The sequence below is a fragment of the Phocoena phocoena genome, chromosome 2 (genome assembly GCF_963924675.1).
Source record: "Phocoena phocoena chromosome 2, mPhoPho1.1, whole genome shotgun sequence".
Taxonomy (NCBI): domain Eukaryota; kingdom Metazoa; phylum Chordata; class Mammalia; order Artiodactyla; family Phocoenidae; genus Phocoena; species Phocoena phocoena.
In genome coordinates, this window is record NC_089220.1 from 9,519,737 (window position 1) to 9,591,013 (window position 71,277).

A 71,277-nucleotide genomic window follows, 5' to 3' on the forward strand; every position below is an offset into this window, starting at 1 on the left:
CCTCCTACAACCACTTCTAAGTTGCTCAGCACTCATAGAAGCAAAGCTCTCAAGCCACGGGCGGGTGAGCGGGTGGGCACGAGGGCGCCGAGGTCCACGCGGGGAGGCCCAGGAGGAGAAGCCCCACCGCTTAGCTTCTGCAGATCAGTGCTGCGCGCCTCCGGAGTTCTACGCGCGGGCAGGACCAAGCCTCCGCGCAATCTCTCCTCTGACCCGAAACCAGCAATTAAGTACCCTTTCCCCTTTGCCCCAGAACCACGGAGGAGGCAGCCCACATACTTAGCCGTAGTGCGGCGACTTCAGATACTCTTGCTGGGGCCCCAGGTTAATGAGCCAGTAAGAAATAGCGAAAAATGGGCGTGAGTTAAAGTCGGCCATCCTTCGGGAAACCCGAGGTGCCCCGGTACCCCGGCGCTAGGCAGTCTCGCCTGGGCCCGGCACTGCCCTTTCCCCTGGAGTGGCCGGAGTTGCCTGCGCGAAAGGCCGAGGAAGCACAGCTCTGCAAGACCGGGACTTGCGCCGGGCTCGAAGGACCTCGGGGGCTGCTTTCGTTCCGCGCTCAGCGTGTCCTACCTTCTCGCAGGGCGCTCGGCCGCATGCGCTCAGTCGTGGACCGGACGCGCCTCCAGCAGCTCCGGCTGACGGGCCGTGACGCGCCGAGGATCCGGCAAATCACCGTGGCCGCCTGCCGAGAGCAGAGCCGAACTTCGGCCAGGCCACCGGGGCCCAGGGATCCCAGCTTAGGCCTGCCAGGGGAAGGACAGCTTAGGGGGCCTGTCCCGGTCAGGGAACCAGCAAGTCGAAAGGGAAAAATGCGATTCAATTGTTGGGAAAGGGGACAGAGAATCCCTAAAGTCCCATTTTTTGTATTTTGCACTGAAAACAAAAACGGTTAAGGGAGAAGACACCCTACTTCCGAAAAAACAAATTAAAAAACAAACAAACACGAAACCTACTGACACCCACGCAGGAATCAGTTGGAAGCATCGCTTCTGATTGCTACTCTGGGTGGAGAATTTTAAAGTAGTGGATGAATTTGGTCTCTGCTGTGTAAGGGCCTAGGGACTGCTATGCTAGTTTTCAGACCCAAAGTGACTGCAAAAAAAAAAAAAATCTATCTATATGTGTATATACATATATATATGTGTGTATATATATACATATATATATACACACACAATTAAGAACCACGATGCACTTCTTTCGTCGTTTTGTCATTACAAATTTTGGCGTTTGCAAAAACAAAAGGGTTTTTTTTAGGGGGTTAACCAATTCCATTCGGGAGAGGATGTCAAGATAAAAAACAGAGGTGAAATTAGGCGGTCAGTGCATGGGGGCCGAAGGAAGAGCGGAATTTCAATCTCGCTTGACTGAGGCCGCAGCCCCTCACATTTTCTAAAACAAAACACATCCCGAAAGCAAAAGAAAAATGTAGCCCCAAAGTAAAACTGGCCACAATGAATTTGAGTTTCATGGAGAGGGAATCGCACCCAGTATAGGACCCAATCTGAGGAAAAAAGGTGGGGGGCGGAGAGGTCGGCAGAGGGAGTTGTTAACGGCGGCCTCACGGTGGAATTAATGAGATTAACCGGGGCAATTAGGACGCCCGCCCAGCTCCGCCGGCCCGCGGCGGGGCTGCTGAATGGAAAAGATTAGGTTAATTTCATTAATTCGCAATCCACAATCTATTTTCAGGCCCCCGTAGCCCCCTCCCCTTGGCACCTCTTCCCCTCCCCCTCTGTTCAAGCCCCCCCACCCAAAGGAACAGAAAGGGCCAAATCTGGTTCTGTTTGTCATCTGCATATTACCAGGAACTAAATCCAGGATGACGTCGACTCAGTATAAAACCAACAAGAGGTTCAGCTGGTCTAAACTCCGTCCTACCCGCGAGTTGAGTTCGGCAATCGCTGCAGCGAGGGGAGGGCGGGAGGAGGGAGAGCGGACGCAGGGGGCGGGGAGGGGCGCGGGGCTGCGCGCTCGCCGGCGCTCTCTTTCGGTTTGGTCCGCCGCGGGAGGAGCGTGGACCCCCCCACTTTGAGGCTTTTTCCTCGGCGCGTCCCCGCCGCCCCCCGGTCCCGGCGCGGGGCTTGGGGATGCCCGCCAGCATGTTCAGCATCGACAACATCCTGGCCGCCCGGCCGCGCTGCAAGGACTCGGTGCTGCCGGTGGCGCCCAGCGCCGCGGCTCCCGTCGTCTTCCCGGCCCTGCACGGGGACTCGCTTTACGGCGCCGGCGGCGGCGCCTCCTCGGACTATGGCGCCTTCTACCCGCGCCCCGTGGCCCCCGGCGGCGCAGGCCTCCCGGCTGCGGTCGGAGGCTCCCGCCTGGGCTACAACAACTACTTCTACGGGCAGCTGCACGTGCAGGCGGCACCCGTGGGCCCGGCCTGCTGCGGGGCCGTGCCGCCGCTGGGTGCCCAGCAGTGCTCCTGCGTCCCGACGCCCCCAGGTAGGGTCGCACTCGCGCCGGCCTCGGCCTCGGCGGCCGGCCGCGGTCCTCAACCCCCGGGACGTGGGTGGGCAGTGGCGCTCGCCTTTTTCACTTTGCACAAACTTTTCTCCTCTTGAAAACCTGCCCCCACCCGACCCCCGTCTTTTCGTGGATCGGGCGCAGGCGTTTGCACACTTGCTGCAAACTTTAGGCGAGAGTTAGCGGAGACTGTAACAGTGCTTGCGTGGAGGAGACTTTTAGAATTTAGCCTTTTAGGATTCCCTAACCGGCTTTGGGCGTGTGCGGGTGGACGCGGTCGCACGGTCCCCCGGTTCCTCACACCCTGTTTTCCGCGCACCCCCAATTCCCAGCACCCCCTTGCTGACGATTTTAAATCCGGAGTGGGTGTCGGGCGGGCGTGTGCGCGCGCGGTGGCAACGGAGGCGGCTGACCGTACGCCTTACTCTGTCGCAGGCTACGAGGGCCCCGGCTCGGTGCTGGTGTCCCCTGTGCCGCACCAGATGCTGCCCTACATGAACGTGGGCACCCTGTCGCGCACCGAGCTGCAGCTCCTCAACCAGCTGCATTGCCGGCGGAAGCGGCGGCACCGCACCATCTTCACCGACGAGCAGCTCGAAGCTCTGGAGAACCTCTTCCAGGAGACCAAGTACCCAGACGTGGGTACCCGCGAGCAGCTGGCCCGGAAGGTGCACCTCCGCGAGGAGAAAGTGGAGGTAGGCGCGGGACCCCGCCGGGGCGCGCCCCACGGCCCTTCCCAGCGAAACAAGGCTCCAGCCGGGTTTGCTCAGCTCTCCTTGGGTCTCCTTGCTCTTTAAAAACATCCCAGCAGCGGCCTGGAGGCTACTGGAGGGCGCTTTAGGCCCAGGAAGTTGGATGAAAATACGGAAGCGGGAGCGGGTCTCCTTTTGATGGCGTGCGCGCGGGGTCCCCGGGTTCCCTCTCCACGCCGGGGTCGTCCCGGGGGTGCCCGGGCATGGCGGGGGCGCGCCTTTGATCCTAACCGTTTTTTTTGTCCTCCGTTGCGCAACAGGTCTGGTTTAAAAACCGCCGCGCCAAATGGAGGCGGCAGAAGCGGTCCTCGTCGGAGGAGTCGGAAAACGCCGAGAAGTGGAACAAGACGTCGTCGAAGGCGTCTCCTGAGAAGAGGGAAGAGGAAGGTAAAAGCGATTTGGACTCGGACAGCTGACGGCCGCGGGCCGGCCGTGGCCCTTGCCTAACTCGAAGGACTTGCACACCCAGACGATGCTACTTTCTTGCACACGCGCTGCCTTGCGGGAGGGGGGTCGAGAAAGAGGAACGAGGAGCTGTAAATAGTGTACCGTCCGGAGGGTGGGCGCCTGGGGTCGGGCCGCGCTGGGGCTTGCTGCCCCGAAGTCCTTGGCCGCTGGCGACTCACTCCCCGCTGTAGTATTTATAGTTAAATTAACGGTGACAGTACAATAAAGTGACGGCGATGTAGACGGGCCACATTCTGTATTTCGTACCCCACCGCCAGCACCATCTGAGGCCCACAAAAAAAAAAAAAGAAATCTAGTTAGTCTATAGCTTCAAAAGGAAAACCGGGCAGCTCTGACCTGCCCAAAAAAGGAAAAAAAGAAAAAAGGGAGACAGAAGGTCTGGGTACGAATGGTCACAGGACCGGGTGTCCTGGTGTAAACTTCGTCTGTAGGTTTCCGGGCAGGGGTGGAGAGTGGCACTGCCGGCTGTCTGGGGGCGGTAGCGTTGTCCCTGCGAGCAGGCTGTTCCCCCTCGCCCGTGGGGAGAGCCAGGACCTTCTTCCTCCTTGCTGCCCATGGGATAGCGGATAAGCAGGATCTGCTTGGAGCTGACGGATCCTGGGAGCGTCTCCAGAGTCCGTTTAGGCTGCTCACCCGGCCCTGCTCCCGCGAAATCCCCAGACCTAAGGCGGCGGGTCCGCGTGGAATTAGGCAGGCATGCCCTCTCTCCAGAAGCTTTCCTGGATCTTTGCTGGTCTCTCTCGCCGCTCACCTCCTCCCCGGTGACAGTTTCTGCCCCACAGCCCTGCTGGGCAGCCCGGAGCTGTGCGCCCAAGAGCCCGGTGAGGAGCCTGCCGGTGTGGGGGGCCATCGTGCTTCTCCCTGGGAGTTTGGGGTGACCAGGTGCACATTCTGAGCCCTGCATTCTGTCCGCCTACCGGGCCTAGAGCACGCCAGCGGCTGTGGCAGAGTCATAGTGAGGTGGGAGTGCTGAGCCTTTGGCTTTCTCTGCCTACTGTCTCTGCTCTGCCCCTGATGGGGCCAGAGTAGGAGAAGCCCCGGAGCGGCTGGGGCGCTGGTCAGTAGCTTGGGAAGGCCTGTAGAAGCTTCCCGGTGCTGGAGAAGCACTGGGGGTGAAGATGAGAGCGTGCATTCTGTAGGGTTCTCTCCAGACCATGGGGAAGATGGAGTGGAGGCCAAGGGCCAGCAGGAATGGCTTTTAATGTGTTAAACTTTATTGGGTTTACACTAAATCCATTTTATAGACAAGGAAGCTCAGGTTCAGAGAGTGTCCCGATGTGTTTGCTGCCAAGGAGGTGAGCTCTTCCCTTCCCATGGGCAGCCTCCGGCAAGTAGCACATCACACACAAAGTAACCTTTTTTTTTTTTTTTTACAAGAAGCGGTAGTTTTTTGTTTTTTGTTTTTTTTTTTTTCAGCGTTTATCAGGTTTAAAAGGTAGAAGTGACTCTTGGAGCAGGTGAAAGCACTTAGGAAATAAGGGGTGGCTTCCAAACAGCACCTTTTCAATAAAGAGGATCCCTAAATGAAGGAGGTGGGTAGCAGTTTGGAGACCAGGTCTGCCTCAAGGGGCAAGATTGCCTTGGTTCCTCTCCAGACTCCGTCATTTGTGACGTTGGGCAAATGACTGAATCCCCTTCTGTGCCTCACCTTCCATGACTGTAAAATGGGCACAGTGATAGCATCTGCCTTTCAGGGGGGTTGTGGACATGAGGCACTGTCTATCTCATTAAAGGTACAATGACACCTAGTATGGGGGAATCTTTCATGGCTACTTATTTTTTCTTAATGTGATTATGACATTATGTCAGACATAGCACTTCAAGATTTATGTACGTTATCTCATTTTACCTCTCATGTACTCTGAGATGGGGAGTGCTTTCACCGTTTTACAGACGAGGAACCTAAGGTTCAGAAAGGTTAAATACTTTTTTTTTTTTGCTGTACGCGGGCCTCTCACTGCTGTGGCCTCTCCCGCTGCGGAGCACAGGCTCCGGACGCGCAGGCTCAGCGGCCATGGCTCACGGGCCCAGCCGCTCCGCGGCATGTGGGATCTTCCCGGACCGGGCACGAACCCGCCCAGGTTAAATACTTTTTAACAACATTCAGCTTGTAAGAAATAAAGGGGAGACAGCATCTTCGCCCAAGTAAATCTTATATTGTAATTGGACATGTTTCCACTAATGTCAGTTCTGGTGAGAAGTACTCAAAGAAGCTGTTCCATTAATTTCAAATGAATCTTGCAATGGCCATTATGGTACCTCCTCGTCAGATATCAGACTCCCGGGGGAGAGCCTTGCCTGCCTGGCACCCCTTCTGTATCACTGTTCCTAGGTGCCGCTCTGTGTCCCATTTGGAGAGGGGTGAGCCCTGGCTTCCACCCTTCCTCCAGTGCTCCCTTAGTCTAGAACATTCTGACATACAACAGAAGCAGGCAGCATCATTTCACCCTGAGAAATCTGACGTCTCCAGAACTCTATAACCTCCTGTGTGTCTTTCTCCACAGCTTGTCCCTAGACTCCTTATAAATGGGATCTTTCATTTAAAAAAAAAATTGTATTTGTCTAGCCTGGAGAAGTGTCCTCAACAAGTGACAGGGAGGGGGATTGAGGGAGGGGTAGGTTCTCAGATACACCTCCCTCACGGGCACCTGGCGAAAAGCCACAGCTAGTGGGGTGTGCAAGGAGGGGGGCGGGATGGGGGGCGGGACAGCTGCTCCCAGCTTGGCCTGGGCAGGGCCAGGGTGGCAAGAGAAAGCTCCCCCCTGTCCAGGTTTTCACGCAGGAGGACCCGACGAAGCACTTTAGTATGGGCCCAGCTCACAGGAAATAAACATAACAGACATCTGGAGCAAAGAGGGAAACGTCAGCACGGTCTCATTAGAGTCCAGCCACCTCCTCCTGCATTCCCCAGGCAGCCGTGGGGCTCAAACCTTCGTCTTAGCCTGGCTGTTGGGGTCAGGGAGGCCCACATGGTGTCTGGGAGCAGAAGGCTTTCAAGAGCTGTCTTTGGACCTCGTAGTTGTCTTGGGCGAGAATTTGGATCCCGGTGTTAGAAAAGTGATGGGTGGGACGTAAGCCAGGTGACGGGCGAAGTGGTTTCCAGTCTTCACAGCGTGTCCCCCTTCCCGCTTGAAGGTGTTCTCCCCATTTCACTGTTGAACAAACTGAGGCACAAAGTTATCACAAAGGTCCAGGATGAGAACTGCCATCTCCAAGGGACAGGGCTCTTTTCCATAAATCAGGCTGCCTCACAGAACCCAGGCTGTTCTTTTCTGGTGATGATTGAAGCCCCGTTTATAAGTTCCGCAGGAGTGAATGCAGTTGCCCCCGGGGGACACAGGAATTAATCTGCCACAAGGTGCCAGACAGGCTCTGGCAAAGAACAATGGTGACCATTAGAACCCCTGACATCAGTCTATCACTTTCAACTGTCAAGCCCTTCTGCACGCCTCTGGAGCCCTCAGGAGGTGGGAGTCACAGCCCATTTTGCAGATGGGAAATGGAGGTTCGGAGAGACTAAATGCCTTCCCTGGGACACTTCGTAAAGGGCAGAGCAGACCTGAGCAGAGCCCCCACCTGCCTCTTGGGATTGGTGGCAAGTTATGGGGTGACGACTTCCGGGTACCCCAGGTCACCTGAGCCAAGGAGGCCCTTGGCTGCAAGGAGCTGACCAGTAAGAGACCACGGAGGAGTGTATGGGGGAAGATGCGGGCCCCCTTGCTCCAGGGAGGGTGCGTTCATCTTCTTAGCTACGGGCTATGCAGGGGGGAGGGGGGAGGGGGAAGGGCTTAAAACAATTGCTTTACAAACCGCACCCTTGGAGAGTGTATCTCAGTGACAGTCCTTCAAGTTTGTCTTTTACTGACTTTGGAACGTTGAGCTAACATTCTAAGCCTTGTGTAAAGGGTGTCGTAAAGGATGTCGTTTCAGTGGGTGTGTGTGAGATCAGGTTGGCAGATTCCTGTTTTCATTTCTTGGCATGTGGGAGAAAATGGGGGCCGAGAGGTAGGGGTGACAGGGCATGCTTTTTCTGAATTGTACGAGGTTTTCAGTAAAATAGTTCAGGCACCAAGTCCCCCACCCAAAGATCCCTGTGTCTGTCACCTAGGGTCCCCCAAATGAACCCTCCTTTGTTCATTGCACATCCAATCAGTCACCTCTTTAAGTGAAACAGATGCTAACTTTCACCCATATGGAAGATGGAATTCCAGCCCAGGGAGGGCAGGGTGATGTGAGGTGGCAAGTGGACAGCTGGGTGGCTGGCCCTTAAGTCACACTGGTCCAAGCCTCCATCCGGATGGGGCTGTGTGCTTGTCAAGTGACCTGGGAGAGGTTCCTTCTTCACCTGCAAAATGGGCTTGGGTAGAGGATTAGAGATAATATAAGAACCCAGCAGAGTGTCTGACACGTTTATTATTGTGTGTTTTGAAAAACCACCCTCAAGTTGGCTGGCTAATGCCCTGCCTAAGTAGATTGGAATTAGAAATTCAGGAATGCACCTTGTTTTTAATTGTTGCTGGCTTAGGAGTTTATGCATGACCACAGGACACAAACTCTAACGAAATTAAATGTGATTGCCATGGATTTAAGACAAGGAAGTATCTGATAAGGTATAATGGATTGCATTCTGCTTAAGAGCTTTAGGACATGGCGATTGACAGTGAAGAAGGCGAACTGGGAGCGGATTTGGATTCGATTTCCAAGTTTCGTGAAATGACCTTGAAGTTTTTCAAAAGGAAAATGAAAACCAAACACAGCATCCAGTGCAAAGCTCTTGGAAGTTCCGGGAGACATGGATCGGGCTGGGTCTTTTGGTTGTGAGGGTTTCTCACTTGTCGGTGGGACATGGGGTATCCCCGAGGTCTGTCCCTGGAGCCATGTGACAACATGGAAGACCTCTTTGTCACAGCTGGGTTTTAAATCTGGGCAAGATAAAAAGCCATTGTCTTTGCAGTGCAAATGACCCACAGAACAAACAGGATGAATTATGGCGTGTTGCGGTATTTTTAAGTGGGTCTATAATTTTTGGATTCCAGCAGCCCTCATTTGTTCTCAAGTGTCCAGCCCTGGGACGCATCAGTGAAGAGAGATCTTAAGAATTCCTCTCCCAACCCCTCCTCCTCTCCTTAGGCATTCGTTCCACTTACACCTTCTGTTTTCCTAATTTTGAGGTCCTCTGGCGTCTGCTGACCAAATCAACTGGCTGGGTTCAGTCGGATGAACTTCATTTAGCTGGGCGTTTGCATGCCCTCCCTTACCCTGAGCTGATTTATAGAAGCTATAATTAGTGAGATAACTTTAGCCGAGATGGACAGAGTTGCAAAGTGTCTGTATCATTTCCTCCCTGATTTACCAGTTGTATGATGCCGAACCCAGGAGATGCTTCACCCCTGCTGCGTGATCAGTGAGACTGACCCTGTGAGGGAGCGCTGCAGGTTCAGGGGACAAATTCTCCTTGTGGAACTGGGGAAGGCTGAGCGCTCTTTCCTGGCCACTGCCACACCCCGCACCCCACACACTCAGAACTAACACAGGGTAGCTGGTTTAAAATTTGGGGGAGGGCACAGAAATATCTAAAAAATAAGAAATCTTTGGAGAAAAGACCTGTGTTTTCCAGCAGCCTACAGTGAGAGATACAGAGTGTCATAAGTGCGGTGTCCACAGGTCGTCCACAGCACAGTGGCAGCGGTCCCACATGGCTGCAGGGCTGCACAGAGGATGGAGAGGCTGTCAAGGGCATCCTTCCTGAGAGGGGGAGCTTGTGGGCTTGGGAGGGCCTGCGCCAGCCAGGTAGGAGCTCACTGCAGAGACAGCCCTGGAGCCAGCGTGGTCTGAATCACACCAGTTAATGTTTGACCAGTCAGCCTCACGGTGACTGTGCCTGTTTTATTCGTGTCCTAAAGAAATTCTTGACATCGCCTGGCAAGACCCAGCAATGCTTCTTTCCAGATGGAATAGGGCTAATCCTCCTTTGAAAATCCTCAAAGTGCTAACGCTGGGACCAGAAAAATAAAACTGCCCTTCTCCAAGAAACAGGGAAGCCCAGAGCATTTGGAAAGATCCCCCCTCTGCTAAGAAGACTCAGGACTCTGTGAAGTCGGAATCCCATCTGCTCGTTTCATCTGAAGATGTTCCGACCGAAGGCCAGATGGCTGGGACATTAGGGGATGTGCCTGTTCAACATTGTTTTGTATTTGAGGAATAAATATTTAAATCTGAAACCAAGTGAATCACTTTCTACTGAAGTGGGCAAGGATGGAAAGTTGTGTGTGTGTGTGGATGCCGCCCTTCCCCCCGCCATCCTAACCATAATCTGGGCATGCATGATGATTCCTGCCATGCTTGAAACCTTCAAAGAGGTGTCCCCCCTCCGCTGGTGCAGGATGCCAGGAACAGGGTGACGCTCCCTCTGTTTCAGGGTTGCTGTTTTCATTTCATGTCTGCTTCTGCTGCAAGAAGATTCCCGACGTGCATGGGTTGAAACGGAGACCCCATGCCTTAGTGTGGTGAAACCCCCTTGGTTTTGTTTCAGTTTCGGCCTGTATGGTAACTGGACTCTGATACAAATGTGAGTGGATGGAAACTTAACCCTTTTCTTGACTGCAATTAAAGCTCTGAAAAGATCATAGGTCTTTGTGGTTGATTTCTGTCTTTATGGAAGAGGTTTGCATTGTAGTTTGCTGCTTTTGTTTTTTTTAAGAAGGGAAGTATTTTCTGCAGTGCCAGGAGGGTGTGGTAAAAAATGCATCTTATGTTTGGGAGGATCAACAGTTTCATAATCACATCGTTATCTAATCCCTTCTAAGCCTTATGAGGCTGGGTGGAAGTGTTTGCTGTCATCTTGTTACCTAAGGACAACTACTTCAGCGGTTTTTGCCATGTCCAGCACTATTCTGAGTGCCTTATCATCTGTACCTCATTTAATCCCGTTCCAGCCCCTGTGAAGTTGGCATTATTGTCACCATTTTGCAGAAGGTGAAACGATGTCGTTCTTTCAAGTAAGGTCGCATCTGAGACTCCATGTCCAGTGCTCTCTCTACACTGCCAGGCTACCTCCCTTAATAAGGACCCACCAGGAAGTCTAGGCTCCAATCTCTGCCTGGTCACCAGCAGGTGGCGTCACCTGTGAGCTTCAGCCCCCTCATTTCCAATGTGAGAGGATTATAATTTCCTGCAACACATGAAAATCACCTGGGGTTTTGCAAACACAGATGATTAGTCATGGTAAATATATCAATGCATTAAAAATAGAAGCACGTAAACAACGTTATTCATTGATGATTTTCAACAATGATAATAATAATAATGGCCTCCATTCAGTTCACAAATGTTAAAAGGGTGCCCTGTCTGTGCCAGGCACTGTTCTAGGTGCTGAGGATACTGGAGTATCCTGGAGTTCCTGGTTCTGTTGGGGGACACATTTAGTCCCCAAGCAGACGGGCTGTGATTTCAGATTTCAGGGGTAAATGCTGAGATGAAAACCAATTCTTCTGCGGAGATGGAGGGAGCTAGGGGTTGAGGCAGAGTTTGGGATATTTTATGGTGTGGTCTGATGTTGTCTGTGTGGAGAGGGGTTTCAATGTCATCTCAAGTAATCCTCCAAAGCTGGGGTGGACAAACTACAGCTAGAGGACCAATCTGGTCCACTGTCTGTTTTGTCAATAAAGTTTTATTGGAACACAGCCATGCCCATTCATTTATGAGTTTTCTACAGTTGCTTTCCGCCTTTAATGGCAGAGTTGAACAGTTGCAGTAGAGATAGTAGGGCTTACAAAATGGAAAATATTAACTGTCTGGTCTTTCATAGAAAAAGTTTGCTCCTCGCCAGTCTAAAGTTTAGAGTTTAAGCCAGAAATGGAGTCTGTTGTCAATAAGGGATGGAGGCAGGGTTTACATCTGTTTGCCTAATGCTTTGTTTCCTTCCTCTGGGGTCTTAGCACAGTAGGCCTCCTGTGATGGGGGTAGGGGGCGGGTTATAAGGCAGCATATGGAAGAACACAATACGGTGCCTGCTGCCTGGGAGCCGCTCTCTTGGGGCTGTAGTCTGTGTGTGCAAGAAACAATTTCAGGACAATAGGAAACAGGATGTCAAGAAGGGCTCGATTATGTGACTTTGACTTGGAGACCAAGAGGAAAGATGGCTGCAACCCCGGAAGCCTTCCTGGAGGAAGTGGGAGTTGCAGACCAGTTAGTATTTGGCCAGGCAGAGCAGAGCCATGAAGACAGGCAGGTACGGTGGCAGCAAGGAAGCCACCCTGCTCAGACCAGAGAGGAAGGTGTCTGGCTGTCACACTCCAGTGTTTCTGTGTGCAAGCCATTCGTCCAACGCTTGCCAGTCCTACCGAGTGCCGGGCCCTGTTCTGAGTTGGGTCTCAAAGAGGAATGGAGCAGCGTCCGTCCTCAGGCAGGAGGATTAGGCTGATTCGATACTAGGTGACCAGTACTGAGGTGGAGGGTGCTAGGCACCCCATGGCATGCTGTGGTTGGGCAGAGGAGGGGTCCTAGAAGACTTTTGGTGGTGGCTCGTTGGAGCTCTGTGGTTTGAGCTGGTGATGGGCAGGTGAGAGGGAGAGAGTCCTTCAGGAAGAGGGAGCAGCTTGATCAAAGGCTTGGAGGTGGGTAGGCAGGGTGCCACCAGTGAGAGGGTTTGGCTGGGCAGAGAATGGAAGGAATGGAAGGTCGGAGCTTGCTGGGAATCCACCGTCTGGTACTGCAGTGTTCGGTCCACTATTTAAAACTCACCTGCGGAATAGGCTTCTCCCTCCTCCCAGGTGTCAGGAGATAGTCAAGGAGATGACCAGGATCATGCTAAGACAGCATTCGCATCCACGTCAGCCACAGGCCTTTCTGGCCCAGAGATGCCTGTGGGGCCGTATCTCACCAGCATCTGCTCAGTGTTCTCTCCAGCTGCCATCACAGAAGGAGAGAAAAGCGTCTCACTCAGGGCCTTCTGCAAAGAAGATTGTTGGGTCTTTTTTCGTTTTTGGAACGAGTTTTAAAATCCTCTGATTTGTGGCTGGTAGTCGAGTTCATCAAAGTGATTTTTCCAGATGCTGTAATTCTTGGGCCGCTGACACATCAAGGCTCCCCCTATCCCCCAGCTCCAAGTCCCGAGCTGGCCGTAGGCACCAATCCTCACCCACGGTCACTAGCTCAAGCATGCATGTGGCAGCTTACAGCTTCTAGAACCCCCTTCACAACTGTTCACTCCCTGTCTCTGCAACAACCAGGGGATGTGGCCATGGCAGGGACTGTTCTTCCCATTTGACAGAGGAAGGAACTGATAGGCCCAGGGCAAGTGCTTCTGGGGACAGGCGGGAGTCAAACCCTCCTCTGAGCTCAGGGCCGGGCAGAGAGAGTGGGACCCCCTGGAGCGCAAAGCCAGAGGACAGGCGGCAAGGATTTCCCAACGCCTTCCCCGTTGCTCTTCCTGGGGGTTGAAGGACAACTCTCAGGCCTGAGAAACGGGGCTGGGCACGGGGCGATGGAGGTCAGGAGGTCAGGAGTGTGTCGGCAGAGAGGCTCGCTCCTATGAGCCGGGCCCCGGCAGCACCAGCCCCGCTCGGCCCTGTTTGTCTCTTTCATGCTGATTATTGCCAAGTTAGGCTTCGAGTTAGGACTAAGCATGGGGGTGGGAGGAACGGGGAGAGACCTGGATCGGCCCCAGAATGTAGGCCTCTGCCACCTCCTGGCTAGGTGACCATTGGCCACCACACTCAACCTCTGGACCTCAGTTTCCGCATCTGTTAGGGAGAGTCATTAATCCTGCCTTGTCCACCTGCCAGGGTTGTGGAAGGGCCCACATGATTTGACGGATGTGAACATGCTGTGTGAAAGGTCCTATGATGCCATGTTGGTCAATGTCCCCGGCCGCTTGAGGACTTTGGATTATACCTAGCAGTGTCGCTCTCAGCTCTGACATTCTTTACCTCTTATTTTTTGGCCTCTCCCACATCCAGGCTGCTTCATGGAAGTATCTGTTTTTCACCCGGCCCGTCACTGTTATGGCCCAAGACATGTGGCCCCTGCCATGTGTTAGGTGGCTCCCTGACAATGCAGGCCACAGAACTGGCCTTCCCTTAGAAGGCCTTTGCGGGCCATTTAGTTTGTATCCTCTGTGGAAAGTGTAGGGCCTTAAAAGCATTTGGCCTCCTTTTTTTTTTTTTCCCCTGCAGTGGGTTGCACTGTGTTTCCCAAAAGATATGTCCAAGTCCTAACCCCTGGGACCTGTGACTGTGACCTTGTTTGGAAAAAGGGTCTTTGTAGATGTAATTAAGCTAAGGATCTCAAGAGATCATGCTAGATTTAGGGTGGGCCCTAAGTCCCATGATGGGCATTCTTATAAGAGAAAGGAAAGGGGGATTTGAGGAAGGGGAGAAGACACAGCAGCGGGAGGGTTCTGTGAAACGGAGGCACGTTGGGCTGATGCTGCCACAAGCCATGGACACCTGCAGCCCCCGGGAGTGAGAAGAAGCAGTGAGGACCCTCCCCTGGAGCTTTCAGAGGTGCCTTGGCCCTGCCAACCTGTCAGTTTTGGACTTCTGGCCTCTAGAGCTGGAAGAGAATACACTTCCACTGCTGGAAGCCACCAAGTTTGCAGTCATTTGTTGCAGCAACCCTAGGACATTAATATCCTGCTTTGCCCTGCAATGATGTCCCCAAATCTAACTCCTTCTACCGTTGTCTGTAATGATACTTAATAAGGGGATGGGGCCTTGTCCTTTCCCATCCCCCTGGCTGGAGCATTTCAGTGTTCCATTTAATTTTAGGATCTGTGAGAAGGCAGCAAGGAAAACTGTGAGCACTCTTTTGAAGTTAGGAAATGTTCATTATCTTTCTTCTGAAAGCATTACAGGATGACATTTACAGGGAAATACTTTGAAGCCCAGGGGGTCGAGCGTGTGACCTTCAAGAAGGGAGTAGAGGACTTCCCTGGTGGTGCAGTGGTTAAGAATCCACCTCCTAATGCAGGGGACACGGGTTTGAGCCCCGGTCTGGGAAGATCCCACATGCCGTGGAGCAACTAAGCCCATGCGCCACAACTACCGTGCCTGCGCTCTAGAGCCCGGGAGCTGCAACTACTGAGCCCGCGCTCCGCAACTACTGAGCTCGCGCTCCATAACTACTGAAGCCCGCTTGCCTAGAGCCTGTGCTCCGCAACAAGAGAAGCCACTACGATGAGAAGCCCGTGCATCGCAACGAAGAGTAGCCCCCGCTCGCCACAACTAGAGAAAGCCCACGCACAGCAACGAAGACCCAGTATAGCCAAAAATAAATAAATAAATTAATTAATTAAAAAGAAGGGAGTAGAAAGACCAGTACCCAGGCAGTCGGGCTGACCTGGCCCCTACATGTTCCTCGGAGCATCCGTCCATGCTGCTCCCTCTGCCAAGGATACCTCTTTTCCCCATAGTACTGCCTCTTGAAAATCCTATCATCTTCCAGCAGCTGCTCAGGAGGCAGTCGGATGAGCAGGGAAATAGACACTGGCCCCAGACCCAGAGCCTCAGTGCGCTAAGAGAATGTGACCGGGCTCTGTGGAGGCTTGGCATTCGGTCCCTTTGTGAGCTTGGGTAAGACTCCCGCCTCTCTGGGCTTCGGTTTCCCCTTCTCTAAGTTCAGTTCAGTTCAACCGGTATTTATTAAGCATCTACTATGTATCAGGGAGGGTGTTTGGAGATTAGAGAGCATACGAACTAGTTACATAGTTGTTACTTCTAACATTAGGACGTAGAGACATCTGTAGAAAGAGTGGGTGAGTGAGTGAGTAAATGAGTACATGCCTTTCACCACCGGCTTGAAGTTGTTCTTGCTGGGCCCTGCTGTGTGGTGGAAACTGCTGCGTGCATGTCTGCCTTTCCCTCCACTTTCCTGCCCTGGAGGCAGCACCAACTGCAGAGTGAGTAGCAGACAGACCGCAAGCAGCTACAGAGGCTACAGAATTTGGATTTTTGCTGAATGATTGGGCTCATGCAGTGCGACCAGCTGTTTGGATCTTTGTAGGTCACCAGGGGACCCAAAGGCATTATCATCCTTCACAGACCCTTGTATGTTCATCGAGATAAAATCCTCTTGCTACAAACCCCAGAGAACTACCGTTTCCTCATCTGTGCTGGGGTGTGTTACATCAACTCTGTTTTTGGTCCTCCTGCCACTGTCTGGGGCTCACAGAGCGTTTTGTTGCTGTTACCCGCAGATCTGATTCAGTATCCCACTGGCTTTGGCATTGGACTGATTCCGTTCTCATTCTGGCCCTGCCAGGTGTGAGCTTTGTGACTTGGGCAAGTCACCTCGCCTGAGCTTCATTGCGAGGGAGAGAACGGGTGTAATACACTTACCCCAGGGTCTACAAGGAGCAAATCCTCCAGAAACGGGAGCTGTTGTCATTAGAAACTCTGTGTCATGACATTATTTGCTACTTCTGATTTCACTTGTCCATGAATCTAAGATTAGGGATTGAACTGGCTGGGGATGGGGAGGCATATCAGTTTTCTGTGACCATCCTAACACGTTATGGTAAACGTGGAGTCTTAAAACGACAGAAATTTATTCTCTTACAGTTGTGGAGGCCACAGATCTGAAGACAAGGTGCTGGCAGGCACGTACTCCTTCCGAAGTCTCTAGGGGAGATTCTGTTGCTTGCTTCTCCCAGTTTCCAGTGGCTCCAGGCGGTCCTTGGCTTGTGGCTGCATTAAGTGTCTCCATTTTCACAGGGCTACCTCCCCAGTGTCTCTCTGTGTGTTAGATCTCTCTCTGTTTTTCTCATATTTAAAGGACACTTGTCTGAAATTGAGTTATTTGTAGTGAGGTGGATGGACCTAGAGTCTGTCATACAGAGTGAAGTAAGTCAGAAGAAAAATAAATATACGCAAATGAATATATGTGGAATCTAAAAAAAAAAAGGTTCTGAAGAACCTAGGGGCAGGACAGGAATAAAGATGCAGATGTAGAGAATGGACTTGAGGACACGGGGAGGGGGAAGTGTAAGCTGGGATGAAGTGAGAGAGTGGCATGGACATATATACACTACCAAATGTAAAAGAGATAGCTAGTGGGAAGAAGCTACATAGCACAGGGAGATCAGCTTGGTGCTTTGTGACCACCTACAGGGGTAGGATAAGGAGGGTGGGAGGGAGACGCAAGAGGGATGGGATATGGGGACACATGTATACATATAGCTGATTCACTTTGTTATACAGCAGCAACTAACACAACAATGTAAAGCATTTATACCCAATAAAGATGTCAAAAAAATAAAAAAAATAAAGGACACGTCATTAGTTTTAGGACCCACCCTAAATCCAAAATGATCTCATCTTACCCTGGATTAGATCTGCAAAGACCCTTTCCCCAAATAAGGTCACATTTACACGTTCCCAGAGTTAGGACATGGGCATATCTTTGGGGAGCCACCACTGAACCCACCCCTGGAGGTAAGGAAAAGGAGGAATTGCTGTGAACCCATTTCTCTTACTTGCACATCATTCTAAGAAGGTCCAAAGCAGACCTCTCCCCTTGGCACTCACCATCCAGCCATGCAGAAGGTGACCTGCATGTACCTGTGATGCTCTGGGTGGGGCTTCAGTGCTATCCTTGCAAGTTCCAGGGAGATGAAAACCCTGGAGGCAGCAAGTGACAGATGGGACTCAAGACCCCCTGTTTTTGTCACTGTAACAAAATATCAGGGACTGGGTGGCTTAAAGAATAGAAATTTATTTTCTCCAGTTCTGGAGGTTGGAAGTCCAAGATCAAGGTGCTGGCAAGGTTGGTTTCTTGACTTGCAGCTGGTCACCTCCTCTCTTTGTCCTCACATGGCCTTTGTGTGCAGGCACTCCTGGTATCTCTTCCTCTGCCTATAAGGACACTAATCCTATCAGATCAGGGCCCCACCCTTATGACCTCATTTAACCTTAATTACCTTCTTAAAGGCCCCTTCTTCAACTTCAGTCACACACTGAGGGTTAGGGCTCCAATACTGAATTTGAGGGGACACAGGTCAGTCCATACCACCCTTTTGATTAACTTCACCAATGGAACCAACATCTAGATTGATCTGGCCTACAGGATGTTGGATTTCTTAGGTTATACATGGTTTTTCCCAGTGTTTTTGTTTATTTGTTTGTTTTTTTAGTATTGGAGTATCGTTAATTTACAACGTTGTGTTAGTTTCAGGTGTATAGCAAAATGATTTAGTTATATATATTCATACCTCTTCCCAGTTTTATTAATCAATACTGCCCATCAGAGCTTCTGCCATGTGTAGACATTTCATTAAGATCTTCGTGGGTCTCTGCTTAATAATTCTGCTAGAAGAGCCCCACACATTGAACACTGAAAGCAGTGAAGGGACCATGCTGGGCATTTATACACTATATGTTCAAGCCTTACTTCACCCTCCCCCTATCAGCGGGGATGATGATTTGTTCCATTTGATTGACGAGGAGCTTGAGGCTCAGAAAGGGGAGATCTCCCAGCTAGGAAGTGTCAGAGAGGCACCAGGAAACCACATCTATCTGACTCCAGGGGCTGTGTTTCTCCCCCTGCCCTTTTCCTTACCTCTGTTGGTTCAGAGAGGAACCTTGAACATCCAACTCGGGTGCTGTTCCCCTTCCTTTTACTCCAAAAAAGATATGCTTTTCCCCATCCAGCAGCTTCTTCATCTCTCTTTGGAAGGTTGCAGGCCTGGCCAGATACATTGCTGTCTTCAGTAATCCAAAAGCCATCTCCACGGGGACATCCGCTGGCCCACGCAGCCTTCTCACTGCCTGCTATTACGTTCAGTACTTGAGGGAAAATCCTTCCCCACACGTAGCAACGGTTTACAGACCAAGCCGAGCTGAGGGCTTCCAAGTAGAGGGGTCATTTGGATATTGACCAGCATCTTGATGGGATGGAGGTGACCACCAGCCAGCCAAAGAACTGGCTATGAAGAGTGGGTGTGTCTCTTTGCTGTGAAGTGGGGTGGACTTCAAGGACGTTCATTCTTTCCAGTGCGTGGGGCATTCTCATCACTGCCACTGGAAATTTAGATGCATTCGCCTTTTGTGAAGAGTGGCTTGTTTTCAGGGCAAAGCTGAAGAGATCCAGAATGCAGCAGCCTCTCACACACGGTTATCCCCAGAAGCATCTGTTGCCAGAACGACAGAATGCGCTCCAGTTTGCTTTTGTTTGCATCCTCTCTGGAAATGAGCGCTTTTCGGTCATTGGGATCCCCTTTAGTTGAATTGTTGAGGCCGTCTCTTTCTTTGCCGTCCTGGGGGGTTGGTCTGCATTCGGTCCAAATTACGTGACTGCCGACAGAGGCACTGAAAGTGCTTTAGCAGGCAGAGCAGGACAAGGTGGTGGGAATGACTCTCGTCTGGGGATGGAGAGCCAGGCTGCTTGGCTCTGCTTCCCAGGCCCCGTGAGGCTGGTGACACAGGCGAGCGTTTTCACCTCTCAGAGGTATGGTTGCCTCCGGCATAAAAGCAGAGTTAGTAACTCACGTGCCTTTGTTCTTTCCAGGGCAAAGGACAGCAACCTTAGAAGCACAAAAGTAACTTTTTCCCCCTTTTCTCTCCGAGAGGGAGGGCTGGGTGGACTCTTCAAATGAATTGGAAGTGCATTGGGAGAATATGATGTTGATAACAGCTCATACTTTTTTTTTTTTTTTGCGGTACGCGGGCCTCTCGCTGTTGTGGCCTCTCCTGTTGCGGAGCACGGGCTCCGGACACGCAGGCTCAGCGGCCATGGCTCACGGGCCCAGCTGCTCCGCGGCATGTGGGATCCTCCCGGACTGGGGCACGAACCCGTGTCCCCTGCATCGGCAGGCAGACTCTCAACCACTGTGACACCAGGGAAGCCCAACAGTTCATACTTTTGCCTGTGGAATATTGCATCTAAGTGTTCTGTTTCTAGACCCACGACAGAACATCTGGGAGGTCAAATGCAAGCTATAGGAACATGGTCTCTTTTGAAAAAAAAAAACAAAACCATCCACCCTGGACTGCTCGGCAAGCATGAGTGAGGCATTTTCCCATTTAATGCTGGTGATAATGGATGAAATAGAGCGATGAATGTTCCAGATGAGGAACGGAGGCTCGGGGAGAAGGGGCAGGTCCAGGATCTCACTGTAACTGGCTGCATCTGTGAGGCAGGGGCAGCTGAGCTCAGAGTCCCGGACAGGGGCCTCCCAGGCGTGCCCAGAACACCAGGAGAGGGGTCTGAGCAGACAGGGCCAAGAAGGGATCCTGCACCTCAGGTCAGGGGGTGAGGAGAGGCCACGATTGAGACTTGGGTCTTCAGTCCAGGGCCAAGTCAACTGGAACAGCTCTGTAAACTGGGTGTGGGGTGCACTGGGGCCAGAGGTTCAGGAAGGTGCTGTGAGTTGGGTGCATGCGTCAGTAGCCTGCTCCTGCCTTCCGTGAGGGCGGGGACAGGCCTGCCAGATGGAAGATTCTGGGTGTGAGAGGCACTGAGGGAGCACATGGTGAAGCCTGGATTGACATTCCTGCACCAGGGCCACTTAAGACTCGGCTGAGGGCTGTGTGAACGCAGAGTTCCCATGGGGACAGCACTATTTTTAGCCAACACTGGGACGAAGGTCCATGATGAAAAGTGACTACTTCTTGTCTTGACTATCATTGCTGCTGTTCCATCCCACGGGGCTGCCCACCCCTGCCCCCGTTCAGCCTTGTTCTCAGGACCCTACATCATGCCCTCACTTTCTTTGTCCTTTCTGAATCTCTCTCCTCCCCCTTCTCTCCCAGGATCTGTTCCTTCTCCATTTCGTGCCCTTCCCTCCTCCAATGCCTTTGCCCTTTGCTAGGAGCTGGGGATACAAAGATGAACAGGGCAGAGCTCCAGCCAAGGCAGGAGACAGACTCTGAAACATGAATTCCGTGGAGACAGTGACCAATGTGGAGTGAGCGGTTGGTGCAGGGCCAAGCACGGGACCTGGGGAGACAAGGGGGCATGCAGGCTTCCCTGGGAGCCCTGGCCCTGCCCTGGTTTTCGTATCTGTGCCCTGAGCCTACTGATACCGGCTGCTTCAGGGGGTGTCCAGGACCTAATTGGATGCCGCCTATAAATAGAGCCCTTAGCCCAGCACCTGGGCAGGACACATGCCCAGCCCGTGCTGGCTGCTCTGTCATCCCCATCATTGTTATTCTACCTGGGAAGGGAAAGAGATGGAGTCAGGAAAGACTTCAGGATTAATAAAGGTTTTAAACACTCATGCCTGAAGCCTTTACCGAGGGGACCACATACCACACGAAGGATGTGCAGGTGGAATTTAAAGAGGCTGCGGTGAGGGAGCCCGGGGGCCACAAGAGAGGGGCTGAATCCTGGGATGGGGGCCGCGGGGCCGGATTAGCGGGGCTTTAGCAGGACAGTGCTCATTAACAGGGGCTGATCCCCAGCTTTTCTTCCCCTTGGAATGACACTCCCGGTGTCCTCTCTGAGACAAAGATGTCACCGGCTCAGGCTAATGAGGTTGATTGTGCCTTAAATTGGCGATGGCTCTCTTCATGGCTTAGGACACACACAGTTCTGTGGGTCACTTGGGAAGGGCTCCTAGCTTTTAAAGACAGTGAATTTATACCAGAAAGTGGTGAGGGAGTTAAAATCTGTATCCATATCTGTTTCATATCTCTCTCTATCTGTATATCTATATCTATCTAGGCAGGCTTACAGAGAGATATCTTGGGTTTCATTCCAGGTCACCACAATAGACTGAATATCACAGTAAAGGGAGTCACATGAATTTTTTGGTTTCCCAGTGCATATAAAAATTATATTTGCACTATACTGTAGTCTACTAAGTGTGCGATAGCATTATGTCTGTCTCAACTTTCCACATGCCTTCCTTACAAAGCTTCATCATTTCTAGCTTTTGATTTAAAGTAAGAAACATGCGACCCTTCTTTCACTTGAACACTTAAAGGGTAACCATTGTAGGGTTATTAATTGGCCTAATTTCAAGACTGTTGTACCTCAGAGAATAGGGAGACTCGAGGAGAAGGAGGGAGATGGGGGAGTAGCTGGTTGGTGGAGCAGTCAGAACACACACATCATTTATTGGTCAAGTTTACCGCCTTCTGTGGGCACAGCTCTTGGTGCCCCCAAACAATGACAATAGTAACGTGAAAGATCACTGACCACAGTCACCATAACGAATATAATAAGAATGAAAATGTTTGAAGTACTACTAGAATTGCCAAAATGTGGCACAGAGCTGTGAAGTGAGAAAATGCTGTTGGAAAAATGGCACCAGTAGACTTGCTCAACGCAGGGTTGCCACAGTTAAACCAGGTGTGCCTGTATCCCTATCTCTATCTCTATACCCAAATCTGTCCCATAGGACAACACAAGTATTCATTCATTTCTATTCTTTTTCTTTCTTTTTTTAGGATTCCATAAACCATTCATGCCCGTGTAAAATTTTAAACTATACAGGACGGTGTAAGTAAGGAGTGAAAATCTTCCCTTCCTCTTTAACGCTTTTAAAAAAATGTTTATTGGAGTATAGTTGGTTTAAAATACTGTGTTAGTTTCAGGTGTACAGCACAGTGATTCAGTTATACATATACATATATTCATTCTTTTTCGGATTCCTTTCCCGTATAGGTTATTATACAACATAGAGTTCCCTGTGCAGGGTCCTTGTTTGTTATCTATTTTATATATAGTAGTGTGTGTATGTTAATCCCAAGTTCCTAATTTATCCCTCCCCGTCATGTTTCCCCTCTGGTAAGTTTTTTTTTGAAATCTGTGAGTCTCTTTCTGTTTTGTAAATAAGTTCGTTTATATCATTTTTAAAAAAATTAGATTCCACATATGAGTGATATCATATATTTGTCTTTCTCTGTCTGACTTACTTAGTACGATAATCTCTAGGTCCATCCACGTTGCCGCAAATAGCATTATTTCATTCTTTTTTATGGCTGAGTAATATTCCATTGTATATATGTACCACGTCTTCTTTATCCATTCCTCTGTTGGTGGACATTTAGGTTGCTTCCATGTCTTCTTGGCTATTGTAAATAGTGCTGCAATGAACATTGGGGTGCGTGTATCTTTTTGCATTTTCGTTTTCTCTGGATATATGCCCAGGAGTGGGATTGCTGTATCATATGGTAGTTCTATTTTTAGTTTTTTAAGGAACATTTAATGCATTTCTTGAGGGAGAGCCACTGTTTAAAGTTTGGAAGTCCCAGGCCATCTCTCTCTCCCTCTCTCTCTCTCTCTGGATGGGTATGTGTGTTTTCATTAAACAGTGCATCGTGAACAACTCATGGACTTCTCCATGTGTCATGCAGATCAGTCTCCTGCCCTCAGTGGGAACCAGTGTGCCTGATTTCTTGACCCATCTCCTTATTGCTACTTAGGAAGCCACCTCTGACCTTTAATTGTCACAGCGACACTCAGAGACCACTGTGCAAGGCTCCTATTTGCCCTTTCCCCTGGGGGACAGGATCCCGCAGGAGGAGTTGCTGGCTAGTCACACTGCCCCCCTGCAGGTGTCAGTCTTAGCTGTGCCAGGCTGAGAGGTGGGGGTGACGACAGCCTGGCACAGCCTGTCTCTCGCTAATAGAGAGGCTGGCATGTTTTGTACTGCTTGTTGGCGTTTCTTCTCTCTTACGTGAATTGCCTGTTCATACCCTTCATTTTTCGATGGGACCTTTGGCCCTTTACTGTCAGAGCTTTAAGCCGGCCAGGGCAACCTCTGGCCTTTATGTGTGCTCCAAATATTTTCTCTCAAGCTGTCATTTGTATTTCCACTTTATCTGTGGTCTTTTGCTGTATAGAACGTTTACTCTTTATGGAGTAAAATTTGTGAATCTATTTCTCAAAGGCTTCCGGATTCTGTCTTGCTTAGAAGGGCCTGCTCTACTCCAAGATTATGACACTAGTTGTCTGTACTTTTTTCTAGTACTTTTATAGTTTGATTGATTGCATGTCGGTCTTTAATCCACCTGGAATTTATTTTAGGGTGATGTAAGAGTTTACTTTTACATTTTTCAAAGTGATGGTCAGTTGTTTCAATGCTCTTTACTATATAATCAATCACCCCCCACCACTGATTTGTAATATAGCATTATCTCTATTTTTCTGTGACATCCTATCCCTGTCTATCTATCTATCATCTCCCCCTTGGTTGTGTTCCATTGGTTCATTTGTCTGTTACCATGTTGTGTAACTAGCCTAGTTTTATGGTACCTCTGAATATCTGATGGGGTAATATCTTGTTCTCCTCCATTAGTTTTTTTCCCTCCATAAATTTAGCAGCTAATTTTGTTTTGCCATTTAATCTCTAACTCCCAGAGAAGTAAATATCTGTTGGTATTTTGATTGGAATCACACTGGACTTTATAGATTAATTTGTAGAGAACGCATCTTTACAATACTGAGTATCACCATCCAGGAATATGGTGTATCAGTTACCTCTTGCTGTCTAACAAAGCATCCCGAAACTCAGTGGGCTTAAAACACATCTATTTATTATTGGTCCGTAAGTTGGCTGGACATGGCGGATCTGAGCTGGGCTTGTCTGGGTAGCTCCCCTTCAAGTTATAGATACATCTGGTTGGGCTTAGCTCTTCACTGAAGTTGGGGCTTAGGTCGGCTCCCTTTTTATTCCTTTTGGGCATCAGGTCTGGGATAAGCTTCTTTCATGGAAATGGGAGAGATGCAGGAAAGCAAGCAGAAGTCTCTTAAGACCTAGGCTCCAAATTGTACACTGTTACTTCTGCTTACATGCTGTTGGCAAAAGCAAGTCACATGGTTTAGCCTAGAATCAAGGGTTGGAGGAATATACTCTGTCCGCAAGGAGGCCAAGGTAAGGAATGGATTCAGACAGAGATGAAGAATTGGGACCAGTAACGCAGTTGACCTCAGGGTATACCTTGTATTTAGCTAGTTCTTCCTTTTTTGTTTTTTAGTAAAGTTTTATGGTGTTTTGCATATAAATTGCATGATGCTCATTAGGTTTACTCCTAGGTATTTTACAGTTCTCATTGTGTTAGTGAGATCTTCTTTCCATTACACATTACAATCGTGTTTTTTTGGCATACAGAGAAATGATGGATTTTTGTTTTTTTATATCATATCCAACCACTTTATCAAACTCTTACAGGTTCGGTATGATATTCAGTGGATTTACTAGGTGGATAATCATATTATCTGAAACTATAATAATTTTGCCTGTTCTTTTCCTATATTTGTTTCTCTTATTTCTTTTCCTTACCTTATTGCATGTACCAAGTCCTCCAGAAAATAGTGAATGTCATGGTGTTTGTGGCAGGCATCCTTGTTTTCTTTAAAGGGATTGCTTCTGGGTGCCGCTGACAAAGATTATATTTGCTCTTGGTTGTCCCATGACAAATAACGGTAAATACTTAAAGTGAAATAGGCCTCCTAGAAAATTAAAAAGTTTCAAAGTCAGTGTGAGGAAGGTACATCCATGCAGTAACGAATTGTTAGTTTGCAATCTTTTGGCTGCAAGAAACAGTTATCAACTCAACCCACCTTAATTAAAAAAAAACAAAAAACAAAATGGCACTTATTATAAGGATGTAGGGCAGGAGCACAGGTAAGCTTTTTTTTAATATGGAATGCTTCACAAATTTGCATGTCATCCTTGTGCAGGGGTCATGCTAACCTTCTCTGTATTGTTCCACTTTTAGTATATGTGCTGCCAAAGTGAGCCCAGAGCTAAGCTTGATGAAGGCCTTAGAAGGTCACTCAGGTTCTCCCTTCGTCTCTCATCTCCATTCCTTTTTGTGTCTCTGCTTTATTTTTATGTCCCTGCAGACCTACGTTCTCTGTTCCCCATGTCACAGGGCAAACCATGCTTACCAGCCACATGAACAAGGTCTCATTCCTTCTTTCTCTGTCTCTCATCACTCTCTCTATTTCTCCATGACTCAACTCCAGATTCTAAGGGAAGGAACTCTGATCAGCCCTAAATGAGTTGGATGTGCTCCCCCATCCCCCCAAAAACTCCATGGTCAGGGCACAGAAATGCTTCATTCTACCTGGTCAAGAGCATCCCCCCCTCTGGATCTGGGGAGGTAAGGGGAGGTTGTTTTGGATGGAAGACATTCCATAGATGTCACTTGTACAGAGAGTGCCCCCAACACAGTGGTAGGAGTACTGGATTTAGAGCTGAGAGACTTCAAGCCAGATCCTGACTCCGCTTTGGACTCTCTCTTTGACCTTGGAAACGTCAACAGCCCCCAGCCCTCAGCTTCCCTATTTTTTCCAGCTTTATCGGCAAATAAAAATTGTAACTATATTTAATGTGTACAGTGTAATATTTTGATATACAAATATGTTGTAAAAGAATTACTACAATCAAGCGAATTAATACATCCATCACCTCACATCGTCAACTTTTTTTTTTTTTTGGTGTGGCGAGAACATATATGATCTACTCTCTTAGCAAATTTCCAGTGCACGACACAGTATTATTCACTACAGTCACCACGCTGTACATTAAATCTCCAGAACTTATTCATCCTGCATAACTGAAACCTTGTACCCTATGGCTAACGTCTCCCCATTCCCCTCCTACCCTCAGTGCCTGGCAACCACCATCCTACTCTCTGCTTCTATGAGTTTGACTTTTTCAGATTCCACTTCTAAGTGAAATCATGCTCTGTTTGTCTGTGTCTGTCCTATTTCACTAAGCATAATGTCCTTCAGGCTTATCAAGGTTGTCCCAAATGGCAGAATCTCCTTTTTTAAGGGTGAATAATATTCCATTGTATTAATATATACACACCACATTTTCTTTATCCATTGACACACTTAGATTGATTCCATATCTTACTTATGGTGAATAAGCATATTCCCCCATTTTAAACATTGAATTAACATCGTCTGTGCTTCCTCCTTGCAGGGCTGTTGGGAGAAAGCAATGTATTAGTTAATGTGAAAGTAGTTTTTGCCCCATAATTACATAATTGTATAATTGCTGTGATGATTTCTTCTTCTGTTTTCTTCCCCTTCCTCCATCTTACTAAAATATAACTTGTTTCCTCATCATTATAAAAAATGTACAGTATTATTGCCGGAAAACAAAGGGAAAGCCAGTGCCAAAAAAAAAGATAATAAAACACCCTGAATCCTGCTGTCAACACTATGTCATAAACGGGTTGTGACCTCAGTTTTCTCTCCTTTTTCCTTTTTTTTGCTACATTCACTGTTTGTCTTTTTATTTACTTATTTATTTATTTTGACTGTGTTGGGTCTTCATTACTATGCATGGGCTTTCTCTAGTTGCAGCACGGGGGCTACTCTTCATTGTGGTGTACGGGCTTCTCATTGCAGTGGCTTCTCTTGTTGTGGGGCACGGGCTCTAGGCGTGTGGGCTTCAGTAGTTGTGGCACATGGGCTCAGTAGTTGTGGTGCACGGGCTTAGTTGCTCCGTGACATGTGGCATCTTCCAGACCAGGGCTGGAACCCGTGTCCCCTGCATTGGCAGGCAGATTCTTAACCACTGCGCCACCAGGGAAGTCCCCGTTCTCTTTTTTAAAACAAAACTAGAATCATTCAAGGGAAGTCTTTGTCCCAAGTATCTCCTCCTCTGGGGACTGAGTGGGAGTGGCACTTGGAGGTAGAATCATTAGGGACCCAACATTTTGGAGAGAAAATGAGAGAGAAGGGTGAGGGGAAACCAGCCTGGACCTCTCACACTGCCTGTCCCCCCCCACTGTGGGCTTTCCTTCTTCTCTCCTTCCAGGTTCCTTCGAGGGGCCAAGGGACCGCTGCTGGGTGGGGGTGGGCTGAAAGCAACACCCCTCCTGTCTCCCCCATTCTCCTCTCTCAACGTGCATCTTCTCAACCTCCCCGACCTGTGAGGCAAAACTCCACCGGCCTTCCTCTTACCTCCAGACTCTGCCATCTCTTTATGACTTTTTTCACCAAGAGCGCCCACCCAATTTAACTTATCCCACTAAAACTGTACGGACATCCACTGGTGGGGAGACCCTACAGGAGTCTGGGCTTGGGCAACGAAGCCACTCCCGACTCTGCTGACGTACCTGACCTGTCAGAGGCCATGGGCCCTGCTGGTGGAGCGTTATTTTGGCCTCCTTCTTAGGCTGCTGGGGAAGAGGGGGTGGGGTCCTGGGGGCGGCCAGTTTTTGGGGAGCGGGATGTGCTTTCCAGGAAGGTGGGTGGAGATTTATGCCACAAGCCTAGGAAAGATACAAAGAAAAAGCACAATATGCCCATTGGTTAAAAACTTGGGCTCCTGAGTCAGCTGTCTGAGTTCAGACTGGGGCCCTGAGATCATGGAAAAGTCATTTAATCTCCAAACCTCAGTTTCCTCATCTGTGAAATGGGGATGTCGAGGGTCTGATCGGGGGAAGTAACGCCCGATTCGTAGCATTTGCCGGCTTCCACGGTATAAACACTCTCATCATGGATGACTTCAAACCACCAACATGAAGCCAGGGAAGGCAGAGCTGGGAAGAGACTACAGCCACACACCATGATATACCATTTCCAACACACTGATACAATGTTTGTCAATAGCTCCCGAAGCATAGGTGATAGTTAAATGTAGTAGAATAATTAGGAAGTGACGAGTTTTGAGTACGTATTACCTATGCTTTTAATATAATTTACTTAATTGTAAGTTCATATACTTTAATTTTTAATAACAACTATGTTTAACAGACAGCTCACAAAGTTTCCAAAAAATTAACAATTTGCTCGTGAGAGTCCATAGGAGCTGACGCAGGCACAGGCACGATGGGTCGTCCCAGGGATTCAATGAAATAAGCAGAGAACCCAGCATCGTGCTTGCCGTGTCACGGGGCATTTCAAACCTTTGTGTGTGTAGCCTCGTCTACAGGGCTGATGAAGGACCCAGAGGCTCAAGTGAGCTGAAGTAAGATGAGGCCTGGGCCTTCGTGGTTTTTCCAGATTCCCAGGTGATTTTGATGTGACCCGAGTGTGAAAACCACTGGTATGTGGTGGTAGAATATGAGGGCACCCGAAAAATATTAGCTTGAGCTGTACCAAGTTGTCAATATCCTGCTGACCTGTTCAGTTGGTAATTTCACATGATTCAGCCTAGTAACTCTTCCCTGTTCCTGATTGGAACTAATGCAGAAATTACAGAATAAAGCAGGTGGAAAATGGACATACAGATGAGGCTGGTCTTGAGAACGCGGCCTCCATCTATGGGCCGTTGGCTCCCTAAGACTGCGCCCCAGAAGGAAGCACTTCCCGGGGTGGGGGGTCACAGGGCACGTGGGCTTGAGCCAGAGGAGTGAAGCAGGTGGTCCCACGGGGAACCGCCCATCCTGTTAGCCAGTCCCCTTCCCAGACTCACCGGTCAGGTAGCCAGGGCTGATCTGCCAAAAAAAAGAGTCGACAAGAGTCGACAACTGATATGGGGCATGAAATACACCCTTTTCTCTCCTCTCCAAGACGTAGTGCAGCCTTGGTCCTCAAGATGTGGTCCGTGGGTCAGCAGCATTGGACTCACCTGGGAGCTTGATAGAAATGCACCCCGACCTGAGGCCCACAGATCCAGATGCTAGACCCCCAGGGATGCCCGTGCACATTCACGTTCCGTCCTGGAGGAAGCAGACGACTCACATGGAAAGGAATAGGCACTCCTGGATGATGAGCAACGTGAGTTCCCTGAGGGTGGGGTCCGGTCTGTTTCGGTTTTGTTGTTGTTATTAACGGCTTTATTGAGGTACAGTTTACATCTTATAAAATACACCCATTTTAAGTATCTGACTTATATACTTAATTATATACTTACTATTTTTAGCGTATTTACAGATTGGTGCCACCATCACCACGATCTAATTTTAGAACATTTCCATCATCCCCAAAAGAATTCTTGTGCCCATCTGCAGTCATTCCCCATTTCCACTCCCAGCCTTAAGCAAACAGTAATCTACTTTCTATCTCTTTAGACTTTTTTGGACATTTCATATAGATGGAATCATACAATACGTGTTGTTTTTCTCCCCCATCTTTAATGAGATATAATTGACCGATAACACTGTGTAAGTTTAAGGTGTACGGTGTGTAGATTTTATACATTTATGTATCGCAAAATGATTGCCCCATGGCATTAGCTAACGCCTCCATCCCGACACTTAATTACCCTTTCGGTTTTGTGGTGAGGGTATTTGAGATCTACTCTCACAGAAACTTTGAAATATGCAAGTCAGTGTTGTTAGCTATAGTCAGCAAGTATGTAATACAGTGTTGTTAGCTGTAGTACATCACATCCACAGAATTTGTTCACCTTATAACTGGAAGTTTGTACCTTTGACCAACATTTCCCCATTTCCCCCACCGCCCAAGGCCTTGGTCTGGTTTGTTCATTGCTTTATTCTTAGCACCCGAAACAGTGTGGATGGAATCAACGTGGGTTTGTGTGTTTTGGTGGGAAAGGTGGGGACCCGGATCTGGACTCAGGGGAAGGATTAGCATCCCTGCTGGGCCGCTTGCCGACTGTGGAAACTTGTACCAGACATTTAATATCTCTGGGGCTCCGTATTCCTGTCTGCAAAATGGGATTAGCAACAACTGCCTTAAAGGGTTGCTGCGAGAAGAAAATGAGATAATACTGCCGCCTGGGAGCACTTAGCACTTAGCACTGAGTGGTGAATACATGCAACAGTCTCTAAAAACCCTGTGCCCGAGGGTGTGTGTGTGTATGAATCTGTGTATGTTTCTGTCTGTGTCTCTCTGTGTGTGTGTGTGACTCTGTGTATGTTTCCGTGTGTGCGTGTGTATGACTCTGTGTATGTTTCTGTCTGTGTCTGTGTGTGTGTGTGTGTGTGTGTGTGTGTGACTCTGTGTATGTTTCTGTGTGTGTGTGTGTGTGTATGACTGTGTATGTTTGTGTCTCTGTGTGTGTGTGACTCTGTGTATGTTTCCGTGTGTGCGTGTGTATGACTGTGTATGTTTCTGTCTGTGTCTCTCTGTGTGTGTGTGTGACTCTGGTATATTTCTGTGCGTGTGTATGTGTGTGTGTGAGTGTCTGTTTGTGCATGGAGATGGGGTGAGAGGTGGGTGGAAGGAGTAGGGGCAGACCAGAAGGTAGAAATCCCCCAGATTTGGGTTTGGGGAGCCCATAATTTAAACTAACATCTCCTGGGTGACCTTTGAGTCCAGCGGCCTCTTTGGGGATTATAGCCCAAGATGGTTTTCATATTTTCAGGTTTCTTTCCCTTTCTGGTTTTCTTCTTCTCTCCTGGACCACAGTTCTGCCTCTGCTGCTGCCTCTGTTGCAAGCCTGTGCGCAGGGTCCTGGTTGTTCCAGTGCCCGGATCTCAGTGACAGAGCTTTTCCCTCTGTTTATCCAGCAGTCACACCTGATTAATCTAAATCAATTTGCAAATGTCTTCATTTACATGGAAAATTCTTTGGATAAATAAGAATCCTGTGATATAGTTCACACTGGAACAAAACAATCCCAGCTCCTTAAAAACGTTTCCTGACATGCAGACACCCAGGCCATCCCAGACCATTTTCAGTGTGGCCAAGTGGAATCTGTGGTTGTTCGGCCTGATGTGAGCAGAGAATGAGTCCTTTACAAGTTTCCCTAGAACATGCTCCTCCTACTTCAGATTGTCAAGGTCGTGGTAAATCATCAGAATCTGGCCCGTGTGAGCCCCTTTGGAGGTCAGGACTCTAGGGGACTGGGGCCCCTGTAAGAAAGGACCACAAACTGAGTGGCTTAAACAACAGAAATTTATTCTCTTGTATAGATCTGGAGGCTGGAAGTCCAAAATCTAGGTGTCGGCAGGGCCGTGCTCCTTCCAGTGGCTCTAAGCGGGGGATCCTTCCTTGCCACTCCTAGCTTCTGGTGGTGGCCGGCAATCCTCGGCATTCCTTGGCTTGTAGCTGCATCCCTCCCATCTCTGTCTCCATCATCACATGGCCTCCGCTCCTGTGTGTTTCTCTCTTTGTCTCTTCTCCTTTTCTTATAAGGACCCCGGTCCTATTGGATTAGAGGTCTGTCCTATTCCATTATGATTTCATCCTCACTAATTACATCTGCAATGATGTATTTCCTGCTATTCTGAGGTCCTGGGGGTTAGGACCTCAACATATCATTTGGGGGGAACACAGTTTGCTCTTTGTTTTGTTTTGTTTTGTTTTTGGTCTCACGGTGCGGCATGCGGGATCTTAGTTCCCCAACCAGGGATTGACCCCATGCCCCCTGCATTGGGAGCATGGAGTCTTAACCACTGGACCACCAGGAAAGCCCTTGGGGAGACACAGTTTAACCCATAACAGAAAGAGGTTTGGGGCCGGGACATCTGGTTTCACATCCCAGCCATGCTTTTTGCTGACCGTGGGCAGATGGTTTTCTCCTTGAGACTTGCTTCCTGTCTCTGGACGATGGCTGTAACAGGCTCTGCCTGACAGGACTGACCTGTGATCAAATGAGATGATGTAAATTGCCCGGCCTAGAGCCCAACCTCCATAGCATTTCTTCTGTCTCCTTCCTACAGGCCAAACTGGGAAGTGGGAAATATTCGTCTTCTAAGCTTCCCATGAGAAAAGTTTGCAGTCTCTGGAAGAGTTTCTGTGGCAAATGAAATCCACGTTCACATTTTCAGAATGCACAGTGCCATGTGGATTGGATAGTAAGGAGGGTCAGTCCTTAAGTGCCATCCTAAACCAACAACCATCCACCCGGTTGTTGCAGATGACGCGGGAGCCCACTGGATTCACTGGGCTTCAGGAGTGCTGGAGTCTGCTAACATTTGTGAACATAGAGCTGTCACTAAATAAAAGAGCTTAAAAAACCCCACGAGACGTGAGATCCCTCATTATTCAAATCTGGAAGTCAGTCTTGCCTCTGTGCTCCCTCTGAGCCTTGAATACACCCCATAGGGCCCTGATGTGGTATTGAAACTGTGATTCTGTCTCCCTATAAACTGTGAGTCCTGAGAGCAGGGTGACGGTGCTATTTATTTCTCTACCCAGAATGTTCCAGTTATTTATTGCCATATAACAAACCACACTGAAACTTAGTGGTTTAAAATAACATGTCATTACCTCGAGGCTTGCGGAGGTTGAGTAGGCTCAGCTGGGCGGTTTTCACATGACACAGTTGTGATGGGAGGGGGGCTGGGGTTGGACTCATCGGAAGGACTCACTACGTGGCTTCTCCCGCATAGTGACTTCTGGGTGGTTGGAGTCCTTCTGGGGATTCAGGGCTCCAAAGCATATGCCTGAAAAAGACAGAGCCAGGTAGAGTCTGTATTGCTCTTATGAATGAGCCTCCAAACCCAAGCTGGGTCTCTTCTAAGAGAGTCAGAGGCCAGCGCATAGTCAAAGGGAGGCAAATCAGACATGCCTTTTAATGGGAGGAGCATCAGAGAATTTACAGGCATGTCTTTTTCTCTTGCGGTACGTGGGCCTCTCACTGCTGTGGCCTCTCCCGTTGCGGAGCACAGGCTCCGGACGCGCAGGCTTAGCGGCCATGGCTCACGGGCCCAGCCGCTCCGCGGCATGTGGGATCTTCCCGGACCAGGGCACGAACCCGTGTCCCCTGCATCGGCAGGCGGACCCTCAACCACTGCGCCACCAGGGAAGCCCTACAGGTGTGTTTTAAGACCTTCATGGAATAGGCAAGGGAGTTGCTGTCTTACTTTTTAATTTTTAAAAAAGGTGACAAGAATGCTTCTCAAGCAGTTCCCAATCCAAATATTAGGTATAAATTAAACTACTGTTGAATTCTAAAGACGCTGATCTGTGTTAGCATGCTAGATTCTTTTTTTTTTTTTTTTTAAAGAAACTCAGAATTGGGCAATTAGTTAGATCTTAGCCTCTTAGGAAATCATCACACACACACAAAAAGAGTTATGTATTACTGCTGGCACCCATGAGTCATTTTTATCACCCAATGAAAGGTCTAGTTTCATTAAAAACACTTGGAGGATTAATCTAATATGAAGTTGCTACAACTACAAGCATAAACTTTTTGTTTTTTACCTTATCTCAAGATTTTCTTTTTTCTTTGTCATTATAAAAGAGGATTATTACTAGTGTGAGGGCAGACCTCACAGAGAGCACACAGTAGGTGCTCAATACGTGTCTGCAGAATTGACTTGCTATAAAACTGCATCAGTGAATTCCAATCTACAGTTAAGCAGACATTGTCTAAGCGATGGCCATAGGAACAGCTGGTCTTAGTATATACCCTGAAGGCTCAAAGCTTGCTTTATCATAGAGCTGGATGAGAATAATTGTGGTGTACAGTATTAGGGTTCCCTCAGAGAAGCAGAATAGCTGTGAGTGTCATAGGGGATTTATTATAGGCATTTGACCTCACACATCTTGGGAACCAGTTAAACTGTCTACGTCAGTGCGTCGTCCCCAAGTCTGCTGTGGGTCTGCGGCCAGCAGGGTTGACAAGAGGAAAAGAAGATGACCTTGCAGTGGGAAGAACGAGGTCAATTTCAAAGCCAGGAGGATATGCTGAAACCCCCAGGAGGCTGTGTCTCATTGGAAATCCAGTTGGTCTTTTATTTCCTCAAAGCCCACAGCCCTGATGCTTTAAGGTGAGCTGCAGACGAGCTGGTACTTCCCCAGAGAAGCACCTGGCCCAGGTGGACACGAACAGGTTCATTCACATAAAGTGACCCAGGATTTGGGACCCCGACAGACAAGTTGAGCAGCAGCTGAGGGAGCTGTGGGTGTGGATGCTGCTGTCTCCCCAAAGTGAGCCAGAAGACCCGTAATGATGGGTGTGAGCCCTAGTACCATCTGCTCTACACCCTCCATGGGGGCTGGGGGTGCAGAATTCATTTTGAACAGGTGGTATCTTCTTCCTGTGCAGGGAAGAGGGTACACACGCCCATGGTTGGTGGACATGCAGTTACTACAACCTCTCGGGGAGTAACTTGGCAAAATGTATTAAAATTACACGCACATGCCCCATTGACCCAGAATCCCACTCCTGGGAATCCTTATACTAATAATGTAAGCATATATGTTCAACGTTGAATAAATTGTGGATAATTCATAGTAACAGATCGTTCTCGATAGTTCATTAAAAATAGTGAATTAGCACGATATCTGGGGACCTGGAGCAATTTGCATGAGGTATCAAAAGAGAAGCTGGAGCAGAGTGTGTATGCTTTGAACCTATGTTTTCCTAAAGCAATGACAGAAATATTTTGTATATATACATGTATGTGTGGTCTTATATGTTTAGAAATAATTTTACAAGCATAGGGAAATATAGAAAAGGTCAATACTAGGTTGCTAAGGTTGGTTAAGTGGGGTGGGGTGGGGTGAGGAAGTGGACAGGGAGCCACATGAAGAGAAAAAGGCAAATGTAAGACTGGGCCAAACACAGCTCTAACACCATTTGATGAAGATGATCTCTCTTAAACCATCAATCAGGGTTATGCGTGTGTGCTTATACGTAATTTATCTCTATGAATACTCTATACCTTGAAGTGTATTTAGCCTGTTATTAATATAGTCACTCCATCCTTCTAAGTCTTACTTTTTACATGACAAATTATTTTCCATCACTTTTCCATTCACTTTCAATCTGTGTGCCTTTATCATTAAAGTGCATCACTTTTAGACAAGCTGAAGTTGGGTCTCTTTTATCCATTCTGACCATTCTACTTTTTAATTGGAGTGTTTAGACCATTAACATTTAATATGATTATTGATGGGATTGGCTTTATTCTATTTATTATTTATTTTCTGTTTGTCCCTCTGCTACTTTTTAACTGTTTTTAAGAATAATTTTAAATTCCCAGAGAAGGTACAAAGATAACTACAGACTGAATGTTTGTGTCCCCCCTCCACATTTATGAAAGTTGGAATCCTAACCCTTGATGTGATGGTTTTTGGAGGTGGGGCATTTGGGAGGTGAATAGGTCATGAGGAGGGAGCCCTCACAAAGGGGATTAGTGCCATTATGAAAGAGGAGGAAACACAGGATCCCTCTCTTTCTTTTTGTTGTGAGGATACAACAAGAAAATGGCCATCTGCAAACCAGGAAGAGGACTCTCACCGGAACCCAACCATGCTGGCACCCTGATCTTGGACTTCCAGCCTCCAGAACTCTGAGAAATAAATTTCTGCTGGATATAAGCCACCCAGACTATGGTATTCTGTTATAGCAGCCTGAACAGACTGAAACACTAGTACAGAGAGTTTTGGTTCCCCCTATTGTTAACATCTTACACTATAACTTACAATGGTACAGTTGTCACAAGTAAGAAGCCAACATTGGCACGTTACTGTAAACTAGACTCCAGACTTTATTTGGATTTCACCAGTTTTTCCATTAATGTTCTCTTTCCAATACAGGGTACCACGTTGCATTTAGTCATCATGCCCTTTTAGTCACCTTTGGTCTGTGATAGTTTCTCAGTCTTTCCTTGTTTTTCATGATGTTGATTGACAGTCTTGAGGAGTCCTGGCCAGGTATCCTATAGAATATTTTCCAACTTGGGCTTGTCTGATGTTTTTCTCATGCTTAGACGGGGTTTTGGAGTCTTGGAAAGACTACCGTGGATGTGAAGTACCTTTCTCATCACATCGTATCAGAGGGTTCATATCATATCAACATGACTCATCACTGGTGACGTTGAGCTTTATCACTTGGTCAAGGTGGTGTTTGCCAGGCTTCTCCACTGTAAAGGTACTATTTTCCATTTTTTATACCCTCCTCTTTGGAAGCCAGTCACTAAATCTCGTCCACCCTCAAAGGAATTAACCTCTACATCCTAGAGAGGGAGCTTCTACATATATTATTTGAAATTCTTTTGTAAGGAAGATTTATTTCTTGTTCCTATTTATTCCATCATTTGTTTATATTATTAATAGTATGGACTCACGTATATTTCTTTTATACTTTGGGTTATAATTCAGTTCCGTGTTATTTATTTTGTTGTTCAAATTGTTCCAGCTTTGGTCACTGGGAGCACTTTCAGGTTGGTTCCTGTGTCCCTTTGACTTGTCCCTATTCTAAAGTTTTATGATTGGATCTACCCTGAACTTTTCAACTTTTCAGCTATATGAGCCAATAAGAATCCCCTCCCCACTTTTTATTGCCTAACTTAATTGAGTTGGATATCTGTCAACTGCAAGCGAAAACAGACCTGATATAATGTATACTATATATATCTGATATGTAACAGATGTAATATATACCAGACTCAGATAAAGTAGGACTGTTAAAATTATTATTGAGGATTATTAAGCAAATATTAAAATAAGCGGAAATATGATCCTACCCCAAATTTAGGCCAATAGAGTTACTGGTTTTGAACAGATAATTTAACTTTGAATTTCCTGGCAGCCAAAGCAAAGATAGAAATACGATGAGTTATATAACACTTGTCTGATTAAAGGAAACATACCACCCTCTTAAGAGAGATAAAGTTATCCTTGATTCAAATGTCACAAATATTTTCTCATGAGGATCATTACTTGTGAGATTATTAAGCAGCATAAGGATTTTCCTAAAGATGCCATAACATTCCGATATAAAAGCAAAAGACCTTATTATTTCAGTGAAATTTAGTAAAGGCATTTCTGTAAGAAGTTAAGTTCTTATGCTCTATAAACTTGATATACACTGAGCACTTAGGAAACTGGAGGAATGGATCAATAGTCTGTCTTAGACTATGTTTTCCAAATACCCTTGGATATTTGAAGGATAGAAGCCAAACTATTTCTGTAAAAATTGTACACACAGCACACACATATTACTTAAAGGGTAGTCTCTAGGTCAGGTGCACACCCACCCACACACACACACACACACACACACACACGCACACACACAGCCTGGCAGGGTTGAATCCCAGTTTGTAGCTGTTCAGAATAAGACTAGTAAGAAAAACATTCATCTCTGAGGAGGAGTATAAACTGTAGAGAGAAAAAAAAAAAATCTCTAGGCCAGGATTCCAGCTCTAGTATTTGGACTGGAGACTTAACATTTCAGTTTCCACTGATGCTAGTGAATTTTGTGTCTATTTCTCTACCTATCAAGCCCAACAAACTCCTTCTAACTTTTCTGCAGCACTTAGTGAGATTATTCCTGAAGAAAGTGCTCCTAACACACTAAGGTTAATAGGTTTGAATGCAAGGGGAAGTGAGCCCAAAGAAAATCCCCTCCCAGGGAATTCCCTGGCAGTCCAGTGGTTAGCACTCAGCGCTTTCACTGCCGAGGGCCCGGGTTCAATCGGGGAACTAAGATCCTGCAAGCCACAGGGTGCGGCCAAGAAAAGAAAAAAAGAAAATCCCCTCCCAGATATTTGCTTTCATTCCCGTTGCTTTTCCCCTTCCTCACAACTTCAAATGGGCTGCAGCTTGGCATTTGCAGGCTAAAACTCCCTGCTGGGCATTCCATGCCTGGCCCCTCTGGATCTACGTCAGAGCTCCAAACCCACGTTTCATCTGCATTCAGGGGCCCACCTCGGAGGGAGCTGGCCCACCTCCTGACTTGGATGCCATCTCCAGAAAGGCTTACCTTCCAGAAGCTAAGTGAATTAATCCATTTACCGAGGGTTTGGCTGCCTCTCGCCTTCTAATGGTATTTTCCTGTCACTGACCAGCTGTCTCTTCTGTCATTGAGTTTCTATAGCGCTGTAGGATTTAAAGCAGGATAGATTCGCCTAAGCGAAAGACTTTGAATCACATCGCTCCAGTAGAGCTTAGGAGTTCCAGTTCCTAGGGAGGCTGTTGACTTGGAAGGAACCCCAAATAACATCCCGAACCCAGGCCTTCGAGGAACAATTTGTTCAAAACACTCGAAGGCTGATCTAAGTCAGCATGGCCGAAATGTGGACCAGCCATACACTGCACACCAGTCAGCCTAACATCTGTATGACGGTTTACTTGATACTTCTGCAAATCGTCTTGTGTTTTGAAACTTAAATGCATTTATTTAAATATGAGATTAGAGAGCGGGACGTTCGGCTTGCGAACGGGAACCTCTTAGTCGTGCACGGAGAAAGTACGATTTAGAAATGGGTGATGTTGAGGAGGGCAAGAAGATTTCTGTTCAGAAGTGTGCCCAGTGCCATACTGTGGAAAAGGGAGGCAAGCACAAGACTGGGCCAAATCTCCATGGTCTGTTTGGGCAAAAGACAGGTCAGGCTGTCGGATTCTCTTACACAGATGCCAACAAGAACGAAGGCGTCACCTGGGGAGAGGAGACGCTGATGGAGTGTTTGGAGAATCCCAAGAAGTACATCCCTGGAACAAAAATGATCTTCGCTGGCATTAAGAAGAAGGGAGAAAGGGCAGACTTGATAGCGTATCTCAAAAAAGCTACTAATGCATAATCGTTGGCCACTGCCTTATTTATCATGAAACAGATGTCTCATGACTTTTTATGTGTACCATATTTAAATTGATTTCAAACACTAGAATTCAGATCATGAATGGCTGATGTAATATTTCTGTCCTGATTTAAAAAAGATTGGCTTGTGGCTAAATGAATATGGTCAGCTTTTTGAATTTTGCTAGTAATTCTGGTTCAACAAGTACTATCACTGATTTCCCCTTCTAAAGAGATGATTAAACTTGAATAAGGAAGGTTAAACTTTTCAGGGATATGGTGAATGCCTTCCCAAACCCTATAGGAGATTGGTTTTATATTTAGATTTCTACCAGTGGTTATATTAATATATTTAAATCTTGAGAAGCTCTCTTCACTGTCTCATAGACCAGCAAGAGTCACCTGTATTTCAGTTGTGTTCATTTTCCCTGTTAAGGCAAGGGCTGAAGATACACTTACAATGTCCACTTTGTCTTTTCGGTCTTAACTATGCCAATTTAATTAAAATTCTCTATCTGATATATTAAATAAATAAATAAATAAGAAACTGCCCGGGCCTGCTCAGCCAGGGCTGCAGGCCCTCCCAGCTCCATGGGGGCTTTGGCTGTGGAGCTGGAAGGCCTTCAGGGGCAAAGGATGGATGTGGTCATTAACTCCAGTGCCTGTCAGAGCCCAAAGGGGGTTCAGAAGGGAGAAATGGGGAGAGGCCAAGCCAGGTGGGCCTAGGCAGTGGACCTCTCATATCTCCATAGGACCACGTTACATCCTTCTCCCACCCACTGCCTCGCACAGCTGCTCCAGACTCAGGGACGGGCAGGGGTAACAGATCGTTATAAAGCAGGTAAACTTGCAGTAATGGAGGGTGGGGCAGTGCTAGAAGCCAGCTGTGGAAAAGACACAGGCCCCATCTACCACATTAAAAAAAAAAAAAGAGTTGTCAAACGTATCTCCCTGATTCCACTTTCTGAAAGTCCACTAGGATTTCCCAAACATGGGGAGAGGCAGGGTATAATGGAAACCACAGCTGCTTCTGGCCCGGAAGGCTGCTTGGGGAACGTCACCCTCACCTAACCTGTCCTCAAGTATTCTTGCAGGTGAACAGCCAACTTCATCAACAGCCCTGGGAGTTTGTAGATGGCCTTGTCAAATCACAGGGCTCTCAGATGCTGCTAAGATCCCATCGGGGCAAAACCGAGTGTGTCCCCAGAGGGATTTAGCTTCCTTCATTTCTTCCTGAACTGTTTGTTAATAGTGGAGAACACGTTTGAGGTGGAATTGTTTTGAATTCAGAAACATTCCTTTGTCCCAGAAGTGATTTTGCAGCCAAGGATGTGCACAGCTTTGGAAACTGAGCGGGCTACGGTGGCGTTGTGTGGTGGATGTTGGAAGCCGTTGGTTGTGATCCCAGCATCGTCCAGCCTCTGGACTTGAGGGAGGCTGTGCTCCGAATATCAGCCCCCTCAAAACAGCCCCTTCCATATTTGTTCATGCAGGTAGGAGACGGGGCTGGACTCACAGAAGGCTTGCAAAGAAAGATATTGTTATCTTTTCAACATTGTCAGGTGATGCCATTTGTGGCACTTTGAAAGGAGACTTTGTGAAAACGAACCAAGGGTGGAAGGACAGGGGTGCATGGACCCATTTCTGCAATTCTGAGGAGTAAAAGTGCCTGACTTTGTTCAGTGAATTGGTTGAAGCTCTGAACCAGCGAAAAGGCTGGATGGCTTTCATTGTAGTGATGGACGTGAACACCTGTGATAATGTGTAGTTAAGTGAACCAGGTATAACTTGACCAATGAAGGGCTCCAGTACACGAGGCTGGTGGTGGGAGGATCCTGAAGTTCTCACCTTATGCTGGGGAGGGGGTGACGTGGCGGTGTGGAGGGCTAGGAAGTGACCATCTCGGTATCGTATGAGACGTTCTCAGTTTAGGGTATAGGATAATTTTCACTGTCTGTACTTTTGTGATTTTTGTGACTGTATAGACCACCTATAATATATCAATTTTCACTAACCTCATAATAGTGCAATGCATCTTTTGTGATTGAATGTTTGGATCCTACTTGCCCTATGATGGTGGGGATTTTAGGTGTTTTGTAATAGAAAACACTGTGACGGGAGGTGTGGTTAAACCCAAGGTCCCAGAAGTATGAATCCTGAAATACACATTTAGAGAGGCACATTCTGACGTTCATAGTAAGGGAAGAGGAAATGGAAAGGGCTCTTTACGTCACTACAGTCAATGGAAAACAAGTATGGCTTCCTGTGCAGAGATGGACATGACCAGTGAAAACTCTGCAACGTTGCTCAATTCTAGCTCACCTTGGGAGGGTTCTCATCCCTAGGACTACGTTCTCTCTGTTAACAAGGATCCTCTTTCTTCTAGAGGTCATCAGAAGTCCTATAAGGTGTTGAACAGGAAGGACCTTTGCAGTGTCATTCAAGGCTGTTTAATGCCCTCTTCCATGTCCCAGTTCTTTGGGGGACACTGGGTGCTGGAAGGAGGCCAGACGTTGTGCACATGTCATGCTGGGCTTCAGTCCCAACTTGGCCCTTTTTAGCCACATGACCCTGGGGCAAGTTCCCTTCTCTCTCAGTTTCCCTTCTCCAGAGACTGTGATGCTGATTCCTCCCTTTGAGACCTGTTCACCAGGGGTTGGAGAGCCCCACTGGCACAGCAGAATGTGCCTGGCACAGTGCCCATTAACACGTAGTAGGTGCTTAGTGGGTGGCTTCAATTGCAGAAAGATCAGGAGGTCCACAGCTGGACAGACTCCAGGTCTGAGTTTCAACAGGTGTGCAGAACACAGTATTTCTCCCTGATGTGCGTGTATCATAAAAATTGCAGAAAAAAAATTTTAAAGTCTACCCTAATCTTACGATTCTGACACAGCCATTTTCATTCTCCTTTTGATCCATCATCACCTCTGTAACATTGCTTTTTTAAAAAAAAATAAATTTATCTATTTATTTTTGGCTGTGTTGGGTCTTCGTTGCTGCGAGCGGGCTTTCTCTAGTTGCAGCGAACGGGGGCTACCCTTTGTTGCAGTGCATGGGCTCCTCATTGCGGTGGCTCCTCTCGTTGTGGAGCACAGCTCTAGGCGCGTGGGCTTCAGTAGTTGCGGCACACGGGCTCAGTAGTTGTGGCGCACGGGCTTAGTTGCTCTGCGGCATGTGGGATCTTCCCGGACCAGGGCTCGAACCCGTGTCCCCTGCATTGGCAGGCGATTCTCAACCACTGCACCACCAGGGAAGCCCCTGTAACATTGCTTTTTGTGCTTAACATTATAATGTGAATGTTTTTCCTTTTGCGACCCAGTCTCTCCCAAATACCATTGAGTGAGGATTTCTTATTTCTTTATGTGTCCTGATGGCTGGGCCTGGAGATAATCTTCAGTTATCCACAGCTCCATTCACCGCTCCAGTGGATCTCGACCCTTAGACCTCACTGTTCAACCCATCACTTCTTATAAGTCTAGAAAACCTTTTCCGATGGACACAGTGAATTCAATATATTATTTCTTTTCATTTTTTTCCCCTTCAAGATTGGATCCTTAGAAAAATTCCCAGGAGAGTGGTCAAAAAAGGACAAAGATAATGGACATTCTAATGGCCTCCAGACAATTGACAAATTTCTTTCAGCTCAACAGTTCAGCAAACATATATGGGGAGTCTACCGCGAGACATGCTTTCTCACCTGTAGTAACAAGACTGACCCATCACTTTGAATGTGTATTTGTTTTACTACAACTAGGCCTAGCACTACATAATACTATGTTTATTTTTTTTTTCCTGGTTAAATAATACCCTCTGGTTTGTACTGGAGATCTGTTTCTAATAAGTTTTCCCTTGGATTTGATTAATGGGTTTGCATCTTAGCCAGCCATAGGAACCTCCCAAAGCGGCGTCGTATTGCAAATCAATTCTCTTGCCCAAGCTTCAGTTTTGTCATCCAGAGAACAAAGGGGAATAGATGCCCATTAACTCGCATGCAGCTGCCCTGGGAAAGAGGTGTTATCGTTATCCCATTTTTCTGATGTGGAAACTAAGGCTCGGTGACATTGGGTGACTTGTCCAAGGTTGCTTGTGTGGTTAAGTACCAGCTCTACCTAAATTGTGGGTTCTCCAACATGCTGCATAGTTTGTTCTCAAAGACACTCCAGGGACAGAATTTTGTTGGCAAATGTAGAAGTCCTACAGAGATTAGTTGGGAAGGGGCCAATTTCATCTCTAGGATGGGCCAAAGTGGATTTTTTTTTTTTAGTTTTTGTGTCTGCATGGCACCACCGCGTCACCCCTCCAGACCACCTAATTCCTGAAGGTCTGTTTGTGCCTGGTGAAAAAGTGGGACCCCCCCCAGCAGGGATAGATTTGTACTACTACCTAACATGGTTGTGCCCTGGAGCACTTGGAGACCACCAGGTCCCTGTGAGGCATCCCAGCTCCCTTACTCTTCAGCCGTGGATCTGTCCACTGTCTTCATGGGCTTTGCAAATCAAAGGACCCTTTTCATTAACTTGAACAAGTTGGCCATGGATTTTTTTTCAGGAGACATTCTTTCCCTTGTTGGAAAATGGAATCAGAGTCTAGGAGAGCTTCTGTTTTAAGTAAAGCCTGTAGCAAATCATCAGTAGTTAGTTCTCCTCTGGTAATTTATCAAGGAAATTTCCTCCATGGTTTCCAGGGTTCATAGCCCAGAAGAGATGAAAGGAGCTAGAGAGCCCATATATCTTAAGAATTATAAAGTCAAATGTCTACAGAAGCCGGAAGTGATACAAGTGAGTGAAAACAGGACAATAGGGACTGGTGGGGATTGTGGGGAATGGAGAACACATGTCCTCTGTATGGGAGCAATGCTGCTCACTTTCCCTAGATTGTTGCCGTGAGTGAAATAGGCCCAGTATTGCTAAACCTTTTATTCTTCAAGAGATGCTAGATCTCCAGATTTTTAGGTAGACTATCCCATTTTTATAAATGAGAAATAGATTTGACTTCTAAGAAGCAAAAAAGAAAAAAAAATGCAGGCCAAACACCAAACATATCTGCAAATTGACTTTGGCTGAGGGCAAGCAGTTTGTAAGATTTGATGTAGTGGCACCATCTATTTTACAGAGGCAGAAGCTGAGACCCAGAGAGAGGGAATGACCGTTAGTGATCACTTTCTGCCAACAGTTTAGGGGCCTTCCGATAGAAGAAGCCGTATCACCAAAGTGCAGAATTGTAAAGTCACTTGGATGCAATAAGGGGTAACTGCAAGATAACTTTTATTGACCACCTGCTACATTCTGGGCCCTGTGCTGGGATATATCTCATGTGGTCACCATAGCTACATATTTGTCGACTTTACAGATGAGGAAACTGAGGTTTACAGATGATAAGTCAGAATAAAGGGTAGACCAGTGTACAAGAGTGGCTGACTCCAGTGTCTGTGTTCCTTCCACTATTGTTACCTGTCTTCTTATGTAATGAGCCTCCTGTCCCTGGGTGTACCCAAGCAGAGGAGGTATTGGGGAAAAGATTCTTATATTCAGAAGGAGACAGAACCAGATGCTCCTGGAATTTCCTTCAAGGGGGAGTTTCTCCACTTTGGCACTCCTGATATTTGGTGCTGGATAGTTCTTTGTTGTGCAGGCCGATCCCATGACTTGTCGGAAGTTTAGTAAATAGTATGCCTGTCCTCTACCCAGGGATCTTCCCTAGATGCCAGTAGCACCCCTTTCCTCCCCCAGTTGTGATGACCAAATTTTTCTCCAGATATTGTCGAATGTCGCCTGGAAAGCAAGACTGTCCCCAGCTGGGAACCACTTCTTGAAAGTTTCGAGATTTTCATGAATCTATAATTAGCAGTTTTCTAATTAGTTTTGGAACAAGGGAGGGGAAGGGAACTAAGATCTGTGGATCCTCCAGGTGCCTCCCGCACATTATTTCATAAAGTTCTCATAGGAGCCTGGGAGAGAGGGTCATCAACCCCATTTCACAGTTTAGGATACAGACACTCAGAAAAGTTAAATGAGTCACCCAGGTCCCATGGCCAAGTCCTGTAGGATGTGATCTGCATCTATGTCATAGTGCACTGGACTTTTTACTGTATTAAGAATTTCAGTGTGAAACAAACATGCTAAACATTCAAATCAAGAGATTAGAAAAAGATATGTTTGATAAGAGAGAAGACAATAATAAAGATAAGGGTGGAAATCAGCTAGAGAATAACTACAATAACAGAAGTAGAGAAGAGTAAAGACACCAAAAGTTGGTTTTTAATATATTAATAGGATTAACAGGAGAAACATCATTTGTAAGGCTGATGATAGAGTGATGCAAATAAACAAAATATAAATAATAAAGGATAAGTAGCAACAGATACAAGTACACACATAAAGGAAGAAAAGATTGCTGTAAATATCCATTACTAATAAATTTGAAAATTTAGATGACATGGACATATATCTTGAAAAAATATAAAATGCCAAGTTTGGGCACAAGAAAAATTTTAAAAGAAAACTTGAATAGACTAAAAAGTATTAGAGAATTTGAAATGTTAGGCAAAGACCTTCCTCCCAGAATGCTTCAGTCTCAGATGTTTTTATAGGTGAGTTTTAACAAAGTTTATAAAGAATGAATCATCCAGATCTCTAGAAAGATATTGTGGAAAATATAAGAATGAAAACCGCTTGGCTTGGCTTGTTTTATGAAACCAGGATAATATTGGTTCCAAAACTAGAAAAAATATATAAGACTAATCACTCAGAAAAAAATAGAAGAAAATAGATTGTAGGTCAATTTATGTAATGGATGAGATACAAATAACCTAAATAAAATATTACCTAAAAGAATCCAAGAGCCTTTAAAATAAATAGTACATCATAATCAAATAGAGCTTATCCCAATAATATCAGTATTATATCAGAGAATCTATTTGAAAAAAATCAAATCTACTTGAAAAAATTCAGATAGAGGCAGGAAAGTATATTATGAAGTGATAAATGTTGTTTTTAAACCACTTACCAATAAAATGAAAGTTTTGTTAAGTTGGTAAAAGTCATGTATCTAAGTTCTATAGCAACCTTTATTTTAACAAAGTAACTTTATATATTTTCTTTATGATTTTGAAAAACACAGCAATGCCTCTCTATCACCACTCCTCTTTAACACAGGAAGTCCTGCTAATGTTAGAAGAAAGAACAGGGACTTCCCTGGCGGTCCAGTGGTTAAGAATCTGCCTTCCAATGTAGGGGAAGTGGGTTCGATCCCTGGTCGGGAACTAAGATCCCACATGCCGCGGGGCAACTAAGCCTGCGTGTGAGTAGCAACTACTGAGCCCGCGCCACAGGTAGATAGCCCATGCGCCACAGCTACAGAGCCCACGCGCTCTCCTTGCACTGCAATAAAAGATCCTGCGTGCCGCAACTAAGACCTGACACAACCAAAAATAAGTAATTAAAAAAATTTTTTTAAAGCAAGAGAAAAGAAAAATAAGTGTACAAAGAAGATAATACTTTTTTTTCTTCAGAAGACATGATCTTCATAGAAAAGTAGAATCAAAACTAAAAAGAGAGGACTTCCTTGGTGGCACAGTAGTTAAGAATCCACCTGCCAATGCAGGGGAAATGGGTTCGAGCCCTGATCCGGGAAGATTACACATGCCGCAGAGCAACTAAGCCCGTGTGCCACAACTACTGACCCCACATACCTAGAGTCCATGCTCTACAACAAGAGAAGCCACTGCTATGAGAAGCACGCACACCGCAACAAAGAGTAGCCCCCGCTCGCCGCAACTAGAGAAAGCCTGTGCACAGCAACAAAGGCCCAGCACAGGCAAAAATAAATAAATAAATTTATTTAAAAAAAAAAACTAAAGAGAGAGTCAAGCATGGAATACGGATACACAATCAACTTTTTAAAAATCTGTAGCATTTCACTATATCATTAGTAACCAACTAGAAAAGATTATAATGTATATAAACAATATAATTCAATAATTATGTATAATAATGCATATATAATATAATAAAAACCAAGATACTATTCACAATAGCAGTAAAAACTAGGAATTAACAGAAGAATACACAAAACCTCTATGGAGAAAGTTTAAACATTTGACATTAAAGAATAAAAATAATATCTGAAAAGTGGAGAGACAGTCATACTCTTTATTTTATTTTTATTTTATTTTATTCTTTAACATCTTTATTGGAGTATAATTGCTTTACAATGGTGTGTTAGTTTCTGCTGTGTAACGAGGTGAATTAGCTATACATATACACACATCCCCATATCTCCTCCCTCTTACGTCTCCCTCCCACCCTCCCTATCCCACCCCTCTAGCACTGAGCTGATCTCCCTGTGCTATGCGGCTGCTTCCCACTAGCTATCTGTTTTACATTTGGTAGTGTATATATGTCCATGCCACTCTCTCACTTCGTCCCAGCTTACCCTTCCCCCTGCCCATGTCCTCAAGTCCATTCTCTACGTCTGCGTCTTTATTTCTGTCCTGCCCCTAGGTTCTTCAGAACCTTTTTTTTTTTAGATTCCATATATATGTGTTAGCATATGGTATTTGTTTTTCTTTTTCTGACTTACGTCACTCTGTATAACAGACTCTAGGTCCATCCACCTCACTACAAATAACTGAATTTTGTTTCTTTTTATAGCTAATATTCCATTGTATATATGTGCCACATCTTCTTTATCCATTCATCTGTCAATGGACACTTAGGTTACTTCCATGTCCTGGCTATTGTAAATAGAGCTGCAATGAACATTGTGGGACATGACTCTTTGAATTATGGTTTTCTCAGGGTATATGCCCAGTAGTGGGGTTGCTGGGTCGTATGGTAGTTTTTTTTTTAGTTTTTTAAGGAACCTCCATACTGTTCTCCATAGTGGCTGTATCAATTTATATTCCCACCAACAGTGCAAGCGGGTTCCCTTTTCTCCACACCCTCTCCAGCATTTATTGTTTGTAGATTTTTTGATGATGGCCATTCTGACCGGTGTGAGGTGATACCTCATTGTAGTTTTGATTTGCATTTCTCTAATGATTAGTGATGTTGAGCATCCTTTCATGTGTTTGTTGGCAATCTGTATATCTTCTCTGGAGAAATGTCTATTTAGGTCTTCTGCCCATTTTTGGATTGGGTTGTTTGTTTTTTTGATATTGAGCTGCTTGTATGTTTTGGAGATTAATCCTTTGAGACAGTCATACTCTTTCTTTTTTTTTTTCGGTACGCGGGCCTCTCACTGTTGTGGCCTCTCCCGTTGCGGAGCACAGGCTGCGGACACGCAGGCTCAGTGGCCATGGCTCACGGGCCCAGCCGCTCCGTGGCATGTGGGATCCTCCCGGACTGGGGCACGAACCTGTGTCCCCTGCATCGGCAGGCGGACTCTCAACCACTGCGCCACCAGGGAAGCCCAGTCATACTCTTTAATAGCATTACTTAATGTTATAAAAATGTCGATTGTCCCAAGTTAAGCTATTGTTTCGATGTAGGCCCAATCAAAATTGCAGTTGGATTTTTTTGGGAACTCCATAAACTTATTCTAAAAAACATTTTTTCAAGAACAAATGTCCATGAATAATTGAGGCAACTTTGAAGAAGAAAAGCAGAGGATGTAGTAATGAAAAAAGTATAGAAAAAGAACATTCCATTGGGCCAGTGAACAGAATAAAGAGCTCAGAGACTGACCTGTGTTTGCATATGGAAACTCAAGATATGAGAAAGATGCTCCCACAAATCAATGGGGGAAGGAAAGTACAGTCTAGTGGCTGGAGTTGGGAAAACTGACCCACTGAATGGAGGTAAATAAAACCCTAGATTCTCTGTCTAATACCACTTACAAAGGCAAGTTCCAGATGGAGTGAGACTTAAATTTGAAAGGTAAGGCTAGAATATCAATAGAAGATAATACAGGAGTGCATTTTTGTGAGACACTGCGGCATGTGTGTGTGTGTGTGTATGTGTGTGTGTGTGTGTATGTGTGTGTGTGTGTGTGTATGTGTATCCCAAAAGCACAGAGTATAAGACCAAAGGAAAAAAAAAAGGGACAGATTTGATCATAATACAATTAAAGATTTCTGTTCAGTGAAGGACACTCTGGAGTAAGTTCATAGACGGATAACAAACTGAGAGATGTTTGCAGCGTCAGAAATGGACAAGGAACTAATATTGAAAATATCTGAGAAATTTCTGCAAAACAGGAAAAAACAAGAACTGCCAGGGAAAATTGGGCAAAAGATATGGGCAGGCGGCTCACAGGAGAGGAAACCCCAAAGACTAAGAAGCCAATGAAGAGAAGTTCAAACTCAGTGGCAAACAGAGAAATGCAAATTAAAACAACAAGGAGATAGCACTTATACCTATCAGGTTGGCAAAAACAATAACATAGAAAGCAGGATAATGCAACATATTGGCGGGGATGCAGGGATACAGAAAACCTCGTGCAGGGCTGGTGGGAACGTTTAGATGGATGCAGCTGTCTTTGACAGTCCCCTTGCTGGCCTTAGTGTAATAGGGGTGTATATGTGCACTCCATGACCCAGCAAGTCCTCCCTGGATATAATTTCTCAAAGCAACTCTTACACACATCTCCAGAGGGTGATATATACAAGATATTCATCATAGGATTGTTGAAACATTCAGAGGTATTCTAGGTGTTTGTCCATCCCCCCAGGAATGGGTACATAAAATGCAGTGGACGAACACCGTGGAATACTGTGCAGTAGTTAGAATCAAGCCCCATGTCTGCACAGTGAGGGTGGGGGTGGGTGTATCGTCATGAACAAGCCCAGGAAATTCAGAATGATGTAATGGCCATGGGCCTTCTGGGCGAAAATGAAAGAAGTCCCCACTTCACATCCCTGCCAACATTTGCAGTCCATAAATAGGAACATTTGAGGTGAAAAAGAGGGAATAGCTACATAGCTGCCATGGAAATCTTTGTCCTGGGAGACATTTGGAAGAAGGGGACAGAACCAAGGACTGTGAGACATACTTGCACTGATATATTTTTTTATCCCCTCTCTCCATCGAAGGCCTCTGGGTTTTGTGAGCTGCAGTGCAGACCATTGAATATGGAAGCTGTGATGACGATGGTAGTAGTAGCAGCTGGTATTTATTTATGTATTCTCCTGCTATTTATTTATTATACACTTTGTGCCAATTACCAGGATGGGATCGTCACATAGATTATTGTTGATTCCTGTGACACCTCCTGTGGGGAAGGAGTTTGGGTCCCATTCTGACCTGAGAGAGAAAGTAGATTTCTGAACTCCTTAAAGACCCTCCGGACTCTCCCTTCCCGTAGGCATCTACTCTCCATGGACAGGGCGATGGCAGGAGGCCTGGCTCCCATTCCTAAAGCAGGATGCTGTGTGCCCTTGGGCAAGGCCCTCAACCTCTCTAGGCCACAGATTTCTCACCTATGAAATGGGCCTAGGGTCTCTGCCCTGGCCACTTCAGCAGGTTGCTAGGAGGGTCAACTGGTGGCTTGCAAAGCATTCTCTGAATGAAGGAATGTGTTGATAATTTACTTTGGGGCTCTGTGGTATCACATGGGTTCACCTTCACAGTCTCATTACTTTTAAATTACCTCTCCCTACCCTCTTATGTCCCATGCCCCTCCTCCCTCACCTTTGACATATGACTATTTCACTATCACATATACATCATTTATGGTTATTATTATAACAACTACCATTTTTCCAATATGCATGAAATATACATGCACTACTAGGCACCTTATTTTATTTTCTAAATATTCCTAGTGCGTATGTGTGAGTGTGTGAGTGTGTAAGAGCAGAGGGAGACTGGCGTGAGAGTGTTGGGGAGGAGAAGCAGAGCTTGAAGGGTTCCCATTGCCCTGATCTCGTGCTCGTCCCTCTATCTGGGCAGCCTCTGTCCTTTCCTTGGTGTCTTTCAGGGCGTCGATAGAGCTCAGCTTTGGGTTCAAAAGAGACCTGGGTTTGAATCCTGGCTCTGCCAAGGATTAACTGCGGGACCCTGAGTAAGTGACATAACTGTCAGGTGAGGACATCAATATCACCCTCACAGGGGTTGAGTGTGACATGAGATCATCTTTGCAAAGTGCCTGGTGCACAAAAAGCATTCAGTGAATGCTAATTGCCTCCTTTCGATGTGAAACCTTGTGTATCTTCCCTCCCAGCATGTTTATTCATTGGTCTTTCAGAGAGAGAAAGAAGAAACTGAAAATTAAAAAAAAGTTTAGACCTTGTGACGGTTAATTTTATGTGTCAACTTGACTGGGCCACAGTACCCAGATACTTGGCTGTGAAGGTATTTTTTGTTTTGTTTTGGGTATGAGATTAAGATGTAAGTTGGTGGACTTTGAGTAAAGCAGATTGTCCTCCATAATGTGGGTGGGCCCTGACTAATCCGTTGAAGGCCTGAACAGAACACACTGATCTCCCTCAAGCAAAGAAGCAATTCTGCCAGCAGACAGCCTTTGGATTCAAACTGCAACTCTTCTCTGTGTCTCCACCTGCCAACCTACCCTGAAGATTTTGCATGAGGCAATTCCTTAAAATAAGTCTCTTTCTATGTACATACATATAAAATACACACACACAAATATAAATATATGTCCACACATTTATACACACACGCACTCGCATGCACGCACACACATATATAATGGTGGTTCTGTTTCTTGGGAGAACCCTAAAACAGACCTCCAAGTCAAAACTCTGTGTTACGCGATGCCTCTCTCGGAAGGGTCAGCCCTGAAATGGATTTGGGGTAGGTCTGCCCTGGACACCTTGGAAGGCAGGTGAAGTGTGCAGTGCTGGTGTGTCTGAGTTCCTCTGCTGAGCAGTGAGCTCTGGGTCCTGGTACTGAGAAGCTGAGCCTGAGACAGGGGGCATCATGGGATTTCCCCAATTTGTCTGAGTAATGAAATGCTTCTCCTTGCCTGCATAGCTGACTAGGAACAAAATCTATGTTCCGTGCTTTATCCACCATTTGGAGAACGAAAGAGAAAAAGCATTTGGATTTTTCATGAATGCTTTCATGAAAGTATGTGCTGTGTTCGTCCACGTCTCTGCCCCAAAGCCTTGCTAATTACCAAAAGTTATGTTCTTGCCGTGTTGTATTACAGTTGCTGTGGAAGCTCAGACATTAAGTTTCCAGGCTTCGACATTCTGGAGTTTTCCTTTATAACAGGTTTCTCCTCAAGACTATTGACATCTGGGCCCGGATGACTTTTTGCTGTTTGGGGTTGTTCTGTGCATTGTAAGATGTCTAGCAGGCCCCTTGGCCTCCACCCAGGTCCCAGTTGTACACTCGTCGCAGTAGAGCTGGTGCCTAGGGCTCATGGTAATCTTAGGGGCTTACAAAAATGTTTTAATTTTAATTTAATTTCAAAATCAGAAGAAAAAATGAATATAATAATAAAGAATATATGCTAATGAATCCAGCCTGGATTAGATTTCTCTTCACACCAACTTAGTTTTAAAATACAATTTTTAACGTATTTTGTATGGAGGAAGGGGCTCAGGCCCACAAAAGTCTTACTGTATAGCTCTGCCTCTAGCCACTAGATGCTGTTAGCATTCCCCTTTCCAACTGTGACAATCAAAAATGTCTCTAGACATTGTCCTGGTTTGGGGGCAGGTAATGCAAAAATTGGCCAGTTGAGAATCACTGCTTTACACTGTACTATACTATGTAAGTACTAAGTACTATACACGTAAAAACAACAGTTATTCCATCAACAAGCATTCCATTCAGAGCGCACCTCCTGGGAGCTGTGTGCTTGCTCTGGGAAGAATGGAATAATAGTATTCTTCCTGCCCTGGAGTTGCTTGGGGAGTGACAAAGGAACCAAGTGAGGTCCGTAAGCGGGCTGGGAAGACATAGGGACACGTCAGACCCTCGGTCACCAAGGAAGAAGTGAGTAATTGATTACAGTAGTCAGGAAGGATTCTCAGAGATGGGCATTCTGAACTGAGTCTTGGAGGTGGAGTAGAAGTTTTTCAGGTTGGAATGAGAATGAGGGGAAAGTCCTTGGCCTGTGAATAAGTGTGGAGGGGTGTAAGGGCAACCCAATGTCTGCCGCTGGGGTCACTGCAAAGTTTTAAGGGCTGGACATAGGCCCCTTTGTAATAAGTAGAATAGGTGGGTATTTAGTTCCCTGGAATCAGGGAAATACTAATTTCTCCTTGAATCTCCTGAAAGATTCATTTCTTCTGTCAGCACCAACAATAACATACGATGTGAAATACCACGGGCTCTGACACCATGTCCAGACCCCGTGAAGTCCAATTAGAAAATTAATGTTGATTTCAGATTTATCAGATTCGAGTTTTGACTTTTGTCCAGAGGAGAACAGGGGCACGGTGTTATTACAGGCTTGTATTTCACCTTCTCGAGGAAGGAAAGGAAAGACACACGTCGTTTTGATGGGATCCAGAGCCCAGGTCAGAGAGAGGCACCCTATTTTATAACGGGCTGCTGTCTAGCAGGAGTCTGGCCCTGGGGATGCTGTTTAGTTTCTGGGCCGTCATGCCGGAGATGTGAAATAGAATGCAGTCCCTGGGCCGACGCCGGCCTTTGCAGGCGAGGGGATCCGCTGGCTGCAGGGCTAAATGGTCCTGGCACAATGAGAGCTCTCAGACTGGCACTGGGGGCTGGGAGGGAGGGTGCTTCTGGAACTTTCAAATTAGCCCCAGTTTGCACTCTGCCTAGGAGGAGTGGTGCCTGCCGTTCTCAGTGTAAAGGCAGGCCTGGAAACGCTGGAATTGGGTGCAGTTGGGATGACCCGGAGCACCCCTGCTTCTTTGGGGCTGTGGGACTTTTTTTTTTTTTGGCTGTGCCCCGCAGCTTGTGGGATCTTAATTCCCCAACCAGGGATTGAACCCCGGGCCCTGGCAGTGAGAGCTCTGAGCCCTAACCACTGGACTGCCAGGGAACTCCCTCATCCTTTTTTTTTTTTTGTGGTACGCGGGCCTCTCACCGCTGTGGCCTCTCCCGTTGCGGAGCACAGGCGCCGGACGCGCAGGCTCAGCGGCCATGGCTCATGGGCCCAGCCGCTCCACGGCACGTGGGATCTTCCCGGACCGGGGTATGAAACCGTGTCCCCTGCATCGGCAGGTGGACTCTCAACCACTGCGCCACCAGGGAACCCCCCCATCCTCTCTCTTAATAAGAGAATAGCCTCCTCCCCACACCCTCTTCCCTTCCAGGAGCAACACAACATGGCAGAAGGACAAGGATGTGGGGGACTGAGTCCCTCCTCATCATCTGAGTGGCGGGGCTGTACAGGTTCGAATCTCTCTTCTGCCACTCAAGTCCATGGCCTTGGGAAAATTGATTGACCCTGTCGGATGATGGTGGAACCAGGCACTGTGGTATATGCTCTTCGTATCTTCACCTGTTGGCCACTGCAGCAACCTAGGAGGTGGTGCTGGGCATAGAATGAGCATTTGGGAAACATTAGTTCTTGGCGTTACCGTTATTCTGAATTATCATCACTGTGAACATTAGAGGTAACGTGCACTGCTGAATCTCGAAGCTGGGTTCACCAAGCAGGAGTTGGTACTAGTATTTGCTGAGCTATTCTTAGCTCCTCTCTTATGACTGGGATTGTGGCTGGAGGGATCTGGACACAGAATAGTGGCCATTCTGCAGGAGAGGAGTCCAGCCTGCCTGATCCTGTAAGGAAGGAAGGAGGGGAGGACCTCGGGGTTCCCATTTTACAGATGTGGAGACTGGGGCTCCTGAGCCAGCCCGTGCCTTGCCCAAGGTCACATGTGAAATGCAGCAGAACCAGAAGGCTGTAGACTCAGGGCCACCTGCCCCTGTCCCAGGCGGCCTTGGACAGTTTCCTTGGGTTCACAGCTTAGGTCCCTCCTCAAACCTCTTCCCCCACGGCCCACAAATGTCCTCTGCATTCCCTCCTGGGCCAGTGACTCGCCCGGCCCCCCTCTCGTTGGGTACACCGGCAGCCCTGGCCAGCATCCGCTGTGGCCACAGAGGGAGCAGAGCCCATTGCCTCCAGAACCATCTAAAAACAAGAAAATAATACTTGCAGACGCAGCCCTCAATATCTCTCCGGGCAACAAGATCTGTCTACAAACCGTAGAAGTTCAGATTACCAACTTTCCAGGCCTTTTTACCAACCCAATCCAAAACCAATCCTGGTTTTATAACTCAACAAAAAGGACTCAAGGACTCATGCAGAGTGGGAGGGCCGCGCAGGCCCAGGGGCAGCTGGGGGAAGCGATCAGTCTCCTGAATTGGGAGGTGGCGGGGAGACTGCCAGGCTGGGGGCGGGCGATCTTCAGGCCCAGAGTCCTTGTCTGGGATGAAAAACAGACAGAAACGTCTGCTTCCACGTCTTTGATGGGATTTATCCCCAAGAGAGGTGACAGGCGACAGGCCCGAAAGGCAGCAGGACAGACCACTCTTCTCTCTGACAGATGCGGAACGCGAGGTGCAGGGCAGGCGCAGGTTTCCCGGAGGAGATGTGGCCGGGTGAGGGTGGGCGGGCGGCTAGTGTTTGCTGGGCTGGCAAACCTGCTCCCTGGCGCAGGGCTGCCTCCGCCTGGAGGGGGCGCCCTGTTCCCGTTAGTGCGCAGGCGCCCCGTGGGTGCGCGCTTGGCCTCAGCTGCCTGGGCAGCAAGTTTTCTGCAGGGTTTCTGTGGAGTCGCCCGGTCGGGAACCAGGACAGCTCAGAGCACGTTTTGTTCTGTCCTTGCGTGCTTTATTCCTGCAGTCAGATGGTTCTGGGTGGGTTATGGGCGTGGCCAAATCTCAGACGGTAAGGACTTAGCCTCAGTTTCCTCCGGGCATGGGGGAAATGAAGCTCTCCCTTGCAGGGTTAGCTAAGGTTTAGATGAGGTGATGAGGCCAGGGGCTGGGGAAGACGTCCCGTCCTACACAGCTAGTGGCTGTGGAAATTGGATCAATGATATCGACTGGGGGATTCGAATCAACAACGTTTATATTCTTTGGCCCAGTAATTCCACTTGTGGAATTGATCCTGGGGAGTAATTTGAACAAAGGGCAAAGATGTATGGAGGAGGAGGTTCAGGACCACCCTGTGTGGGGCAGGAATGAAAACTGACAAATACCCAGCCCTTGATAGACTGCGGGTTCAACAAAGAAGGTGCCCTGCACCCAGCTCCCCTGCCCCAAACATGCTACAGTCATTGAAGAAAATCAGGTAGATCTACATTCAGTGACTAGGAGTGAAACCTAAGTTAACACACACACACACACACACACACACACACACGTGCAGAGCAGATTATGGAACACTATGAAGGGTATTGTTTGATTTTTGTATTGATTTATATATTTTCTCAATATACATAGATAAATCTGGAAGTACATACCAACCGAATTGTTAACAGTGTTTATTCCTTTGGGATAAGCCTATGGGGACTGTTTGCAATCTACTGAATCCATTTTATAATGTATGATTTTTAAAAAATGTAGCCTGCATTAATTTTATAAACAGAACACAAAATATTCCAGTTTGGTTTAAGAAAAATCTGAGAGAACACAGGAAAAGCATGAGAGCAGTGACCAGCGCAGAGTAGCTGCTTTAGTACACGAAGTTCTGTTCACGGGGCCTCTTGACCTCATCAGTCACAAGGAGCAACTTTGAAATTTATGTGACCATTTGTCCCCTACTGAAAGCCCACAGGTCCAGCTCAGCAATATTTGGATAAATTACAATGGAAATATACAGGCAAAAGTAAGTCTCATTGAAAGAAAAAAAGAAAATAAAAAAACCTGACTATACATGTATATAAAATCCATATTACAACATGCTAGACTGGAAACTATAAATTGGAAACATGTGAAGTCGCCCTATATTGGCCTATGGATCACACTTTTAATATATCATCTTGAAATTGAGCAATCTTCATAAAGCACCTGAGGATGGGAAGATGAGCACCAGCCTTAGGGCGCTGGGTGAGAGACAGGGTGCTGCCTGCTGCCCTTGGGCACATTCGTGGCCTCTTACTTCATTGAAAAGAAGTTGAAAAGGAGCTTACTCGGCAGCCCTGCCCACCTTCCCAATCGCACAAGGCAAATGCCAAACAGATGTCCTCAAAGGATGGAAATATGAAATAAAAGGCGTATTTAGGATTTATAGAGCTGAAAACCAAAAGCCAGTGGAAATTAGAACTCTGATGAGCGCAAAGCTTGCCGTTAATTCATTTTTTTTCCACCATAGCACTTGCAGATTGGCTTCCAGACGTTCAGTCAGCAGGAGATAGAAGAGTGATGTAGCCTCGTATGATAGAGTGACAGGTCTGAGCCAAGCAGACAAAGTCTTCAGGAACTACCAGAAACCTCCCGTGCAACCTCAATCCCCCTCCCCTACACTCTTATTCCCCACTCCCTAGCATACAATCTTTCATCCTCTCCACGCTCTAGCTTACCAATCCTTGATCCCCACTCCCTAGCATACCCATCCTTGATCCCCACTCCCCAGCATACCATCCTTGATCCCCCACTCCCCAGCATACCATCCTTTATCCTCCTCCCTTCTCTAAACTATCTAACAGTCCCATCCACGTTAGCCCAACATTTAAGACCCTGCGTGATGCTGAGTTATACATAGGCCTCTGTCTGAATCTGTCATGCCTTCCTAATGTTTTTCCCTTATCTAGAATGTTCTCATAGGCTCTGCAAACCCCTGGGAACCTTGTGGACTCAGGAAAATGTTACCTCCTCCTGCGGGCAGCCCTCAGCCCGGGAGAGACCTCTGTTCTGGCACTTCTTGCACCTTATTGCCTTTCCTGTTCAGACCTATCTCCCCAGACAGCAGCTTCCTCTTCAAGGCAGGGACTTCAGTCATTTTAGTTCTGGAAGAGAGGGTAGTGGTCTTCAGTGATGAGGATTCTCACAGGCTTTACCTTCCCACCTATCACAGCATGTGCACTTTATTCAATGAATGAATGAATGAAATGGGGTCTCTCCCAGATACCCCTTATCCTCCCCACCCCACCAGAGAACATTGGGAAATTCTGGTGGCAGAAAGAAAGCAATCCCTGGAGGGAGCAGATCGCCATTTATCTAGATCTACTGTCTGCCTTCCCTCTAGGAACTTAATAGATGTTAATCTCATTTAATTCTCCCATATCCACTTTACAGATGCAGAAACAGATACTCAGAGGGAAGAAGTGCTTTGCCTAGGGTCACCTTTGTCATGGCTCAGGAACCTGGGGTTGGGGACAGAGGTGAGATGGAGACCCTGGGCTTGGCGTGTCAAGGGCGGTCAGCAGGTTTAGCTCTTGGAAAAGCCTGCTGACTGCAGGAGTAGATGTTAATTTTAAGTTCATTATTGTCTTTGTGAGCAAATGTCTGCTTATCTTCCGAGACTAGAATTCCGGGAATCTGTGATCTTGAAGTGATTTCCCTCTTAATAGGCTGATAATAGCACAATGATATTTTGTCCCTGTAAACACCCAGTTAAGCAGCTATTATTATTATTTCATTTCAGATGAAGAAAACTGAAGCTTAGAGGAGTTATTAGGTTCCCCAATAATTTTAGGTGGTTGAGTCAGACTTTGAAACTGAGGGTCTGACTCCCAGCCTGTATGCTTCCAACTGTCCCACATGGCTTTTATTTCCCTCTTCAAGTTTGGTGACCCCAGCCAGGGCCAAATGTGGAAGTCCCAACTTGGTCTGGCAGGTCCCATGATCCCTTGGAACTGGAGTCAGGGTAGAGGCAGGTTCAAGTTCCCCACCAGGGCACTGCACCTTTCAGAGTTCATTTAGTCCATCTGGAAACATTCACCTACTATGTGCCAGGTCCTGTGCTCAGCACTGGGGAAATGTCCTTGTCCTGGGACCCACGGAGCTTGCAGGCAATGAATGACTGAACAAATGCACGAGCAGATCGTCGCAAGTAGCAGGAAGTGCTTTGAAGGCACTTCATCCCAAGCCACACAAGTGATGACCTCATGAGTAAGATAGTCACCCTGCATGCCAAGGAACACTAGGGTGCTGCCTTCCAAAGACAAGGGCACGTACTGTGTCCGAGACCAAGGGCATAGCCACACTGATTCAAAAGCCATCTTTGTGGGCCTCTCTCCTGCAACTTCAGTTGGGGTGCATCCAGGAAAACAAGTCACAGTAGGCATTCTGGGGAGGGGATTAACAGGGGAATGGACTTCACAGGTGGTGGACGACTGAAAGAGCGGAAAAAGGACCCTTGAGCTGAGCCAGAGGTCAATGCGGGAAGCAGCTGCCACCCACAGTGAGGAGGGCGGGGGGTGGGAACAAGAGGACTGGGGTTGGGGAGCTTGGAGGAGGGGCTTGTGGAGTTGGGGATCAGACCCCCGAGACGGGGAAAGAAATGCAACTGAGTGCAGAGTCGGGTTGAAGGGTGACATTGCCGGGTGATACCATTAGGAACAGCACACAGGAAAGAGGCTGTGCCTTTCGCTTCCTCCTGCCACCCAGCCTCCTACTAGTGCCCCGCTTGGCAGAGTCCCCTGGGACAGGCTGCCTGATGGATCTGAGGAATGATACCTGCACACCCCCAGCCCCGCATCCCTGAACACAGTGTAGATGAGTGGATGTAAAGCTGAGAGAAAATAACTGATGCTGTCACTTACTAATGCTCTGACCTCTGGAAGTTAAACCCGACCTGTGAAACAGGTTGGTACTGCTCCTGTGGTTGCTATGGTGATTACTAGAGATACTGATGCAAACTGCCTGGCACCTGTAGGCACTCACTGACTGGTAGTTAGTGTTCTTTTTTTTTTTTTTTAATTGAAAAGGACCCAAGTAAAGTTCCACACTATAGGATTTTATAGCTGTGAAAGGGCAATAAATCCCTCCCACCTCCGACTCCCACTTTCTAAACAACTTCCCTGCTTTCATACTTCTCAGTAACACTTACCACTGGCCAAATTGCAGCATAATTTACTTTTCAAAAATCCTTCTTTATTTATTGTCCTTCTCTTCCCAGTAGAATGTGAGCTACAGAAGGGCAGGGATTTTCATCTGTTTTGTTCTCCCAGGACCAAGAGCAGGGCCCAACGTTTAGCTATTTTTTGAATGAATGAAACAGCAGAACTTCTGATGAAAATTAATTCAGTGTTTTCCTTCCTTCTTTCCCTCCCTTCCTCCTTCTCTCTTTCCTAGAATACTTGTTGATGGCTGTTATATTCCAGGTGTCATTTAAAGCACCAGAAGTTGTAGGCATCTTAACTTTTAATTACCAGTCACCTCATTGCTTGTCGGCCCCTTGGCCTCAAGGCTGAGTCTGATTCTCTCATTGCAGTCGGACCATCTGTGTTCAGGTCCTAGTCCCACCACAAACTGCTGGTGTGCTCTTGGATAATTCATTCATTCACTCACTCATTCATCCAGCAAATATTGGCTTTGGTTATGTGTCCAGTGCTTTGTCCAGGACTGGGGATAAATTGATCTATGCCTTCATTTTTTTTTTTTTTACAACCAATTAACTTAATATCGGCTGTGTAACTTACATCTCTGAGCCTAAGGTTACTCATCTGTGAAATGGGCATAGTAATACGAGCTGTCAAGTTTGTTGTGTAGAAAGGTACTTAGACAAGGACAAGCACATGCTTCCTGCCAAGACCAGTGACCGGGCTGTGGGCTGTGGGTTTCTGCAGCATGAGGTGGGGTATAATTAAGTAATCATCTAACAGACCTTAATCTAGGCACTGACAATATATTCTTCTAAGTACTTTCCCAATATTCACTCATTCGACCCCCATCACGGTCCTGGGAAGTAGATGTACTGTCGTTATGCCCATTTTACAGATGAGAAAACTGAGGACATGTAACTTGACCAAGGTCACGCCACCAGTAGAGGGCAGAGCCAGGATTCCAATCCAGGCTATTAACCATGATGATATGCTATGAGAAGCAGGGGCAACAAGGCCCAGCATTTCTGTGTGGCAGGATTTGGGGAGGCAGTGGGGCTGGAAGTGTGGTGGACGTGGGCTGGGAAGGTGGTTTGCGGGGGTTTGGACCTTTCTTTGCATCACATGTACATAAGACTTTAAAAACGTCCATATCAAAGAGTGGAGGGGCTTGGAAGGGAAGCCCTTGCGCCTCTTGCCCCCTACTTCCACTCAGGTCTAAGTGGGAGTGGAGGGTCTGGAGGGAGGGTGGCTGTGGGAGGGAAGGCCCTGACTAGAAGGAAAGGCTTGGGGGAGAAGAGCCCCATGGGGGGTCCCACTGCCCCTCTAGGCAGGGGGTCTGTATACCAGCAGCACCAGCCTTACCTGGAAGCTTGGAAGAATGCAGAACCCACCCGGACCCACTGCCCTAGACCCTGCCTTTCATATAGTCCCAAGGCTTGTTGTGCACCTCGGGGCTGGTGCAGGGCTGCCCTGGCAGGAGTGTGATGGTCCCAGGGCACGAGCGCCAGTCGGGGGGTTGGGAGGAGGGAGTTCTAAAGTCTAGTCCTGGAGAAGAAGGTCTCAGCGGGAGAGGTCTTCCCTGGCTACATTCTTTAAGGCCCAGCCCTCCTTTATTTCCTTCTTTTCACTAAAGCCCTCTGAGGACTGGGAAGTGGGATGCTTGATTCAGTGTGAACTCTCCAGCTTTCCATACAGTGTAGACTGTGGTGAAATCCTTGACTTTAAATGCAAAATTTCCTCTCTGAGTTTGGTCTGCCCTAGGCAGGGGCCCTGGGGACTGGCTGACCCAGGAATTTGGCTATAGTTAGAAGGAAATGCTGGCAAAACACATCTGAGCTGGGGTTGCTGGAGATGGAACCACAGGGTAAAAATAGAAAAAAGAAGTGACAAGGCTTAGCTGCAGGTAAGCCATCACAAACCGGCATTCCCGATTAGGCCCTGCCACTTCTTGCTGTGTGATCTGGGGCAGGTGACCTAACCTCTCTGAGCCTCAATTTTTATAATCTGCAAAATGGGGAGAGTAATATCTTGTCAAGTTTTGGCTCACCTCTCTCTCCACACACAGAATTTGACCTCCTGGAAAGCAGAGATTATATCTTTCTTGAATTTCTCTTTTGTTTCCCTTACCACCTATATTCAGACTCAGTTTCAGGTAATATCTATTAAGTCAGTTTAATTCCTTTTATCTAGCTGACACTGGTGGAAATCCTATTGAGGGGTGGGCCCTGGTTTGGTGCTAGGAGGATGGAGGAGAGAAGAAGTGGGCCTTGGCCCCAGGGAAGAAGCCGGTAGGTAGAGACCAGCCTGGGAGGTCGTCATTTCAAAACAATGATAGAGGGACATCCCTGGTGGCGCAGTGGTTAAGAATCCGCCTGTCGATTCAGGGGACGTGGGTTCGATCCCTGGTCCAGGAAGATCCCACATGCAGTGGAGGAACTAAGCCCGTGCGCCACAGCTACTGAACCTGCGCTCTAGAACCCGCGAGCCACAACTACTGAGCCCATGCACCACAACTACTGAAGCCCACGATCTCTAGGGCCTGTGCTCTGCAACAAGAGAAGCCACCGCAATGAGAAGCCCCCACACCGCAACAAAGAGGAGACCCGCTTGCTGCAACTAGAGAAAGCCTGCGTGCAGCAGCGAAGACCCAATGCAGCCAAGAAAACAAAACAAAAACAATGATAGAGGGAAGGTTAAAGCTATGTGGCTGCGTTGAGATCCCAGAGCAAGATCCAGGAGGCCTTCCTGGAGGAGGTGACCCTTGCAGGCTGAGTCAGAATTGGGAAAGGGAAGAGAGACCAGTGCTGTTGTTGAGGATGATGATGGTTGCTGACAAGAGAGCTAGCATTTAGGGAATCTATACTGTCCACCCGGCGCCCGTGTTAGCGCCTCATATGGGTTGTCTTATGTAATCTGCACAACAACCTGATGAAGTAGGCACTATTTTATCCCCATTTATAGATGAAGGAACTGAGGCACAGAGAGGGTAAGTAACTTGCCCAGGATCACACAGCTCATTAAAATAACCACAGGTATTTTACGTTTAAAAGTATTTACTGTATGATTTTTATACACCATTTAGAGGGTTAACTGGTTTTCAATTCTTACATCATTTCATATCTTTCACCAATCCCATGAAGTAAGGACTGGTCATTTGGTTCATGTTTATTATTCTTATTTTACAAATTTAGAAGACGAGGCTGAAAGGCCAGTCCTTGTCCACTGTAACACAGCCAGTGAGCAGGGAAGCCAAGATTAGATCCCAGGGCCTGAGGCCTGGAGCCCATGGCATTCATCACCTGCCGTACGTGTGTGAACACCCGGCTCTGTGTTGGGCATTTTCCCTGGAGGGAAATACAGTACAGTAAGTCCCCTACATACGAACCTTCAAGTCGTGAACTTTCAAAGATGCGAACGTGTATTCCATCCACATCAGGCGTGAGTGAAACTGCAGCTTGTCCTCTGTCTCCTGTTGCTGACGATCCTTCAGCTCTGCCACCTCCCACCTCCTCTCCCTCCTCCGGTCTGTAACTCTGCTTGCCTGTTCACTCGATGCCAGCCGCTGCGTGCCAGCTGTTGTGCTGTACTGCTGTACCCTTTAAGGTACTGTCCTGTAAGCTTAAAATTGTTTTCTGTATTTTTGTGTTTGTTTTGTGTTGTTTTGTATTTGTTTTGTGTTTTGATGTATTATTTGTGTGAGGAGTCTTATAAACCTATCACAGTACAGTACTATATAGCCGATTGTGTTAGCTGGGTACCTAGGCTACCTTTGTTGGACTTACAAACAAATAGGAACGTGCTCTGGGAACAGAACTCGTTCACATGTGGGGGAATCACTGGGGCCAGGGCCCACTTCTTCTCTCCTCCATCCACCTAGCACAGGGCAGGTGCTCAACCATTTCAGAACAATTTATGAAGCACCCACTGTGCGCGGAAGCCGAGAGCAGTGTCCCTCCAGCCTCTCCTCACTGCCCCCAACGACAGAGGGTTTTCCAGCCTCTCCCTTAGTGCTGGGGGCCTTCCTCACACCCTTCCCGCCCTCCTGTCCTTCTCAGCTGTCGGTACAGTCATCTGAGCGCTCCCGAAGGGGAGCGTCGGAGGGCTTCACAAGCCACATGCTGAACAGATGCTTCTGGATGTCTGGAGAAACCAAGTGAGGGGTGCACTCGGGTAATGAAGCCGAAAGCGCTCAGCGTCAATGGCCTTTGGGGCTTAATTAGCAGAGACTCACACTTTACTGCAGAATCGGCAAATAAAAAGGTGCTTGGAATGAATGCAGGATGAATTTATAAGATGTTGGAACAGTCAGTCAGGAAAAGCCAGCCTTTCTCCGGCCTGGCAGGGACCCAGACAGAGCCCTGGGAAGCTTGGTTACCCCTCATGGGGTCTGCTGTGGGAGAGAAGAAAGATTCTAGAGATGGAGGTTCCAGTATTGGCCCCAGCAACTCTTTCCCGTGATCCTTTGTCCACATTTCCTAAGCTCTCTGAGCCCCAGCTTTCTCATCTGTAAAAGGGGCAGATGTCTCCTACCTCAAATCATGCTGGGAGGATTAGATGTAATACTGTACATAAAGCACACACCATAGTCAGCTTTTGAGCTCTTCATTCGCCGTTTTTTGCTGGCCTGCATCTCTCCCGTGCCCCCAGCACCCTCCAGATCCATTCCTTCTTGCTCTGTGCCCGGGGAGCTCGCCCCTGTGGACTTCATTTCCCAGGTTCCCTTGCTCTGTGGCATCAGCCAGCGGGAGGACCAGTAGGAGCTCAGAGGGTGGCAGCAGAGAGGGGCTGGGGTATTTGTTCCCCAGTCCCTCCTTGCTTCAGGGCTGGTACCCAGGGGGTGAGTCCCTCTAGAACTACTCCCACCAGGCAGCCCCTCCGCCAGGCTCTAGCTCTCACCCGGATCCAGGAACACAGTTTTCTCCACATCTGTCCTGCTTCAGTCCTAAAGAGCAGTAATGCGTCTTCTTTTGCTGGTCTTCTCGCTTTGCCCACGTTCTATGACTAGTCCCTTTTTGACCTTCTCCCCAGATTCCAGCTGTGGAGTGAGCTGCCTGTTTCCTGCCAGGCCTCTCGATATGCTGTGGTCGATAATGTCAGTTTTTCTTTCCCTTCGAGTTCCAGCTCTGCCCCCAACAGCCCATGTGTGATCTGAGACAAGCCTCTTCTGTTAATTCTGCTCTCCTCAAGTGTCCACAGAGAGGGGTAGTTTTTGCCCTCCCCTCTGCAGGATTAACCAGTGAGAGGTAAATAGTCTGGCCATCCGCCATCCCCTGACTCAGTTTTTTCTTTAAGAGGAGGAGTAACTTAGCTGATGGTGACTTTGGGATGGGGAAAAAGAGGGCTCAACCCAGCCCCTCCTTTGGGGAGGAAAGAGGCCTGCGGTTGTGTGGTTGAATTTAACTCCATGCAGGAAGTCTTAGGGACTCGGACTTGGCCACACATCTAAGCCTCACTCTTCAATCAGTTCTTCCAATAAACCTGATGTTGCAATTTCCGTTTCCATGATTCTTATCCCTACTTCTTGCTGCTTCCAAATTCAGGAGGGCGGTGGACATTGGCCCCCTCCGTCCCCAGCACCTCTCTGAGATGAGTCCTCTACAAATACCAAATACTCACCATCTCAGCTGGAACATGCTTCAAGTCTGTGAATATTGGAACCCATAGGATTCAGTGCTTGGAATATGGGAGAGGTGCTGACTGTTCTACCGTGCAGACAAGCTCTCAAGGCTGGTGACCAGATCTGTTCATCTTGAGACGAATGGGTCCCCACCCCCAGCTCCTAGCCCAGTGATCCTTATACAGTAGGTGCTTGATAAACACTTGCTGAGGAATTGGTCCCCGTGGCAGTTCAGGTCCTGCAGGAAGCAGTTGCTGTGGTGGCGTTAGGAGTGACAGAGGCTTACGCAGATAATGCCCATAAAAAAGACGAAGGGAGAGGAAGCAGGAGTGGCAGGGGGAGACTCAGATCCCTGTGAACGGCTGACAGTCTTGGCCAGCCCAGTGTGGAGCTCCAGAACAAATACTGCACGTTAAGGTGTCCCGTGCAGGGCACGAGTGGCCAGTGTTTGGCTGGGGACTGGCCCTGAAATGCTTGGTGGAGCTGGATGGTATCCACAGCTGAAGGTTGTCAGTTAACCTCTGTTCTTGCAGCTGAAGCGCAAATTCCTTCTTGAAGAGAGACCTGAATGGCACATCTCCATGACCGCCAGTCACTGGGCAATCTGCTTAATGACAGCCAAAGGAGACATGTGGGTCACAGGCCTTGAGGTGACCCCAATCCACCAGCCATCAAAGCAGACAGGGTGCTCAGAGATTCAGTCATTCATTCATTCAACAAACATCTAGGGGAAGCCTACTAGATTTCCTGCTCTAGGCTCCGGGAAAATAGCATCAAACAAGACAGTCTCTGCCCGGATCTGCTAGGACACGGGTGGGAAACTTTAAAGGGTCAGATGGAAAATGTTTTAGGTCTATCACAAGTGCTCAACTCTGCCGCTAAGGCAGGCATGGACGGTACGTGAGTGAACGGGTGAGGCTCTGTTCCAGTAAGACTTTACAAAACTGTCCGGATTTGGCCTAAAGGCTGTAGTTCTCTGACCCCTGATCTGGGATAACATCTGTCTGTTTACTGATGAGAAGGCCCAGAGAGGGCAGGGACTAGGCTAAGATTTATTTATTTTTGGCTGCGTTGGTCTTCGTTGCTGCATGTGGGCTTTCTCTAGTTGCTGTGAGCGGGGGCTACTCTTTGTTGCAGTGCGCGGGCTTCCCATTGTGGTGGCTTCTCTTGTTGCGGAGCACGGGCTCTAGGCACACGGGCTTCAGTAGTTGTGGTGCGCAGGCTCAGTAGTTGTGGCGTACGGGCTTAGTTGCTCCGCAGCAATGTGGGATCTTCCCGGACCAGGGCTCAAACCACCCGTGTCCCCTGCATTGGCAGGCGGATTCTTAACCATTGCGCCACCAGGGAAGCCCTCGATCCTCTTTTTACTTGAATAAATTTCCTTACAGAGGAAACTATATATAGAAACAGAAAACCGTACCCCCTGCAATCAACAGAAAGTAATCTTAAAAATAAACAAAATGAAGAGCAAGGTTTATCATCCTAGCTGTATACCTTTGTCTTTTGTCTGCTGAAGGATGTGACCGCCATATCCGCTTTCTCCCAGGTGGAAAACAGAGACGAATAGGTACTGGGGAGGCTTTGAAATCATCAGCACCAAGCCGAGCCTTTCTTGTCCTAGACAACGTCAGCAAGACTGGAAAAGAATTGTAAAGGGAATAACTTTCCCACTGTGTGGTGCTCTGTTCTTCGAGGTGGTGTCGGGTCCCCCATGGCTGGCACTCTCCCACCTCCAGGTAACTCTGCTCTGGACGGACAGAGGTAGCTGCGTACCTTGGGCATTTCTTTTGCAAAGTGGAGCTTTACATGAGACCAGGGACTCATCTGTGGCAACGCCTAGCTTCAACTCTGGAGTGATCTACAAACACATAGGTACGGCCCGGGGCTAGTCAGTCTCTCTGAGCCTTAGTTTTCTCCCGTGGACACACCTGAGGTCACTCCAGCTCTGACCTGAGCATCCAGTGGGGGCCTCCATAGCTTAGTGGCAGCAGCCCAGGTTTTAGTACCAAAGAGACGTAGGTTTGACTCCTGCTGTGTTTCTTATTGGCCTTGGTTAAGTCTCCCACACTCTTTGAGCCTCATTTCTTCGAATGGAGATAAGACTACCTTCCTCAGGAGATCTGTGTAAGAATTAATGAGATGGGGCTTCCCTGGTGGCGCAGTGGTTAAGAATCCTCCTGACAAGGCAGGGGGCACAGGTTCGAGCCCTGGTCCAGGAAGATCCCACATGCTGCAGAGCAACTAAGCCCATGCGCCACAACTACTGAGCCCGTGTGCCAAAACTACCAAAGCCCAAAAGCCCGTGCTCCGTAACAAGAGAAGCCTGTGCACAGCAACAAAAAGTAGCCCCCACTCGCTGCAACTAAAGAAAGCCCGCACACAGCAATGAAGACCCAGTGTAGCCAAAAATAAATAAATAATAATTTAAAAAAAAATGGATGAGATAAATGATTCTGACCACTTAGCTCACAGCAGACTACTAATAAACACGTGCTGAATGAATGCACGTGTGAGCATGGATGCCCCCAGGGTCTCCGGCTCCCGATCCTCCTGGATGGCGACCCCATCACACAGATGGGAAAGCTGAGACCACAGAGTGAACGTGCTTCACCCAGGGTCACTCCAAGGGTGGGAGCCAGAGTCGAGACTCTCCCAGGTCCGGGCCTCCAGCTTTTCCCATGATGCCACACTGCTTCCCAGATTCCAGTTCGCTGTCCTCAGGTCTGGTTTTTATGGCCCAGGTTTCAGAGACTCCAGTTTTGGAGACTCTGGGAAAGGCTTGGTCTTTCCACTGACTTGGGAGCCATAATTACCGTATTAACCGGAGAAGACCTTGGGATTTTACTGGGGCACATAAAAAGCAGAGGCAGGCCCTGGCAGGGAAGCCTGGGGACAATAAAATGCCCCTTTCACTTGACACTAACCAAGCTCTTGGTTCAGGCACCTAAGTGGGGAATGAACATTGATCCTGAGGGTCTGAAGTTACAACCTATGCTCACAGAATTGGGCACCTGGGGAGGCATAAAGAGCCTTAAACACGGCGCTTGGCTCAGCTGAAAGGGGTACTCTAGCTCCCCAGCATGGATGCCTGGAGGTCAGAAGTCCCGGGACCCAAGGCTGGTACTTATTCGCCTTGTGCAAGGAGAGTGCATGAATGTTCAGCTTATCAAAGGAAATGGTCCAGTCCCCCCAGTCTCTTAGCCTGGACCTGGATGAACCCTTTGGGAAAGGGCTGAGCATGGGGGCAGAAGGAAACCAAAATTTAACGAGAACCTACTCTGTGCTCGGTACTGTACGTACCCCTCTGTGCATTCAAGGAAGCGGAGGCTCAGCTAGGGTCAGTTCCGTGCCCCAGATCACACAGCTAGGAAGGGAGTGGGTGCTGGGACGTGTCTGGGGAGCCATATGCATCTCAGCTCCTTCCCCCAGTAGGGTCCCATTATCATGGGGAGGTGGCCCTTCCTGATTTCACTGGAGGGGTTTAGGAAATGTGGATTCTGCAGCAGGACTTGGGGATGGCTCTGTGATTAACCTAATTACATTGTTTATACCTGATCAAGGTGTGAGGGGGAAAGAAAGGTAACTCCTCCCACACCCCACCCCACCCCCAGCACACACACACACAGTTTAAACTGGTTTTGTTGCTAACTGTGAAACTAACCCTGTTTGGGCATCTCATTTAACTGCTTAATGGAAATATCTGGAGTCTCTGCAGTGATGGGAAGAGGGAAAGGGAAGAAAGATTACGCTGGAATTTTCATGAGGGAAAGGGTTCTTCAGATCCATTCATCACCCATCCATATACCCATCATCTGTCCATCCATCATCCATTCAAACAGTCATCCATCTGTCCCTCCATCCACCCATCCATCCACCATCTATCTATCCATCCAACCTCCACCCATACCAGGGCAGGCTGGAGTGGGAGCTTTCACCACTGGATTCCGGAAGCCCTGGGAACGCTTCCAGGCTCTGCACGTGATACTGGGCAAACAATATCCCGAACCTCTGTTTTACACCTGCAAAGCAGAGCTCATCATACGAGAGTGTTAAAGTGACATTCATGTGACAAAGCTCATTAAGTGCCTGGTGTGGTTCTTGCTACATAGTTGACACTCAGTAAATATTGGTTTCCATCATCTTTCTTGTTAAGAACATTCAATTCATTCATTCTTTCCTTCATTCACTTTTGCCCAGCGTTGTGCTAGCCACCCCTCCCCGCCCCGGGGGATACAGCAGTGAACAAGAACAGAAGGGCTCTGCTTTCATGGAGTTGACAATCTAGTTGTTGAACAAAAACTGTGCATGCCTGAGATAACAGACAGGTCTTCCTTAGCCAGCCTGTATATGTGTTTTACTTGGCCAGCAATGTGTTGACTTTTTTTTTTTTTAAAAAATAGACTTTATTTTTAGAGCAGTTTTAGGTTCACAGCAAAATTGAGCAGAAGGTACAGAGATTTCCCATATACCTCCTCCCCCCGCCACCACAACCTCCTCCAGTATCAACATCCCTCACCTGATGGTACATGTGTTGTAATCAACGAACCTATACGGACATGTCATTACCACTCAAAGTCAGTAGTTTACATTAGGGTTCACCCTTGATGTTGTACTTTCTATGGGTTTGGACAAATGTATAATGACATGTATCCATTGTTATGGTATCATACAGAGTAGTTTCACTGCCCTAAAAATCCTCTGTGCCCTGCCTATTTATCCCTCTCCCTTCCCCGCATCTCTGGAAACCACTGATCCTTTTACTGTCTGCGTAGTTTTGCCTTTTTCAGAATTCATATAGTTGCTGTTATACATATGTAGCCTTTTAGATCGGTCTCTTTCATTTAGTAGTATGCATTTAAGGTTCCTCCATGTCTTTTCATGACTCGATAGCTCATTTCTTTTTAGCACTCAATAATATTCCATCGTCTGGATGTCCCTCAGTTTCTTTATCCATCACCTACTGAAGGACATCTTTGTTGCTTCCAGGTTTTGGCAATTATGAATAAAGCTGCTATAAACATCCATGTGTCGGTCTTTGTGTGGACAGAAATTTTCAATGCATTGAACTGTTTTCTAAATTAGCTGTCAATATTTGAAAGTTAAGAGATTTTACATAAAAACAAACTCTCAGAACTTCTAGCTCCTCTTGAAAATGGAAAGATCCGGTGTCTCCTTCCCACAGAGCAGTGAGCTCGGTGCTGAGCAGCTCCCGCCCCCCCTCTGGTGGTGTTGGAGCGCCCATGTTTGCCACAGTCCACACCCAGCCCTCTCACTCACTTGATGTCTGATGTTGTCTGATGTCTCTAGGCATGTGAGTCTGTGATTCCCAGGGGCATGATGTATGCCCTAATCTACTAATGCCTTATTCACTTAAAACAATACCGTTACATAGAGCTTACTCAGGTCAGACACTGTTCTAAGAGCTTTATAAAAGTGAGGAAACTGAGGCACAGAGAGGTTAAGTTGTCCAAAGTCACACAGCCAGAAGCGTCAGAGGCAGGATTTGAACCCAGGGAGTCTGGCTCTTAAGCACTAAGCTAGGCGTATTCAAGGGGTGGTGGTGTGAGTCGGGGGAGAGACAAAGGTGAGAGAGAGTAGATAGCAGTCCAAGAGAAGCCACAGGGCAATGGAGCCAGTGATTGGAGAGGGAAACTCCACAGGTCTCCTGGCTCTCTAAAGCGCCTGGTGTGGTGTGGATGACCAGCCCGTGCTGGTCAGAAGGAGCTTGCAAGCATTGAATAAAGCTGGTAAAGTCAGGGAAGGTTTCCTGGAGGCAGCGCCCATTGGCTAGGCC

The 71,277-nt window shown here is 47.5% G+C and overlaps 2 protein-coding genes and 1 non-coding gene across 3 annotated transcripts; 2 read left to right on the top strand and 1 right to left on the bottom strand.

Annotated features, from left to right (window-relative positions):
* Positions 1-2,093: 2,093 nt before the first annotated feature.
* GSC (goosecoid homeobox) lies at positions 2,094-3,637 on the top strand. Its single transcript, XM_065872471.1, has 3 exons — positions 2,094-2,448; positions 2,905-3,164; positions 3,482-3,637. Exons 1-3 carry the CDS (start codon positions 2,094-2,096, stop codon positions 3,635-3,637), a joined length of 771 nt encoding a protein of 256 aa, XP_065728543.1.
* A 21,634-nt stretch (positions 3,638-25,271) lies between these two features.
* LOC136119479 (U6 spliceosomal RNA) lies at positions 25,272-25,378 on the bottom strand. Its single transcript, XR_010655481.1, has one exon. It is a non-coding gene; the product is annotated as a U6 spliceosomal RNA (small nuclear RNA).
* Positions 25,379-38,674: 13,296 nt separating this feature from the next.
* Positions 38,675-38,992, top strand: LOC136118867 (cytochrome c-like). The gene has a single exon (XM_065872205.1). The coding sequence runs from the start codon at positions 38,675-38,677 to the stop codon at positions 38,990-38,992; it is 318 nt and encodes a 105-aa protein (XP_065728277.1).
* The last annotated feature ends 32,285 nt before the right edge of the window (positions 38,993-71,277 follow it).

Bases quoted from the DNA above. Each gene is read 5' to 3' on its own strand.
- GSC (XM_065872471.1), top strand. From the start codon at position 2,094: ATGCCCGCCAGCATGTTCAGCATCGACAACATCCTGGCCGCCCGGCCG. The intron at 2,449-2,904 runs GTAGGGTCGCAC...ACTCTGTCGCAG, and splicing joins CTGCGTCCCGACGCCCCCAG to GCTACGAGGGCCCCGGCTCG. The intron at 3,165-3,481 runs GTAGGCGCGGGA...GTTGCGCAACAG, and splicing joins TCCGCGAGGAGAAAGTGGAG to GTCTGGTTTAAAAACCGCCG.
- LOC136118867 (XM_065872205.1), top strand. From the start codon at position 38,675: ATGGGTGATGTTGAGGAGGGCAAGAAGATTTCTGTTCAGAAGTGTGCC.